Genomic DNA, 60,046 nt, shown 5'->3' on the forward strand with positions numbered 1-60,046 from the left:
TTCGTCAATAACGTTATTTCTAATATTCAGAGACTGATATTGGGTTATACCTGGTTTTTTCCTAATCCATAAAACGCTATACATAATCGACAGTAATTGTTTCACAAATACACGAAAAATATCATTCAATTGACAGCTTCATCGATAAGATCCCCTTTAGAAATAATTGGCCAATCAAAGTATTCCTTTGTAGTAATTGGCCAATCAAAACCCACATTATCCACTCTCGGCAGCCCTGATAGACCGTTAACATTTGCATATTGCAATTTCATTTGTCCTTCGCGTCGAGTGGGAGTAAACACGAATTGAACACGAGGAGCGCTCCATCAAACACTACACCGTGTGGTGTCAATTTAGTAAGAAAATATATGTGAAGTTTGTGTGAAATTTTCTAGGTGATTACACACATATGGCGTTTGTTATCGTATAGACCTGTCCACTCTAATCGTTATCAGTATATTGTCACACTGTGTACGTAGTGGCCTGGGTTGCGTACGTCCTGATCCTTAATACTCGTTCTCTCAGTTGGCACTATTGAACTCTGTGGAACCATACATTTCAACTCAAAAGGTCACCGGTAAATCATCTTCAGACTGACCTCTTGGAAGAGGACTACAGCGAACCTTACACCAAGAAGTGTCTATCAATCCTTTTTAAGACGGATAAACTGCACGATTGACTATCAACCTTTCTTGTGATTGTGGGCAAGATTTTCTCAGCTTTTATACCGAATCGCAATAATCGACATCTCACATTGGCCCGTGTCTGCTCGCCCATCCAAGATCGTGCTTAATCAAGCAATTTTAAGTTTTTCGTCGAATGGAGCTGGGCCAGTATTTGCCTGACGAGATGGAGAGCTCTTGAATGTACAGTAAGAATAACAGGAGAACGTGATATTGTAAACATTTGGAAGCGCAGTCTAATCACAGCGCTCTCAGTTCGTGATATTAACACGGAATTTCAACACAGGAAAACTTTTCCTATATCCCTCAAAACTATTGCTGGTCATTGTATCAGATTAAAGAAATTTCTTCCTATCTTGGAAAAAATAAAGGATCAGTTGAGCGAAGGATACGGCACGTTCTGAGGACGGAAGAACAACATGATTAACAACGGTAAGTCACATACCAGTAGTTAGTCCGGATTAGTGTGTGAGTACGACCAGAACACTTTTACTCCGGACTATATTCTTTTTTACTTAAGGACTTCAAATTAAACAAGTTTATTTTTTACAAAGAAATGTAACAATATGGTTATAATGTGTCTACTTGTTGTTACCAAAAATGCAATATATATACACATAAAATATGTAAATATGCAAGGCCGTTCCAATTATTCTTATAAAACGCGAAATATAAACAGTACTTGTCTTTAATGGAAGTGAATTTTATAAAATCCCTTTTCATGTCTTCAATATTTCCTTTTACCTGGGTAAACAACAAATTCCAGAATTTATGAACACTTGTAAAACTCTTGTAATTGTTTACAAAACATAAACTTACAACTGCCACCCTTTCTGTTGAATGTCGGGGTATCCTGTGTAAGTCGATAGAGCCTGGAAACTTATGTAAAACAGAGTAAGGGTTGCTTGTACATATGTCACGGAAATACTAATTACATGACAAGGTTATATGTCTCTGTAAATGGCCCGTTGCACTGCTTGTCTCGGCGTTATCCTCACAAACACGAGCCGACAATATCGAATTATTTCTTAAATTAATTACCGGCGTATTCCTGGTTGACGTGTGTTTAAGATGTAGGTGGTTAAACGACACTAAACTAATAAAGTTACCTGCTGAATATGTAGGAAATAAACAGGTGATCTATATATAATTCTTATGTCGTCAGATCAATGTGTAATATTTATGCTTACAAAAGAATGTACATGGATATATTTTTCAATGAATTATAATAACTTCAGAAAACTTCGATTTACAGGTAACATTTTTATATTTGATTCCTTTAAAATTATCATTTTAAAATTTGCTGGAATATTTATAATATTATATGATTTGTCGTTATTTTACTCAAATCAAGAAACTTTTGGTATTCCGTATATAAGTGTTTATAGTTTAAATTATTCGATACATGCTGTGTCAGTTTTCATAATATCGAATGTGCTATTTTTTCTAGTGGAGTTGTTTAACATTTAAGAAAATAAACTTTCATTTCAGAAAATACCAAAATAATTTTTGATATTCATATATAAGTATATAAATATATTTTATTAATGTGCTGATGTATATCGTTTATTACATTGACGTTTTATTATCATTACTGTATTCCACGCTGTTATTTTTGCTTGTTTAATATTGTTCAAAATATTTGATATTATAAATCTATCATATCCACGCATCTGTGTAACTGATCAATCAATATTTAACTTCTGTATTTATAAAGTTACTTTGGTTTTATATAACACAAGACGCTATCTTATCTCCTACTAAATACGATACTGTCGCTTGCCACAGCCAACTGAAGTTAAAAATCAGACTCTGTTTTATTGTCAACTGTATTATGTTTAGATAAGTTTCTTAAATCTACAAATATATTTCACTCGATTTAAAATGCTTTTATAAATATAATACGAATCCGTACAAATTATAAATGCTATAGGTGTTGTTATCCGTGACTGGTACACATGTGGTCACTGACATGCATAACTATAGTCTTGTTTCCGTAACTGGTACCTAATACCTTCTTATTAAAGAAAAAATGTTGGTTTTAGAAGGCGACAGATTGGGGGAAAACTAAAACATTATGTAACACTTTATCCAGAGGTATACATGTGCACAATATTTGGACGAATATTTTACATAAAAAGCAAAGAAAAGGAAAAATGTGACAGGAACAAACAACAAACGATTGATTAAGGACGAGCGGTCAGTGACATATATCACGGATGTTAAGTATTGACATAAGTCGCTACAAAAGGACCAGTGGAAAAAATGTGGCCACGACCTCTCTCGACCTCTGCTGACCATTTTCAGCATGAATGTTATGTTAGATACACTCGTATTCTAGAACGAAAATTGACGAACAAGATTGGAAAGTTTTGTTAACAGATATTTTAGCGCCACCTTTCACGAATTCTGTTGATTACTTTTAATTCAGAACATAAAATAATTGTTAATTTCCTGTTCAAATAAAGTAAAGGAAAGAGTGAAATATCAGAGAAAGATTTGTCTATAAATACTCTCAGATCGAGTCAGCTCTTTGATATATGCGCTTTAGAATTGGTTCTGTAATTAGTGGTGACTTTATCGGTACACCTTCTAAACTTCCCTTACAAGTTTAGCTTTCTGTGAGTTTTATCATAATTGTATGCAAATTTAATTGCATTCTAGGGTGAAGTTCCGGCTCGGAACCGTTCAGTAATTTATCTTGTACGTACACCCGTGTCTACGAAATGTCGACTCTCCGGAAAGTTCACTGACTTACCGGCGTATTGTCTAAAAGTTTCTTATATCGACGACACTTTCAGCGTTTATTAGATATATTCATAATTGCACTTGAGATCCCCCACCCCCCACTCCCTTTTTTTTACGTATATCTTTGATATCAATTTTTTTTACGAAATAGCCATTCAATAAATTTCTCAAATGAGTCACGATTACAGATTAAAATTAATATACGTTGTCAAATATAAGTGCATTTTTTTTAAAATCATACCATATTCGTTCTCAATTTATCTCCATTGAATAATTTAATCCTACATATGTCACTTTTGTCGCCCGGAATGTCCTCGGTCACAATATCTCAGTGGGATCCCCTGTATTCTAACACAAGTTTAAAACTGTTGCCAAACATTGTCATGTGTATACTGGTGGTATGTCAGCCATGCTGGATATGAAAACCTGGATTGGTGTCAATCTGATGCGGATATTAGCGATTGAATGTGAGAGATGTCTTCCCTCCATCTCCCCCGCCTGGAACACCTGCGAAATACACTACCCAACCAGCCGTATATATACATACACGTACCATACCTTATTCATCAAACTTAATTATTTTATTTTTCATGGTATTTTTCTATGGGACGTCCAGCCCAGCGGATCAGGAGAAGGGCTTTTCCTGGGTTTCTTTAGAGTACAAAAAGGACTGGTGGGACTGTGTGTATCCCTTTCACGTGTAAATAGGTGTCGCTGCGGGTAGTCACACCTGAGAAATTGCTATAGTACACAAGATACACACACCTGTAACATATCTTGGGGGGATGTTGGATCACTTTATCTTTATGTATTAATATTTACTTTAAGGTAAGAAAAATAATTAATATATCATTACATGTACTGTACATAGTGTTAAGAATTCATTCTAAGTCCAAGAATGGTGTAACCTACAGTCCAGTACCTTTAACTGGATTTAACTCCTTTCTATGTTAAAATACCACTTTATTATTTCCAGCACACGTACGTCCTGTTTTTAAATTACTCATTTCTAAATTTAAAGATATGATAAATTTTCAACCTTCAATTTGAACTAGCATTAATATTTTCTTTAAACTTAACATTTCTATGTCAAACTTTTACATATATAAATGTAAATGTGCTGCACTGTAATGAAGAAAGGGCTGTGATGAATATGCTTTGGTTTAAAACACAAATTTCTTCTTAATAAGTAACCTTAATAAACAGAGCTTAAGGCCAAAGATCAATAACATATCGATTTCACATGTAGCATAAGTCATTTTGTCCTTCGCGATCGGTCAGAGCATTTTCTGGGACGAGTTGACTTGATAATCACGAGACTAGTAGAATACATCTCTGATGACCAGATTTGTTTTAATCAGATTGGATCCAAAAAACAGTTGACGACTACGTAACCTTTTTTTTTCGTTCCTGCACATTTTATAGGACACGAAATGGAGTTATGAACCAAAATGTGCAATAAATTTCATGTATTGATTTCTTTTTCTAATATATAAAAATGACATAAATTTTGTGTGATTTTCAAATTATACATCACTAAAAACACAATTTTATAATGTACATGCATGTATGTGTACGAAAAGCTAATTAGATAGTCCAAATTCAAACAAGCGACTCAGAATCCCGACAAAAATAAGATACAGAATAATAAATTGTTATAACCCACAACGAAGTAAAGTAACCCACAACGTAGTAAAATAACCCACAACGAAGTAAAATAACCCACAACGTAGTAAAATAACCCACAACGAAGTAAAATAACCCACAACGAAGTAAAATAACCCACAACGTAGTAAAATAACCCACAACAAGTTAAACATCGTAAAGTGTCGTACCTTATCACAAGGAAAGTGTTATAACCCACAACAAAGTAAAATAACCCACAACGAAGTAAAATAACCCACAACGTAGTAAAATAACCCACAACGTAGTAAAATAACCCACAACGTAGTAAAATAACCGCCAACAAGTTAAACATCGTAAAGTGTCGTACCTTATCACAGGGAAAGTGTTATAACTCACAACGAAGTAAAATAACCCACAACGTAGTAAAATAACCCACAACGTAGTAAAATAACCCACAACAAGTTAAACATCGTAAAGTGTCGTACCTTATCACAAGGAAAGTGTTATAACCCACAACAAAGTAAAATAACCCACAACGAAGTAAAATAACCCACAACGTAGTAAAATAACCCACAACGTAGTAAAATAACCCACAACGAAGTAAAATAACCCACAACAAGTTAAACATCGTGAAGTGTCGTACCTTATCACAAGGAAAGTGTTATAACCCACAACAAGTTAAACATCGTAATGTGCCGTACCTTATCACAAGGAAAGTGTTATAACCCACAACAAGTCAAACACCGTAAAGTGTCGTACCTTATCACAGGGAAAGTGTTATAACCCACAACAAGTTAAACATCGTAAAGTGTCGTACCTTATCACAAGGAAAGTGTTATAACCCACAACAAGTTAAACATCGTAAAGTGTCGTACCTTATCACAGGGAAAGTGTTATAACCCACAACAAGTTAAACATCGTAAAGTGTCGTACCTTATCACAAGGAAAGTGTTATAACCCACAACAAGTTAAACATCGTAAAGTGTCGTACCTTATCACAGGGAATGTGTTATAACCCACAAGTTAAACATCGTAAAGTGTCGTACCTTATCACAGGGAAAGTGTTATAACCCACAACAAGTTAAACATCGTAAAGTGTCGTACCTTATCACAAGGAAAGTGTTATAACCCACAACAAGTTAAACATCGTAAAGTGTCGTACCTTATCACAGGGAAAGTGTTATAACCCACAACAAGTTAAACATCGTAAAGTGTCGTACCTTATCACAAGGAAAGTGTTATAACCCACAACAAAGTAAAATAACCCACAACGAAGTAAAATAACCCAAAACAAGTTAAACATCGTGAAGTGTCGTACCTTATCACAGGGAAAGTGTTATAACCCACAACAAGTTAAACATCGTAAAGTGTCGTACCTTATCACAAGTGTTTTGAAAGTGTTATAACCCACAACAAGTTAAACATCGTAATGTGCCGTACCTTATCACAGGGAAAGTGTTATAACCCACAACAAGTTAAACATCGTAAAGTGTCGTACCTTATCACAAGGAAAGTGTTATAACCCACAACAAGTTAAACATCGTAAAGTGTCGTACCTTATCACAGGGAAAGTGTTTTAACCCACAACAAAGTAAAATAACCGCCAACAAGTTAAACACTGTAAAGTGTCGTACCTTATCACAGAATCATGTCTTTACTGAAGGCCAACAAGTGCTCTGAATACATTTTCTCAGGTTATTAATATTTCACCATGATTTGGACATACAGATTTGAAAGGCAATGCTAATTATCACAATACACTTTCATCCTTTTTTTAAGTTGACAGTTAAGCAACAATGCAATATTGATGTGTAGGGACTAAAATGTGATCAAGTTTTTTTATACACAAATTAAAATGGAATTTGATATTTCTTTTTGTTCATATCTATTTTAAAATCAGTTCTAGATATTCTAATATATATTCATAAACGTGTAATTAAATTGAGACGTAATAAAGATAAAAGTAATTGTACTGCTTTAAATCATTAAACATGATATATTTAAGTTTTTACCTACTTCAGCTTGGATAATTCATCCCAGCCAAAAGCTAGGAAACTGGCGATCTCTGTCGCTCTGTTTATTATGGAAATGTTACCATTGATGAAATTAATTCTGGCGAACAGTAAGTAAGATGTGCTCGGAATACTATTATATCGGTAGCCTATTTACAGCTCCTTGTATATTGAATATGAATGAGTTAGGGTGATTTGAAATCAAAATGACGCGTGTCAAAATTGACAATATACGGAATATTTTGCTCCACAAACGACACCTGTAGATGTGTATAAGTCTGGTGGATACAGCTAGCGTACAGCCGGTCAGGCGGTTACGTCATGCTGTCTACCCCTAACACAATGGTCAGGTCAATCAGATGCATGGTCAGGTTTTCAGTCCGAAATTCTGACCCAGACACCGGTGGTGGGACCAAGGTTCAATGCCCATGATATTTTTGAGAAACTGACACAATACCTATGTATATATATGTTGTCCCAACCTAGATAAATAAATAAATAAATCCTACTGGCCTTCAATGACCTAAGTTTACACCATGTTTTGCTTTTCTTCGTCTTAGATAATACGATAATCGAATCACTTATGTACCAAAGTGAAAACAGATATTTAGCATTAAGCGGCTTTGATAGAAAAGATAAGTTAATTTATACTAAAGATAATCATTTTGACGCTCATATATAAAAAACACTTTTGCCATTTGGATAACTTGTGGAATAGACCGATACACACAACATTATAGTATCTGTTTATTATACCATAACGCCAATATAAAACTTTGTCTTGTAAAAATAAATATTATACATAAACTCTTATCTTAGAATTTAGTAATTTTCATTGAGGTGCACTACATCGTACTTGAAGTTTTATTATGAGACTAGAAATGCGGACATGTTTGTTGCAATGACACCCAGTCGTCCGTATCTCTCTAATCCCATGATAATGTGTGCAGCATAGGGATCGTTAGATAGGCCCTTCTATCGGGGCTAGTATCGTCCCTAACAATCTCAAGTGTGCATTGGCCCCTTGTTGTTGAAACCCTTAAACACCCTTCTCGACATCATTGAATAGCCCTTCAAGGGGATTTAAAAGCTAACCTTTCACTTATCCTCTTGATCTTGTATTAAATAAACTTACTCCGGACACCTTGAGGTCGGCAGTGGTCAAGTTTACTCAGGCCATTCCTGGCGATCTTATAAATAAGAAAATCTCCAGACAGAATCTATGTACCCTTTAACAATGGCCGTATTTACAGATAGGTACAATTCTAAATAGTGACCATTGTGGGTTAATCAAAAATGGCGGGACATCAAAGTCTTATAAGGTTTACTGTATACCTACTTGTTGGTTTACCTCGGACCGCGACACTTATCGGTTAACATCGGTAAATACCGTACACAATCGGGACACTGTCATCCCTCCGGTCGGGAGTTTGACAAGGGTGTTGTCCAGTTCTCACCTTTGTCTATATGATCTGACTAACACCTCGTACAAAGCCGTATATCTATATCGCTATTTATCACGAAAATTAGCGAGGTGGTGGTGTAATTCCCCAATTTATCGGGTTAGCAAATTTCTAGTACAATTCATCCACGTCATAATTCTTGCGATATTTTCCCGTAAAAGACCGCGATATTAATGCCGACATATGTTGACTAGAGTGTTTCCGTTTTATGGTATTTTCAATTCCCCCTACAATTGTAGGAAGGAAATAGCAAATCAAATATTCCTTTCGAGTTCCATAGCCATTTGCATTTAAATCAGTCCGTTTACACGCGTTGAGTAAAAAAGCTGAAATGATTACTATGTGGTGTTTCCAGAATTGATTTGGTGTTAAAATAGCGGAAGTGATTGTGTATTAATATTATTGTTATTTCATATCTGGGAGACTGTGTTTGTTTTCAATTAACAGATTTCAAAAAGAAACAAAAACAGATACGAATATAAAATACAAATAATTGAACGTTATGATCAATACATATCGAGCGACTTCAGACTTTAATCCACCCTGGTCGGTGGATGAATATATAATGAGATGTAAATTGGGACAGCTCGTGGAGGGCGCGCGGAGTTTCCAGTCCATTTCCGCGATTCGACACACTTGCTGAGCGTAGAATTTTCAATGAATAGCCGACGATGGTATTCTGTGAACTCCAAATTGGTTGATATGCATTCTAACGAGTCTACAACCGAGAATCCCTCCCCTCACAACATATTTGCGACATGATAGTTTTCTTTCCAATCATCTACGATTTGTCACGGCTAATAATTTCTAAACTGTTCACTTTACATTGAAATATGATCGTTTTGTTCAGTACATACACAATTTTCAATAAAGGTTGCAATTTTCGATCTAAAGACATACAATGCATTTAAGATAATAGGTAGTTTATACCATTCATTATGTTAACATAACAAGTATATAAATAATACTAGTTATCTCTCTAGGAACATCAAAAACAGAACTCTTGAAGTGTGTCTAGAAGTTCTATTGTCATTTGATTTGACCTTGATATGAGACAATGGAATGAAACAATGAAACTTATAACGACAGGAACAGCGTTGGTTTGTAATGATGTAAGACATGTAAGTGTTAGTAGTCAAAATTGATCTGTGGGTTTATTCGTTAGATTCATTGAATATCCTTAAGATTAATTCTAAAATCGTTGTATTTCGTTGCAATAAGAACATATCTGTGACCAAAGTCACATAGAAGTAGCGTTGACCTCTCATTAGTTTCGTGAGAGCGATTCAGTCTGACCATTAAAGCATTAAAGACAGACAACCGAGATTGCTAAATCGGTAATTCGTAATTACGGAACGAAATACCGTATGATACTTACTGTTTACGATACTGAATTCTCAGACGAGGATCTCGGCTTGCAGATACTGTCATCTAAAATATGGTTCATCTAGAGAAAACAAGTAAATGCGAGATGAACATCGATGAGTAGAATTTCCTGTGTGAATAAACGTTGTATAAAGCAGATATTGTATAATTTACATCCTCAAAGACAAGACCTAAACTCATTCGGAAAATGGCACAATTGAGCGATTTATTCCTTGTCTATATACAATGATTGAAAGAACGAAGCAGGAAATATTGATGTGATTAGAGAATAAATTATTTCAAGCGAAATCTATCCCTGCCCGTCACTGTTTGTTTAAATGATTTCGTCCTTTTTTGCTTCTCTAATAAAAAAGTAAATCGGTCGCAAATGGGACAGGATGACTCATGGAAAATACACTCCCTTCTGGTGGAGATTAAACATTCAAATTATTCATATAAATAGACCAGCCCTATAATTCTTGTTCACACTAAGTTGAAATGTGAAAGTACGGGAGCTCGAATATCATACTCAGCTCTTTGTTGAAGTAGGTGTTTCATATGTAAACAATTCATGATACCTGAACTGTTTTAGCGGTACAAACACCTAACAGGAGCTGCTGCCCATTTGACCTATGTGTTTATATACTCTGTTGGGATAGTTTTTGGTGGTCCCTGATCAAGGTCTACCCTCAGACTCTACTGGAATCTGACATGGACCGGGTACATTGGGACATTGTCGTTATGCTTTCGTGGTCGAGACATGTCTATAACGATCCCTTTATTTTACACACAGTTGCAGGAACATGAAGGATAAGTCTAAAACGGCCGCCCGGACCCGGAGGGAGAAGGAAAATGCGGAATTTTACGAATTGGCCAAGATGTTGCCCTTGCCCTCCGCCATCACGAGTCAGCTTGACAAAGCGTCAATCATACGACTGTCCACGAGCTACCTCAAGATGCGGACAGTTTTTCCTGACGGTAGGTGTCTTTTATATCCATGTAAGCGTCCTTGATATTAACCTATCGGAATCCACTAAACCGGAAGTAAATATATATACAGAGCATTAACCGGAGGTATTGGTATGAAAAGGCGTGGTGCTCTTTATTAGTACGTCGTGATTTTTGTGTAAAGCAATACCAGACGTATGTTTTTCGCCAAACAAGTCTTTTCTAAATCGGTTTACTTAATACATACACATCGAATACTGATCTATTTCTGGTGACGCGAGTTGTTGATCAGGTGTAAATCTGTGAAATAAACCTAGCATAAGTACAGACTGACAACTGTGAAAAGGTATTTGTTTGATAACATTTCAAAGCAGCTCCAGATAGCAATAGTTGTATAAGTGGTTTAGTCTAAACCAGCTGGTCATTCATACTGACCACACCATGCAAGCCCTTGAACCAGATAGGAACGACATTTGGCCTCGTCCCACGGCCCAAGATTGGACGTCGGTAATATTACAGATTATTACCCTGAACCAATGACACTATCTGACACAGAATGTGCAGAAGATAGTTGTAAAATAAGTAGGTGATCACAATAAAACTTATGGTGCCACTTGGAGTCGTAACTACTATACAAAATGTATTTCTAACAAAATGGCATTTTCATAACTTATAATACAAATAGCCTTTATATAATGCGGGAACATTTATCTAAGACAAGGCGTTAATATATCTATACATTTTATATATATGTAACCGAACACTAAAGAACAGAATTCATGGTGTCAGTCAAAGACCAAAAACCAAAAGAAAATTATTTTCACCTCAGAATGTTGTTATATAACAGAAAACAATGTTTAAGATATAATAGAAAACAATGTTTAAGATATAATAGACAACATTGTTTAAGATATAACAGACAACATTGTTTAAGATATAACAGAAAACAATGTTTAAGATATAACAGACAACATTGTTTAAGATATAACAGAAAACAATGTTTAAGATATAACAGACAACAATGTTTAAGATATGTTGTTGATTTAAATTGTAAAAGAGTTTAAGACATGTAGGTGTTTATATAAAAAAATATTGATAATAATAAATGGAAAATCAAGGATATGTTTTTGATTTAAAATGGTAAAGAAAGTTTAAGATATGGTGATTTATTAAAAATAGTAAGTGTATGGTATGGTGGTCATTGATAATATTAGATGGAAAATGTAAGACGTGTTGTTCATCAATAATGACAGACAGTTTACTATATGATGGTTTATCAAAAGTAGTGAAGTAAGTATTAAATGGAAAATGTAGGATAGGTTGGTGACTTATGAAAGTAAAGAAAGCATAAGATAGGTTGGTGACTTATGATACATAGTGAATAAAGTATAATATAAGATATGTTGAGGATTTATGAAACGTAGTGAATAAAGTATAATATAAGATATGTTGAGGATTTATGAAACGTAGTGAATAAAGTATAATATAAGATATGTTGAGGATTTATGAAACGTAGTGAATAAAGTATAATATAAGATATGTTGAGGATTTATGAAACGTAGTGAATAAAGTATAATATGAGATATGTTGAGGATTTATGAAACATAGTGAAGAAAGTATAGATGTTGGTGATTTATAATAATAAAGAACGTTTAAATCATGGTGATTCATTGGACATTGTGAAGAAAGTATAAGATATGTTGGTAATATATGAAACATGGTGAAGAAAGTTTAAGATATGTTGGTAATATATGAAACATGGTGAAGAAAGTATAGATATGTTGATGATTTATGACACATAGTGAAGAAAGTATAGATGTTGGTGATTTATAATAATAAAGAACGTTTAAATCATGGTGATTCATTGGACATTGTGAATAAAGCATAAGATATGTTGGTAATTTAAAATAGTAAAAAACGTTTAAATTATGGTGGTTAATTGGACATTGTGAAGAAAGTATAAATATATTAGTGATATATGATAGTAAAGAGAGGTGTAATACTGTATATCATAAGTAAAATACTGTGTATTATAAGTAAAATACTGTGTAATACATTGTAGAAATGATGAAAGAAAAAGTGGTTTAAACAATGTAATAGCAAGTACAGACACAGCAGCAATTACGAGAGATAAAGAGATAATGATGATGATTAAATGTATATAGATATGTAGATAATTATTTACAAACTTTGTTGATCAGGTTGTTGATATGCTGACACTTTCACTGGTATTTATTTTCTTTGTACTATACCATAAATAGTGACAAGACAAGATGTTCGTTTGTTATCGAACATGTCACCAAATAAACATCTGTTTAGTCCAAATAAGGGCTGTAATTCATGATCATACCGAGATTGTTTACAGTCATAAATAAACTCTGCTAAGAAATAGTTCACAGTCACACTAAAAAAAACTATGGAGTAAACTACATTTACGCTGAAAAAGGTTTAGCTGGACTGTTATTCATCAACAATTAGAATGTTAATCTAGTGCTCAGCAATTCATCGTTTTATCGAAAAAGCTAAAATTTGGAATAATATGTCATTGAACAGAAAAAAACCTGCTAATTGATTCATAGCGTTATCGGAAATGTTAAAGTTGGTAAGTTATTCATAATTATATAGGAAAAAACTTAAGTTGACGTAAAATGGTTCATAATCACTCTGAAAAAGTTTGAGCTAAAAATTTATTGTTATGAATTGCAACAATTTTTTTAATTTTAAGTAATTTATGACTACAACTAAAATGGTTCTGCTTGGAAATAATTAATAATCATCCCGAAAAAAACAAGCGGAATAGTCATATAAGAACCGACAAAAATTTAATCATATTTATATCTTGATAAATGAAGTAGTGAAATTATATAGGAAGAAATCAATGCTTGAATGTAATCAATATTCATAAAAAAAGTCTAACAAGTTTTCACAATTCTCCAGTTTAATTTATGCCTATAGCTAAAATGGTTGGAAAGGATTAATAATTATCTAGAAAACACCAAGCGAACTAGTTTCATCTCCATCACACTCCCTTGCTCTGCTGTGAGGGGGTTGATGTCTGGTAATTGCGTGGAACCTGTGATAAATTCTATTGCTTGTTTAGATTGTATAGAAAACACTTGGCATCATGTCATTTTGTTTTGTCTGTGTTTGGTTTTAGTTCACGTTGAGGTATACACGAGTCAGTTCTTAGTTTGTGTATTCATATTGTATCGTACTGGTCGAAAATATTGATACTGTGTATGAAGGAAATCATCAAACTATCACCATTCCACTGGTTCTTTTCTATGTTCTGATGATGACTAACAACACGACACTGTCAACATCATCATAATCCATATTAATTCTCAATAAAACAAGGGCAAAAAAGGAGCAAAAGAAAGATTAGCATGGATACTCCTAAAAAGGAACAAGATAAAAAGACCAGGTGTGCCAGAAGAGTAAGCGTCTTCTGCTTCATTGACGACACCCGCCATGTAAATCTTGACTAATGTCCGTACGTTATGTCACGTTAGCAAATGAGAACAAGGTATTCGACAACGGAACCAACAGCACACTAACGAGCTTCATATCGCACAAAACATATTTCTTAATGAGATCGCTATGGCGACTGTATTTACATAAAGTCTTGATAAAAGTGATCCAGGAATATTGTTAATTTTCCTCTTTTAATCAAGTTTCGCATTGTTTCCTCGTTTATTACCTTCTGTTTGGTCCTGACTGGTGGTTCTGACTGGTTTGTGCTCGATTAGATATATTACACTCTACAGCTGTTTTGTTACAATCTGAGTACCAGGAATTCTGACACTGTTCATCAGTAAACCGTGCTGATATGCATAATTTAATAAGCATCAGGGTGTACCAGAGACAATGGAATGGTTGATCATCATAATAGATCATCATGAATGAACATTTTTTAACAGTACCTGAAGGAACATACAGGTATAAAGAGAAAGCTTTTGATTCTTAAAGGTAAGCGGTACTTCAATTCATTATAGGGCAGAATTTCTCGGAAACACACAAATCAATGTGCTATTGGCGGAACTTGGGAAATACATTAGTAACAAATTACAAGCAGGTAATCTGTATGTTGTACTAACTTTAATATGAGAGGGTTAGACGCACTGGGTCTCCTGGTACGATTATCTGGGCTTTGAGGGTGGGAGTTTTTTGTTTGTTTTTTTAAAAGTGTGATATTTGAGAATTCAGGATATGTGATACTCTCGGATTGATTTTGTAGACAATGCGTTTGATTGGAAGGTTTGATGTACAAATTATGCCAAGTTGGTTCCATGAACGCGTTATAACATCCGAGGGTTGAAATGTACACACTATTCCCGGGTGGTTTTAATGACGAGGTGCCTATTACACTGGCCCGCCACGACAATGTTTACCTTCTAAGGAAATCAGATTCAAGTGTGTATCGTTATAATTGAAAGAATGTCAGCAATTGAAATTAACACCATGAAACCTACAAGCTTGTACATTTCATAAACTACCTCTTTTCTCAGTGAAGGAATTTCATGAGTACAACTCAGTGTCGGCTGTTGAATGGCAGGATTCTAGAGGCGGGCTAATGTATTCACACAACACTTTACTCAATTCGGGTTGTCACTATTTGCGTTCTCGAGTTCTAAATAAAAAGTCATTTATTGAAAAAGGGCCATCCCTCAATTTATCACTTCGCACCTGTGAGAGCAGGAGAGGCCCTAAAAGGGTGTTTGAGATTATTTTGTATTTCACCTTGTAGCCGGCGGTGTTTTTATTGACAGGGGTTCTCCAACACATGTTTCTGGCTAGACCTAGGAATGTGGTGATACTCTAATTAAATATTTATGAAAAAAAATGATTGAAAAGTCAAGCATGTTATATGAGTTCTATAAAACAGACATTTAAATCTATTCGCTACATTTATTGCACGAGTTCACACTGAATTGCGATTTAATTCAAATTATCGGAATTTCACTTATTTCGTTTTAACTTAAAGTTTCCATGAATAAACAAGCGATTTCCGTACAGTAACTTTTGTAAAAAATTTGATAATATACTTGGTACTTGATGATTTAAAAAATATTTTTAATGAGATGTATGTAAATAATATGGTGGACTTTAATTTTACAAAAAAGTCCCTTTCTTTATATATATAATAATACACAAGGGACAAGATACATACGATTGTTAATACTTAATATATCTAACATACTATTTTCTTACGAAGTAGAATGAACATCATGCAGTACTCAGGACTAGATTGTTGATATAATCAGAAAACCTTTTGCTTTATATTCAGTTTCTCGTATAAAATTATTTTTAATTGAATAAGTATATGTTGATTGTATATAGAAGATATTGAATGGTTTCCGTTTAATGTCACACACACACACACACACACACACACACACACACACACACACACACACACACACACACACACACACACATATATATATATTACGAGTATGACAGAATATTAATATTTTTTAAGCGTACAAAGCACGACAAATATAGATAAAATTCGTCGTATTCATAGAAATGAAATATATAATATATTTAAAGGAAAGCCATTTTTCCATTATATTATAAAAAACATAAAACATTAAAGTACAGCGATGCCAAAAAAAATATCAGGACTTGCTTTGACATACGACAGTTATGACATTACGCTTGATAACAAGACTTGCCTATTTTGAATCGCCGCTATACGTGGAATTCTACCATTTTATGCTGTTATCTGGTAAGAATCCAATACAGAACTGCTTAATTATTGAATTAAAGAAAACCGAAACTTAATTAAAGAAAACCGAAATTTACACGAAAAAGTCAGATGCAAATTGAACTTGTTCTATCAGGAAAATCGGCAAATTGCAAGGTAATGACTAGAAAGCACCACTCTGGTTATATATCATCACTGGAAAACCATATCATCGGCAGTGAAGATATCATTTTTTTTTTACTTATATCAATTGTCACGGCAAATTGATATATTCCATTGTTTACTGTCAAAAATGTAATAAAAGGAACTCTATCCGATATGCGGGAATATATTTTTCTTCTTAAAGAATAGATATTTATATCTATCAGTCGAAACTCCCAGTACTGAACTATTTGCCATATGTTTAAATGACACATACATGTAGTGTGTGCCTTGAAATGTTTATCCTACAATATGTACATATGTGAGAGTACCAGAGGTCTGTTCCTTCACGCCACAAAAGAAACGTGCCTTAACCCTGATTTGGCCAGATAGAGCAGAACTAGGGTAGCTTACAATTTGTTTGATTTGCAATATTCAATGATTGTTGCACCTGGAGTATATCATCTATCATCGAGGGGAGGAGAGACATCCCTCTGAATGTTTAAACAGATATAGCAGTGAAAATCCTGCGTCTTTTTCCACGACCAGACTTCTGTTTACTAATAACATGGATATTACAGATTATACCATCTATTTTGTTTAAACCCAGAGAAAGTGTTCACTAATTTAACATCACGTTATGTTCCTTTTTATGTAGACTAAATCATTTTACAAGTGTTTATACGGTTGACATTAAATCCCCCTGTTGCCCTAGTCTGCTGTTGCCTGTGATTGTGTGTAAATCTACATCCTACTAGTGCTTTGTAACACCCTCATCTAGACCTTCAGACGCTCCCGCCCATACATTTATCATGACCGCCCTCGATGTGATCCAGACCGACCGAGTCATTTGTTTTCTGGTGTATTAATTAACATCAAACACGTAATTTAAACCTAACGAGTTGACGATGGAGACGCTGTATGATATCCTCATCCAGAGGTAACGCCTTCTTTACTGAAATTCTATAGGATGGAGATTTAATTGGACATCTTTCCTCGCCTTATAACCTCTACATATGATCCGTAACGGTCCAATATTTAGTGGTAACAGACAGATTGATGAGGTTTAGCCCTAATTCCTTTTCTGGAGAAATTTGTGTACTTACCGTTTACCAAGTATATACCACGTTATTGTCAAAATAAAATTGAAAAAGTTACAGAGTGTGAAAATAATGAAAATCACAGTACATAGATTAATGAATTTGTAAACTTCCAGTTACTATTAGCTGTCTGAAAAGTCTGTTCGTGACATGCTTTCCGGCAGTCATTGACATAAATATTATCTTATCTGTAAATACATATTCGTTTTTATTTGGGAGATTTAAACAGAACCCTGTTGGTTATACTAAATTACTATAAACCTGGCTGTTCTTAATGTTTAAATATTGAAAGGTTATAAACCAGTATTTATGGAATATTAGAAGTGATGTATTTACTATGACAATTTAAAATGAAAACTTATAAATCAATATTCATGGAATATTAGAAGCGATGTATCTACCATGGTAATTTAAAATGAAAACTTATAAATCAACGCGTATCGATTAATAGAAGTTGTATATTTACAATAACAATTTCATTATGCAATAAATGTGTTTAATAATGGCACTTTAAATGGTATTTACCGGTCATTATACCGCCGGTAAATATATCTTAAATACGTTCGTTGTGTAACAAATAATAATAATGTGGAACGTGGTTTAATGATTATATGTTATACTGGGTAATAATATTTACACTATCATTATACTAGAGGTGCAATAGCACAGCATTAGTAAGATTATAATGATTTATTATTATAACATGAACATTTATACTAGGGATGCAAACAAATAACACAACATTTGTTGTATTATAATGATTTATTATGAGAATATTTAAATTAGGAGTGCAAACATCCGTGTATGGTGTGTAAAACATTGTTACAATATATTAAACATGAAAGGCTGTTTTATCATCACTATATATTTAACAAAACGTGTAGTAGAGTGATATGATTGATTCATATGATATAAAGTGTAGTGATTATTATAAAGAACAACACGTGTGTACGATAAATGGCCATAGAGGTAATTTCACGTATAGAAGTATAACATTACCCCGTATGTTCATAGTAGTTCATCATAAAAACCCTACACGTATAAATGCAATTGTTAAGTATAAACTCCTAGCAGTAATGTTTTAGGTTGTTTATATAACATGTTTTCCTTGGTTTCTTGTGGTTGGTTTTGTCATATAAATGTTTTTGCGTGCATATGATAAATATTTTTATCCGTACCCATATGCATTATATACAAAATAACTTTTTAAAAAGTTATGTATTTTTCATAGGATATATAAAACTTTCGGGATTAGTGCTTATAGCTAAGTTCATTCATATATGTGTATAACTAATTAATATGATAATCATAAAAATCTATATATTCTATATTATTTTGTATTATACTCCAAATTTTTATAGTTTTATATTATTTTCCTGATTTGTATCATTTTGTTATAAACTTTTGCATGATAGATAAAGTTTTGTAAAAATATTGGAGAATGATAATACTTTCCTTGTTAAAATTAGTATAGTTTAAAAATTAATTTTCTGCTTAAAATGACAGGATATTTTTCATACATCTTTTGAGTTAAGATTATAATGCATATTTGCATATTTACAATACTTTCTACAACTAATGAAAGTTTGGATGTAATACAAATAGTTATTAATAAGTAGTGTTATAAAGTTATTATCTATATAATATTTTTAAAGGCAAATGATAGGTAAATCAAATACTAATCTTGGTATACGTGAAATATACTGTTTTATTATCATTATATGCATTTATTGAATCAGCAGCCTGTCCCACCACAAATGGACATATTTTGACCCAGTCTTGTAATATCTTGTGATACCTAACTGTACTTTTTAGTTTATGTTACTGCTCTGGAACTCAATAATACAAATACAAATATTTTGCATTTCGGTTATATAATCATCCATTTGAATCTATCTTCTACATTCTTATTCCTAATATTATTATTATCTGTTATCTTTAATTTTGATTGATGTGTCTGTATACTTGTTTATGCACTGTAAGGAGAGGGCTTTCATAGGCTCTGCCTGTTGCCCAATTCCTATTGTCAATACCACCAAGACAATAAAATATTCTGAAATCAAAATTTATTGAATCACACTAACTGAACGATATGCCTTGGTAGAAGAGGTATTATTTTTGATACCGGTATAGGTTAAGTGTGTAGTATTGTATACACGTACAATCACATGTTATTATCGACACTGTTATAACTCAGGGTAAAATCTAGTTCTTTAATTGCTAAGAATGCGTCGTTTTTAAAACTATAAACTGTCTTTCAATGTTTCAGTATTCCCATCACTGTGTAACAAATACACGAACTTTCTCATTGAGGGATATGAACTACCTCTCAGAGGTCTAATGTTCTCTAAACACTGACAATGTATGAATGTCATTTTACTATATTACTGGATTAGACATGGATCCTTATTCAACTAAATATATTTTCTTAAACTTACTGAGCATTTTTATGTTCTTCTATTTAGAACATAATGATTATTTTACGTGCACATTACAACGTTGTGTCTGACTGAATAATTTTATTATCACAGGACACAATGATGGTCATCGTGTGGGTGTCCCTTTAATATTAGTAACACGTGGAATAGGGTAAGACGGGGTCGGAAGGGCCATCGATACAGCACAGTGATAAATTGCTCAATAGTGAGAGATCCCGATAAGGGTCTTTATTTTACTCTATGTGTTTAACAGAAGGGCCAGTGATTACGACCCTAAGTCATATTAAAGTTGTCACTCCGGGGATAGAAATTCACACCTGCGAATCGCAATCAATTGAGTCCAGGGCTTCGGACAATTTCATTTCTAAAGATTGTTTTCTTATCTTTTCTCCGGCTGTTAAGAGGGAAACATTTGTGCCTTAATTTGGTCCTACGCCAAAGTTAGACAGAGAGAGGAATTAGCATACTGCTGTGAACAGATTGGAGGTGGAAATAAAAAATAAATAGAATACCTCAACATTTACCTATCTAAGGACGGTACAGGTGTGTTAGGGTCTCCGTGTAATCTCCACTCTTACATTCAATCTAAGCTCGCTTTCTTTACTTGCCACGTGCGGTTTTGCTATTAGATCTATAGATAATGTTCTATCCATTTAATTCACTGAATAGTTTCTCCTATGTCGCTAAATTAGATGGTATTTAATTAAAAGTTATAATGTTGCTTGAATTATAACTACAAGAATAAATAATTATAAATACAAAAGTATTGATATCGATTATTTTATGTTTCATTTCTCTTGTCATGTAATCCAACATACTACATAACATGACTGTCTAATAGGGTTGGACGAGGCCTTAGTTTAAAGAAAAATGAAAACAGTTTAAATTGATATTTGATTTAAATTTAAAAACACAGAATTACAATAACAACTTTGAACCAAACAATATATAGACGATATTACTATATAGATAATATATATGGTATAGTATTGCAATATCAACAATATACAGTGTATATAAGTTATTACAATATATATGGTATTTTTATATAGAGTGTATATAACGTATTACAATACAAACAATATATATGGTATTTTTATATACAGTTTATATAAAGTAATATGATATAAGCATGTATAACTTATTTTAATTTACATAGTATAAACCGTATCATGATATGACAATATATTCATTGTCGTCGTTATGATACGGTGCTAACGAATAAGGAATACTGACTGAAAGTCACTGATGGGTCTAAACTAATATAAATGTGCCAGTGATGAAGTGTATTAACATTTGAAAGATTTACGGGTTTTCTAAAAGTTTATTTACCTTTATACGCCATCAATTGTGGTAATAGTGATACATCATGGGCTGTTTTACAGATGACTATTTATATGCCATTTTCTTCGCGAGGGATATAAATAATGATGCTAATTGACTCAGCAAAAACACTAAATAATACAAAAGTAATCCCAAATTAAAAATAGCAAAATGAACGAATTTTCGCATTATATAAATATCCTTTGATAAGACATATTCTTAATGAAATAATGATTTATAAAAGATTATATAAATATCCTTTGATAAGACATATTTTGTTTCCATTAAAACAATTTATATGAACTGTATTACATATTCACTATTGTTCATTGCTTTCAGAAAACAATTCTTAAGTATTCTTCCCCCAAAATCTTACGAAGACTTTTGTATATATAAAGTATGAGAGAAGAGGACCCGGAGGAAAAAACCGTTTATACCTTATATGTTAATTTATAAGAAACATCTTCAAAGAGAGAACAACCTATGACAGAAGCAAAGAACTTTCATTAGAATTCATAATAATATACCTGTTTATTCTGTTATGTATAGAGCAAAGTGTGAATGTTGTCCGGCATATGAAAAGAACAAACATGTAAACGTGTATCGTATATAATATAGTAAAATATAAAACATTAATATGTATTACATTATCAACCAATGTATACATATAATGATATTATCTAATTAAATGTAATACAATATAATAAAATGTCTGTGAAAAATAATATAAAATATTAATTATAGAACTAAACGATTACAAATATTTATAAAACATTGATAATATAACTTTAATGCTCCAAAGTATATATTAAGTTATGGATGCAAGAGAATTTTCCCATGCTTGGTAGTGTGAATAATTCTAAAACTTGTTTTATCAAGCTAATGTAAATAGAAAATTATGTAAGATCCTTAATATAAAACAGAATGTATATAACACAGTTGTTTAGCATATCATAGCGTTTGTACTAAACAGTGACAAGGCGTTCTGTTATAGAATATCTTCTTATTTCAAGATTTATCATGCAAGTTTACAGACAAAGGGGACTTTTTCTGGATACAATCTTTTAATCAAGATGACTAACATTGTTATCTTAAACGTCCTTTTGATCCTATGAAATCTAATGATATTTTCTCATCATGAAATGCTCGAATATTCAAAGTAATTATCAGTTTTGGTGATCTAATATTACATTGTCATAACAACGTTATGCTTCAGTCCTTGCTTATAGTACCCATAATAATAACATATTGGTTTAGATAAAATAAAATCGATAAACAAACATATCCCCGCAGAGTAAAATGTTCTAAAAAGTATGAATACAAATGTATTGTAGAATTTGTTCTTTTAATCATAACATCATCCTTGATGGCAGTCTGCATATTGGACTTACGACAGTTCCTAGCATAACTGAGGCGTTAGTGTTATAACCTCTTTGTAGGTTTCTAATTAAGTATGATGTGGCGGTGAATGGGCCGTTCGATCAATACGGTGGGTGTCTGTGTCCTCCGCGGGTGGAATGGATACCCGTATTGAGAGTCGGCTTTATTTGACCACCTCACGTGTGTGTTTGCCTTTCTATGCGCTTTACCGATTGTCACACACAGTGATACTACGGAAACTTAACAGGATCGAAAAACGATCATTGAGACTAAAACGATGGTATCTTTAAACCAATACGAAAACATACCAAGGTACAATTTGCGAGACAAAAGCTTCTAATCTTTTGGTGGTGAACTTAAGTCTCTGATGTTTTGGTTGTGAACTTAAGTCTCTGATGTTTTGATGGTGAACTTAAGTCTCTGGTGTTTTGTTGGTGAACTTAAGTCTCTGGTGTTTTGTTGGTGAACTTAAGTCTCAGATGTTTTGATGGTGAACTTAAGTCTCTGATGTTTTGATGGTGAACTTAAGTCTCTGATGTTTTGGTTGTGAACTAAAGTCTCTGATGTTTTGGTTGTGAACTTAAGTCTCAGATGTTTTGTTGGTGAACTTAAGTCTCTGATGTTTTGATGGTGAACTTAAGTCTCTGATGTTTTGGTGGTGAACTTAAGTCTCTGATGTTTTGTTGGTGAACTTAAGTCTCTGATGTTTTGTTGGTGAACTTAAGTCTCTGGTGTTTTGGTGGTGAACTTAAGTCTCTGATGTTTTGTTGGTGAACTTAAGTCTCTGATGTTTTGGTGGTGAACTTAAGTCTCTGATGTTTTGTTGGTGAACTTAAGTCTCTGATGTTTTGGTGGTGAACTTAAGTCTCTGATGTTTTGGTGGTGAACTTAAGTCTCTGATGTTTTGTTGGTGAACTTAAGTCTCTGATGTTTTGTTGGTGAACTTAAGTCTCTGATGTTTTGGTGGTGAACTTAAGTCTCTGATGTTTTGGTGGTGAACTTAAGTCTCTGATGTTTTGGTGGTGAACTTAAGTCTCTGATGTTTTGGTGGTGAACTTAAGTCTCTGATGTTTTGGTGGTGAACTTAAGTCTCTGATGTTTTGGTGGTGAACTTAAGTCTCTGATGTTTTGGTGGTGAACTTAAGTCTCTGCTGTTTTGGTGGTGAACTTAAGTCTCTGCTGTTTTGGTGGTGAACTTAAGTCTCTGATGTTTTGTTGGTGAACTTAAGTCTCTGATGTTTTGTTGGTGAACTTAAGTCTCTGATGTTTTGTCGGTGAACTTAAGTCTCTGATGTTTTGGTGGTGAACTTAAGTCTCTGATGTTTTTGGTGGTGAACTTAAGTCTCTGATGTTTTGTTGGTGAACTTAAGTCTCTGATGTTTTGGTGGTGAACTTAAGTCTCTGATGTTTTGGTGGTGAACTTAAGTCTCTGATGTTTTGGTGGTGAACTTAAGTCTCTGATGTATTGGTGTTAGACTTGATTTTCCAATGGTTTGCAGTAGAGTTAAAGTTCCGAGACCTCGCGTAACCTACAGGTCAAGAATTTTAACAGGTACTTGACGTTCTTTTGAAATTATCCAATTTTAGAATTTTACGAAAACTATTGATTTGTCCGTCTGTTTTTAAACATTTGTTTTGACTGATTTTCATTTTCTTCAGACCCCTACAATCACTGACTATCCTTAGAAGGACGAATCAGCTATGTGATGGGGTTAAATTTGCTATTTGGTTTTACTTTTAATTTTAATTCCTGCATTTGGTATTGAATGGTGCTATACACTTGTGTGGCTTTTACATAAGTAATTAATATTTTTTATTTTGAAAATACTTCGGTGTTTATCTTAATGCAAAGATGATAACTTCTAGAAGTATCGTACGACGACTTGTTCCAAGCGGATGTGGAATCCGTCACAAGCAACATATCCTTGTGATTGTTGTCTTGAGAGGAGCGACTCCCATTTAGAATAACATTGGTTATTCTGTTCTGATTCCCGAAGAAACACTAGACACATCACTCCATGAAATCTGACTGAGAACAACACCACGTCTTAGTTCAATATCAATGCTCTGTTTATTCCAAACAAACGTAATAAGTAAATATATAGTAGTTATTAAGACGTGTTTACATTTTTTTCTATGAAAAAATCAAGATAAATTTGTGACCGTATTACTTAACACGATTGTTGTTTATGATATCATGAGAAACTATATAAATTTGTTTGTTTCTGAATTTTAACTTGCTGACATCAGTATTTTTTCAAGCGGGAAATTTGAACGGAATTTTTCTTCACATTACGAAAACTATATATCATTGCCAATTTGAGCACCGAACTGTTACCAAATGGTAGTATACAGCCGATGCAATTTGGGCGACAGTTTAATGGAATGATTTAACTTTCTCCCATATTATATTCCTATCCACTGTCACTCTCTGGTAGTTCATTACTTAAATGTCTTATACGAGTCCGTTATTATGGTAGCCATACTGTTAAATAAATCTAATTCATGGCGCTCACTTATGACATTTACTTTGCACGGATTCATACACTACTTTTTTAAAAAGCATTCTAACCGGCATGTCATTAAAACAATTTACGAGATTATTTGAACGATATTAAACCATTTTCATTGAAATGAACACTGAAGAATCTCTACTTACTTCCGCCATGGAAATGTCAAATTGTGCTTCTCAATAGACTTTGTCACACCGGGAGGGTACTTGGGTAAATTATGCAAACATACCCCGATCTGTCACGAGTATGCTAATTATTGTTGATTGCTTGGAGGCGGACCGGAATTCCGCCTCGGACCGATATAATACCCAGGTAAAGAATGGAGATGGTCGGGGTTTTCATGGTAATGAGGAAAGAGAATATTAATGAAGAGAACGAAATCTATCGGAGGTAAATAACAGAACAGTGGCCATTTTTAATTTAAAACGATTCCAAATATTTGAAGATAGCAATTTACAATGCAATTAAAATTTTAGCATAAACCTCACAAGAAGATGGAAAATTAATATCCACTCTCAGATACTGCCCCCTGTTATACAAGTTAGTACGCGTGGGAACAAGACTTATTTAAGGTGTTCTGTTCGATAATTTGATTTCATAAATCTGCCTTTCTCATGCCAACTACATTAAACATGAAAAAGATATGAAAGGCTGCATTTATAATGAGACTTTTCAGATATTAATGGGCGTCTTAAATCGATTTACAATGGATCCATGGAGATAGTTTGAGATATTTGGTTTTAATTTTTGCTTATAACGTCCTGTTAACATCCATAGTCATCAAAGGAGGACATGGTCGATCCATGAGTGCATTATCAAACCAACAGTTCCAGTACAAATATTTATAAGTCTATTTACCTATGCTAATATAGAAAGATAGCTGGTGTATAATTCCGATCGTTTATGTTAATGTATCGTGTGTTGATATATACTCCTGTATAAATCTATTTGTGGCTATCACTTATTACAACTACAGACAAAACGCTAAATGACAATCAAAGTGTGAAGTATTTCTGCCTAAATCAAATACTTTATAGAGGCTACAAAGATATGCTCGTAATCACAACTAGACAAGTCCACATGACACGACAAGTAAACATTAAGGTAGATTGTCAGTTCTGATTGACACGTATGCTTGTATCATATCCTTCCGATCTCTGATTATCTATACTAGAAATAATTGGACGGTACATGGCCCAACAAAAGTGATCTTCTTCGTCGAGTTGTAAAAGATATACCTACACCGACCATCTTGACGAGTGATGGAAAGAAAACAAAGGAGAAAGACCCTGATAACACTGTTATCACCTTACAAGAACTGTGTGTTTACTTTGCAAATTAATAAAATACGTCAAAGAGCGAAGCAACATCTGTCTCCTACTCGCTACCTGAATCTCCGACAAAAGCTATAATCACCAGTGCCATGTTTACCTCGGAACACGTGTGAGTTGACCTCTTGACACCAACTGTTAACCTTTAACCTTTCATGACGTCTCCTGAACAACCGACATAGGACAAGTCAGTTCACTGAATAAGATGAAGCGTAAAATATCAAACAATCAATTTGTAGCATTATCTATATTATATGCACGGCACTTCTAAGTATTATTTAGGAATTATTTACAGAAATGATATATGACTTGTGCTCATATCAGTCTATCGTACTTGTAAAATCCAACATAACAAACATTTTGCTGATAAAGACAAACAAAAATGAAAAAAACCCACAATCATACTGATAACGTTTAATTGAAATACAAGTTTTACAAATGTACAAACAACTTGATACAGTAATTAAATAGAATAGACCTACTCACATTTTGATTAGAAATAAAGTATTGTAAATCTTCTGACAACTTGATACAATGATCAAGTGTCATAAATATACTGACAACTTGATAATCAGGTATCATAAATATACTGACAACTTGATACAATAATCAAGTGTCTTAAATATACTGACAACTTGATACAATGATTAAGTATCATAAATATAATGACAACTTGATACAATCAAGTATCATAAATATACTGACAACTTGATACAATGATTAAGTATCATAAATATACTGACAACTTGATACAATAATCAAGTGTCTTAAATATACTGACAACTTGATACAATAATCAAGTGTCATAAATATACTGACAACTTGATACAATAATCAACATAAATATAATGACAACTAGATAATCAGGTATCATAAATATAATGACAACTTGATACAATAATCAAGTGCCATAAATATAATGACAACTTGACAAGTGTCATAAATACTTGACAATAGAATCAGGTATCATAAATATACTGACAACTTGATACAATAATCAGGTATCATAAATATACTGACAACTTGATACAATCAAGTGTCATAAATATACTGACAACTTGATACAATAATCAAGTGTCTTAAATATACTGACAACTTGATACAATGTATCATAAATATACTGACAACTTGATACAATCAATGTCATAAATATACTGACAACTTGATACAATGATCAAGTGTTAAATATATACAACTTGATACAATGATCAAGTGTCATAAATATACTGACAACTTGATACAATAATCAAGTGTCTTAAATATACTGACAACTTGATACAATAATCAAGTGTCTTAAATATACTGACAACTTGATACAATAATCAAGTGTCTTAAATATACTGACAACTTGATACAATAATCAAGTGTCATAAATATACTGACAACTTGATACAATCAAGTGTCATAAATATACTGACAACTTGATACAATGATCAAGTGTCATAAATATACTGACAACTTGATACAATAATCAAGTATCATAAATATACTGACAACTTGATACAATGATCAAGTGTCATAAATATAATGACAACTTGATACAATGATCAAGTGTCATAAATATAATGACAACTTGATAATCAGGTATCATAAATATACTGACAACTTGATACAATGATCAAGTGTCATAAATATACTGACAACTTGATACAATGATCAAGTGTCATAAATATACTGACAACTTGATACAATAATCAAGTGTCATAAATATAATGACAACTTGATACAATGATCAAGTATCATAAATATACTGACAACTTGATAATCAGGTATCATAAATATACTGACAACTTGATACAATGATCAAGTGTCATAAATATACTGACAACTTGATACAATGATCAAGTGTCATAAATATACTGACAACTTGATACAATCAAGTGTCTTAAATATATGACAACTTGATACAATCAAGTGTATAAATATACTGACAACTTGATACAATGATCAAGTATCATAAATATACTGACAACTTGATACAATCAAGTGTCATAAATATACCAACTTGATACAATGATCAAGTATCATAAATATAATGACAACTTGATACAATGATTAAGTATCATAAATATACTGACAACTTGATAATCAGGTATCATAAATATACTGACACCTTGATACAATGATCAAGTATCATAAATATAATGACAACTTGATACAATGATTAAGTATCATAAATATACTGACAACTTGATACAATGATCAAGTATCATAAATATAATGACAACTTGATACAATGATTAAGTATCATAAATATAATGACAACTTGATACAATCAAGTGTCTTAAATATACTGACAACTTGATACAATGATCAAGTATCATAAATATAATGACAACTTGATACAATGATTAAGTATCATAAATATACTGACAACTTGATAATCAGGTATCATAAATATACTGACAACTTGATAATCAGGTATCATAAATATACTGACAACTTGATAATCAGGTATCATAAATATACTGACAACTAGATACAATGATCAGGTATCATAAATATATAGACAACTTGATAATCAAGTATCATAAATATACTGACAACTTGATAATCAGGTATCATAAATATATAGACAGGGGTGTCAACAGGCCAATACTTATATTTTTAATGCCAATTAGCGTTTTTTTTTATTCAAACATAATTTCCTGTAGCGTAGAAATTTAGTTTGTCGTTGTGATTGTATCCCCAGGACTATTCTTTCTGTGAGACTGTTTCTGACAACCTCCCAAGTGGAGCCTCCAAAATTGAAACATATTGTCATCATCGAAACCACTTTAGTTGCGCCGGCTAACACCCCAGGCGAGGCCCCTTGTAACGGATCATTCGGATTGATGGACAAATAGGGTGTTTATGAGCAACCCTCTTGTCGCAACATTGAAACCAAACGCTATTCACAAACTAGCTCCCTCCCGTCGACTAACGGCTTTCCAGTGCCTTTTTGCTGAAGGCCAAAAAACGTCAATATTAATTACTGGCACGGAACTGGTAAAAATCCGGATTCCATTATACGGCCAGAATTGAAACCAGTATCGAACATTTTCTCCTAATTGATTAAAATCTCATTAAGCGGATTTCCCGTTGTGCTTTGTTCCTATAATATGCTATTTAGAGCTCTAAAGAAAACTCTATAATTAAGGGGTCTTTGTAAGTTGGTCGTTTCGCCTATCCGCCTTTTCACGCGAATAACACCGTGGTTGTAAGAAAATACCAGGCAGGGCGGAGTCTACTCAGCACGACTCCCGCGTACCCGCTTGTTTGGTCTGTGCTGCATAAATGGTATCTCAAATGAATGAAACAATTCGTTTGGAAATGTCAAATCGAGCACTATGTGTCATTATTAAACCTTTTGTCGTGTATGGGTTACGATAACACCCAACTGACGTCGATACCACTGCCCTGTTCACGAGATTTTTCCAGTTCCCTGTAGCCTTCTCTATCACAGTACTTCCAATAACATAGACATTTGGTCAACTATTTTAAATAAAAAAAATCCTCTCTTCGTTTTGTTTTGTAAAAAATGTAAATGATTTATCGAAATGAAAATAAAAATAAAAGTATTAAAAACAAATTTTATGGACATGAAACAGTGTCGTAGACTCACACTAACTGTAAATAGTATCTGCCTTGCGAAGAACAAAGTTAAATCGGATGATTCTATTTTGATGTTTTGAAGTACTAGTTCCACTTGTAAACTAAATTTTTTGACACACTATTAACGATATGCTTTCTTTCTCGGACAGGTCTTGGTGATGGCTGGGGACAAAGACAAATGGGACACAGAACAAGGCTCGACAAGGAATTGGGCTCACACCTGTTACAGGTACCAACTTTTTCTAAGTTATCAATACATCCTACAACCCAAACGATCTCCCTCACTACATAAAATCCTCCACAAAAATGATTTATCTGCTCATGAAATAATGACTATCAGACACTCTCTAGCACACCTTTTTTTTGAGAGTCTTTTCCCTTATGTTGACCACTTTCTAAAATCTCAGGTCAGTTAGTCATTTTTCCTCAGCAACAATCTTCTTAAAAACTTTTGTTTTCTGGGAAAACTGTAGCAACAGAAACAGCACCGTTCTCCTGTGTAATTTCACGAGCTTGATGTTTTCTTTTTTTAGCGACACGAATACGTACTTTAGCTAAATTATTGTTATAATATATTGTGAAACTAGTTTGTAACTGTGTGAACATTATTGGCTTTTTTCCACTTAAATGGTAATGTTACCTTGGTAATTGTTATTACTTACTTTGTTTGTGAATGGGTGTATTTGGTTTCCTTTACGAGGGTGAAGAGTTTTTCTCGACAAATCGAGAGTTTGTAAATGCATTTTGATAATTTTGAATATGGACTAAGTGAAACCTCTTCCATATATCGCGGATAAGCGTTCCCGCTCGCCGAAAAAATGGTTGTCCCAGTCATGACGTAGGAGGGTTTTAATTCTCAAATGCCTCGTTCATTGTTCAACATGAAACACGTTCGATAAGAGTGACTGTTCTCTTGTTTTGTTTTATATAGAAATAAAATAACAATGATCATAAAACGATTGTTTCAACGATATTGTTATTGTGGATGATGGTAAACACGGGATCATCGCCTATAATATGTACTATTTCAACTCATAATCAGGTAGTTCATGACCATGAACAGACATTTTGTACTGGGACTTCGAACCAACGGCAATTTTTTCACTGTTTTTTTTTTTTTTATTGTTTTCAATTCAATATTAGATAAAAAATTCTTAACATTAATTGTTTTATCATTTGGTTATAATTGTTTTCTTCTTGACGTGCTCTGATCAAACATTTGAAGGGAGAACAAGCAGGGCAAAAGTCATACTTCAATATTTTATTAAGAGCTACAATTTCGTCAAATTATTGCATCAAATTGACTTTAAAATAAAAACTGCCTTTACAAAATATTTGCATAATACGAACCTCAACTGTCCCATTTTGTCACCACTGAGATATTACATATCTTTATTTTCCGTAGTATAATGAAATAGATAAGACATAACCACAAATAGGCCGAATCTGTATTCCCAAAGATTGCAGAAGTACACATTTAATATCTACATGTGTCCCGCAAAATTGAATATAACTGTACATTTTGTATGTGCTTTAATTTTGCCACATAGTTCACAGTTGAAATATAAAACAATTGTTCCAATCTGCGCCTTTACAAAAAGATGTTCGGGTATTACGACTTTAATCGCTCAAAGTAAATTTGAACTTGTTTGTCATTGAAAATGTTTTTTTTTTCAAGTTATAATTTGAATCAACAATTGTTGCATTCTTGTAGTAACAGTGCATATATCATCTTTTGATTTTTTTATTATCTGAATCCAACGATATACGGCTTCGTGAATCAGATATATGTATATAAATGCTTTTTTTATCCTTCATGAACATTACTTTGTTTTTTTTTATTTTTTTGGGAGGGGGGGAGGGGGGAGGGGGGGGGGGGTGAAAAAGAATAAAATTCACAAGAAAGAAGATACTATGACATGTCAGAGCTCCTCGCCATTGTTGCGCAGGTTGTTGCCAAAGTGGGCATATTCTTCATAGCAAGATGAAATGGAGCAGTATTCTGTTGTGTGTGTGGATCAAGGGAGATTTTAGTTTGTCGTCTACCATGTCACAGGATATGTATTCCATGCCTGATTGATGTGAAATCCGCACAGAACTCTCCAGTGACGGAGGTCCGATCAGTGGTTTATCTTAACCCCGCAGAGGCTCTGTGTACGTGCCTGTGCATTCATGACATAACTCCTGGCAGGAGATAGAACTAGTGAAGAGCATGTCAGTTTCAGCTACTGTATAATTTGTTGTTGGCTGCTGAAATGGGTGATAATTAATAGTGATATTAAAGATGATTGACCCAGAAGTTCCTCTCAACCTAATGGGTGGCTCTATGGTTACTCTTTAATGACAGGGTTCCATAGCCTACTATCTAGGAAACACTGTTAATTGTTTTGGCATGTAGTTGATAAAAATAATTAATTTCTGCTCAGACTTTAAACCCGTTCATCATTATGATATTGAAGGAATTTGGTGAAAAGATGAGCAGATAATCCTAGATGAACTGCGATAAACACTAGCGTCAAAACAATTTTATCTATACATAAATTTTAATAATACCGCAGAATGGAATTTTTCCATGCAAATAACGGAATCATTATTTATGAATGTTCGAAGAGATTTTGCTTCTGTTAAAAAGAAAGAACAATTATTTTTTTCATTATTTTTGAAAATTTAAGCCTCGAATCTAATGCATTGTCGCGCGTCACCATTAAGGTTCTACTGTCTTTATAGCGCGTAAATGTGTTACTGGATTGATGCACCATTTCCGGCGAATTATAGAGGAATATGCGAAATATAGATATACAATGTAAGCCCAAATTAACAAATAACTCTAATCATTCTAACACTTACAAGTGTAAGATCTATTTTATAGAAGAAAAAGAAATAAAAATTAAAAAAAAAAAAAAAAAAAAAGATTTTTCAAAATAAGAGAAGAAAATCATAGCAGAATTTATATTGACCATCTGTTCATTTTACAATGAAATATTCACCGAGAAACAAAATAAATGTGTCTTATCAAAAAACAATATACCTTGAAATTTACAAAAGACAGAATGAGAAAAACATTTCATTAAACAAAATCCTTCTTTTTAGGAAAGTAAAACAATCGTTTATTAAACAACATGTTATACATAGACATGAATTACAGAACGACCCATAAAACAAAGGTTTATATTAATAATTTAAACATATTTTGTTGCTAAAAATTAAAACTAAATAACAACATAGAACCAAATAACAACGGCTTATTGAACGAAATAAAGATAATTGTAGCAAAAAGCATTGGTTTATCGATAAAAATAACAATGATTTATTTAGCAAAACGATTACAATAAACTACAGGTTTGATTTTGATTTAAACATATTTATTGCCCCAAAATTGAGCAGAGAATTAGGCACAAGTTATTTTAACATATGACCGCCTTTTCCTCTAATACAATACATGATAATATTTACATGGTAACTTTAACAAGGCATATATAATATATTTAACAGTTAGTACATTTTACTTAAAATCTGTTGCTGTTACAGGTATCATAACGACAAATAATGGTTTATATGAGAAAAATAACAACGGTTTATAGAAACAAAATAACGATGTCTGTAACAAAAAGCCATGGTATATCGCTTAATAACAATGATTTATAAAACAAAAAGAAAGATAACCATTAACAATGGGTATCATAACAATGAGAATGGTTTACATATGTAACACAATCAACAACAATTATAGGAGAAAATCAGAAACGTTTACAGAACAAAATGAATTATAAAATATCAATGGATTATACAGCAAATTAGTAATAATGCATAGAACAAAATATTAATGGGTTATACAGCAAATTAGTAATAATGTATAGAACAAAATATTAATGGATTATACAGCAAATTAGTAACAATGTATAGAACAAAATATTAATGGGTTATACAGCAAATTAGTAACAATGTATAGAACAAAATATTAATGGGTTATACAGCAAATTAGTAATAATGTATAGAACAAAATATCAATGGATTATAAATAAGATAAAAATGGTCATACATTAATACAACAATGGTTAATTGGAGAAAATTAGAAAGTTTCATAGAAAATTAAAAAAATCCTCAAGGGATTATAAAAAAAATAGCAAAGGCACATAGATCAAATTAGCGATGATTTACAGAAGAAAAACAAGGTTTTTATGATAAAATAGAAAAGCATTGGAGAATGTAATAGCAATGATTTATAGATGATATAAACAGTGATTCCTTCAGCAAACTACCATTATAATTTCCAAAGTAATCACCAAGGACATGAGAGCAAATATTGAGACACAATTAATGATTGAAAATGCACCGAGATAAGTGTAGATATTACATCAGAAAGTCTGTGATGATACTTAATATTTGTCATATTAAATCTAACCTTAATGATAAGAAATACTGCGAGTGAAAGGACATTAGGGTGATTATAGATCAGATTTGTATTTCTAAAATAACTAAGTGATCAGGTGGAGAGATATCAACTCAATGTTTGGCATTCAAGTTCTTGTCTTATTGATGTAAATGCAGTCTGGTCTTATAAAGACAACTATATCAATTTGATTCGATGCCGAGCCACAAAAAAGGCTAAAAGACTTTAGTTACCTACATCCTCATAAAGCACATGTTTGCGGAAATTATCATTGGAGTATATGACAATCTTTCCTGTAAAATAATGACCAGATATGGAAACAGTGAAAGATGAAATCCTAGAAATCTGTTTCCACAGCGAGCAATGTTAACACCAAGACTGAACTATCTCACTGTATGTGAAAACATCACACATATGAAACACTCTACCAGAATTTGCGATATCCGACATTTACAAAACTTTCAAAATTAGACTGAAATTAATCCAAATCTCTAGATTTAACGATACTTAACAATCCATATTACTCATATTGCACTTTTTATTTTTGATATATTGTTATGTTATTATGTAATATGTATGTTGAGTCTGGTGAAGAGGATTGTCAAAATCCTACACCGGAATAAACTTAACCTCATATTGTTATAAATGCATGTATTAAACAAAGGGATAATTAGAAATAATCATGAATGATGCAGTACAGGTGAAACGATCCCAATGACAAGACAATGATAAACAATTGTTTAATATATCTAACTACAAGTACTCCATTATGCCAATACAGGCAAACTTCGGAGCGTTACTAATATAACTATGTTAGTAACATCGTAGGGAGTATATAATCTCATTATATGGAGTGCATAATCTGCATAGAGGAAGTACATATTCTCATTATATGATGTACAAAATCTAATTAGAGGAAGTACATATTTTCATTATATGGTGAACATAATCTAAAAGAGGAAGTATATAGGCTCATTTGAAGAATTACATAATCTCGTAGGCATTATGATTGTTGATTATGATAAGGAAACGAACCTTAAGTCATATCTATAATAAAAATAAAAGTGTAAGTAAAATATGTGAGTATTCTATAAAGAAGATATGTACATTATGATACATATAGTACAGAGAATTGTGGCATAACATAAAATTGAATTAATCATTAATATCCTTAGTAAATATGAGCTACTGGAGATTGGAGCTTCGTGTAAAGAATTTACGTCCTTCGTATCCTACACATTTTTACATGTGAAGGTATGATAAAGCACTGATCTGTAGCATTATTCATCAATTTCTCTCTCTATATATACATATATAACCTATACAAACACATTACTTTATAATATACATCTTGTAAATCATAATGAATATAAGCAACTCTCACACACAGAATATATTTTAATATAACATGTAATTCATGATGAATTAATATCATTCACACAAACAGAATCTTTTTAATGCACATGTCATACATAAATCATAAATTCTTTTACAAATTATAATATGTAAATCATATATTACCAAAAAGAGGTCATTCACAGGATATATGATGCGATGAGTAATTCAAGTAAAGTATGAGACATTAACAGACAGAATAAGATACAAAGATAATGATGAAACTCCATGTTATCAATATCTCCAGACCAAACCCTCATTCTTACACGGAATATATTTTGCTATTTATATCAGAGTGAAATATAAAAATTACAAAAAAATCATAAACAATAGTTTAGCTTATGAGAATGTTATGTATTTTTATATATGGAACACTATATAATTCATTTACAGAGCAAGATATACCATAAACAGACATCAATGCAGTACAAATTCTATTTATTACATTAGTATTTTTCATGAACAAAGAATGATATATAACCCCTATTTAACGAGTGTGACATTTAATCAATGCACAAAACACGATATATGTAACCCATAAACATATTATAGTATAGCATTGATAAATAAATAAATAAAAAGATAGGAATCATATGTAGAGCTCCATTCTCATACAAAAATGTTAAAATACATAAAAGGCACATACAACGTCTACATAAGGGATATATCTTCGCGCGTTTGAAAATGTTACAGTATTATTTACATAACGAGTTTAGGAACCAGTTGCTTACATTACTGTGTTATCGTAATGAAAGGCCATAGACGAATTATAACCAGCCACCATGAAATTAACATATACAGAAGTAATAACACTGCTTATCAACGTATCTTGTGTGAAGGAAATCATCGGTGATATGAGGTCAAGATATTTAACAGCATTTCTTGGTCCTAGGAACTTGTTCTTTGACGTGGAGAAAGATTCAGCCCTCCCCTTGATGTACCAACGCTTCATCTTGATTGCATCAGGCGACAATACGCCTCTCTTATCTGCCACTTAACGTGTTTCTGATAACATGAACATCGCATCAAATGATTAGTGCGATATATCGCCAGAGATTGTCTGAAAAATCATCCGGAATAGTTGCTCCTTTTTTCATTTCCTTCACGTAGCTGTTTCTCCAAAGTTAATTGTAATCGGGTTTGGCAGGAAGAATTTGTCTTCTATTAGACTTTTAAGCGTAAAAGCTACATCCAATTACATGCTTATCCGAGCGTTTTTCTCAGCGCGCTGATACCCAGCACAAAGTAGCTTTCCTTGTCCCATCATTACACTTCCTTATTAACATTCAGCACTGCGTTGCTCTCCGGTGCCATTTGTAAAAACGATTTTGATCGTTTTAATTGATTTGCTTGAGAATTGGTTGACTTGCTAGCGAGGAGGACTCTCATCTCATGTCCTATAATTAATGGCGTGGGCTTGCCTCGGCCGATTTTGTCCTTTCGCTTGAAAAGATTAGTAGAATCCTTGATGACGATAAAATAACTGAAAAATAAGTAGATTTCAAATAAGTCGGGCTGTATAATAATCTCTTTTATCCAATTAACGGTGTCTGTAAACTCTTTCTTACCAAAGGAAATATAGTCTTTATTTCGACACAGACAATACATTCCTTAATACTCGTACATAACTTGATTTTTGAGCAGAGTGAATGGGCTTTCTTTATTCATTGTTTCAAAGAATTTTCGATTTTTTTTTGTTTATATACTCTGCTATATTTATCTTTGTGAGTTCGTGTTTATCATTTGATCTTACAATAATATTAAAATACTTGTGTGTTTATCATCCTTACCTAATTTTTGTAACATCTTTTAATTAATGTGTTCACACTGTCGAAATCATTCAGTGTACCCACTATTGTACCAACGGCGTATAAAGAATAATATATTTCATTATCTCCAACGATTGTTTTGTCTTATATACTTCTAACATTTTCTTTTCTGTTTCAGACGTTGGATGGATTTATTTTCGTTGTCGCACCAGACGGTAAAATTTTGTACATATCAGAGACAGCGTCAGTACATCTGGGACTATCACAGGTGAGTTTAACAATAGCAGATGATTGAAAACTTACAGGTAAGAATATATATATTGTATATCACAGGTTAGGGTAACTAAAACAGGTGAGGGTTTCTATCAGGGGTAAATGTTACTGTACCAGGTGAGAGTTTATATCACACGTGAGTTTAACTATAAAAGGTTAGGTATATATCACAGGTGAGCGTAACTATTTAAAGTGAGGATATATATCAGAGGTGAATGTAAATATCACAGTTGAGGGTATATATCACAAGTGATTGTTACTCTGCCATGTGGTGTTATTTGTCACATATAACTGCAACTATGATAGGTGAAGGTATACTTCACAGGAGAGTATAACTATACCACGCGAGAGGTTATATATAGGTCACAGACACAGATGACGTTACCTTATTAGTTATGTGAATGTTACTAGCGAGTGACAGCCAACCAGTAGCTATCACTAGTAATGTAATGAGCACACCTAGAAATATCATGAGTGAAAGTTACAATAAAAGGTGATGGCAAATCATTACACGGTGAACTATTACAAGAGAGGTAACTGTAGGCGACATGATATAAACTTGTATTTATTTGATGTTTTATTAACGACCTATAATGCAAATAAAATATATGACATAAAACTGCGGCATTGACGTAACAACATGTGTCATAAATTATTTGTGAAATATGTATTTTACATTCTTATTAACACGAGGAGTCAGGAAAATATATTTTTGTATCTTACATTTTTTTGACACTGGGAGTTAGGAAAAGATGTATCTTTATGTATCTTACATTTTTATTGACAATGGGAGTGAAGGAGAGATATTTATTAATGTATTTTGCATTCCCACTGACATTGGGAGTAAGATATATATTTCATGTATTTTATATTCTTGTTGACACTGGGAGTTAGGGAAAGGTATATGTTAATGTATCTTACATTCCCACTGACAATCGGAATAAGATATATATTTTATGTATTTTACAAACTCACTGACAATGGAATTAGGAAAAGATATATTTTTATACATTTTACATTCTCATTGACGTTGGGAGTAAGATAAACATTTATGTATTATAACCCATTAACACTTAGAAGTAGGGAAAAATATATCTTTATATTGTTTACATGTTATTGACAATGGGAGTTAGGAAAAGTTATATATTAATTAGATAAAGTGGTTTTGTCGTTTTGATATATTGTATTTGTTGTCGAAGATTTTAATTGTACGTAAGAGAGTGAATTCGGAAAATACGACAAATACGTAGACAGTAATTTATTGATGATTGTTTGCCAGGTGGAGCTGACAGGAAGTAGTGTATTCGAGTACATCCATCCGTCCGACCACGACGAAATGACCGCCGTCCTGTCCCTTCATAATCCCTACCACTCACACTTGTTACAAGGTATTCAACAGACCCATCTCATATCTGTAACAGAATACACTTATCACATGCAACAAAGTACACTTCATCTCACATCTCACATCAACAAAACACATAACGCTGCTATGTCTTCTATATGATAATGATAAATCTTGTCCATAGGAATCCGGGTAACCATGACACCACATTGTCATTGTGGAAGTGAGTTTTCGTAAATCTAACATTTGTTGTTCAAACAGGTATGGAAAAAGACCATAATAAAATGAAGGCCTTTTTAAATATTTGATATGCAAAGTGGAAATAAACTTCCAACACATAATGATAAAACTGATGAAATTTTCTATTTACTGGGAACAAAGTTATAAATGAGTTTCATTTTTTTCAGATATTGAAATAGAGAGAGTTTTCTTTATACGCATGAAATGTGTTCTAGCTAAACGGAATTCTGGACTAACAAATGGTGGCTACAAGGTACGTAAGATAGACTGAACTTTATTACGATGATGCATCATCCTCAAAGTAAAACGAACTATCAAGTGTTTTGATATCGGATTTTACTACTGCAAATAATACCATCAGTCCATCAATATCACTATCAATGTCAAACATTTATGTATTAGTCAAACATCTTGGCTTGGTTGATAACGAAGGAAACACCACCTATAGATTATGCAATCTTTCCAAAGAAGAAATATCGGCTAATCATGCTTCAGTATTACAATCATTTAGATTATCAATGAAAAAGATACAGACCTTTCTCGTTTATATTGGATTCCTAAACTTCACAAGAATCCATATAAACAACGTTTTATTGCTGGTTCGTCTAGCTGTTCAACCAAACCTTTGTCAAAGCAACTAACCACTATTCTTAGCACCATCAGATCTGGGTTATAGTCTTATTGTGATACAGTTTACTCAAGAAGTGGAATTAATGAATAGTATATGGATCTTAAAGAACTTTAAAGAGCTTTTGACCAAAACCGAAGTTATAGAAATGATCAAATTTCTGGTTGACAATACCTGCGTTGAGTTTGGTGGTATAATCTTCCAACAGACCATTGGCATATGGCCCCTCTGTTGGCCGAGTGTTTTTGTTTTCATGCGAGGCTGAATTGGTCGAAGAACCTATCAAAATAAATTACAAAGAAATACATTGCAAAAGTTGATGAAAATTTTGGGGAAGTATTTACGGTCATTGTAGTGATATCACTTCTATTTCTTTGTGCGATAGTTAGTTATATACTTTAATATCTGTCAAATGTAATTGTAAGTAATTATTATCATGTATCTGTGTTACTGATTATTACGTAATTTGTATTACAATGTCGATTGTATACAGTGTAAAACATAAAATCTACCTGATTAACTGATTGTTTACATACCTGTATGTATATACTGTAATATCGCTTGTAGATTATATACATTAACTTATATACGATATCACATACGTTATTGTACATTGTAATGTTTTAGGTAATACACTGTAGTGGCTATATGAAGATTAAACAATACACTATGGACATGGCACCGTATGAAGGCTGTTTTCAAAACATGGGTTTGGTTGCCGTTGGACACTCGCTTCCACCCAGCGCCATAACAGAAATCAAAATGTTCAGTAACATGTTCATGTTCAGAGCAAGCCTCGATCTCAAACTTATTTTCCTCGATGCTAGGTACGTACAAGAAATTTCGATTATGACATTTCGTTCGATGAGATTTTGAAAACGAGAAATACGCATTTTATGTAGTTATACGAAATATCAACTGTCATATCACATCCTAAAACCCTAAAACTTTGTGATTGCAGAGTTGGACAATTAACAGGGTACGAACCACAGGACTTGATAGAACGCACCCTGTATCATTACATCCATGCCTGTGATATTATGCCTATGAGATTTGCTCACACCACCCGTAAGTAACAAGAAAATTTACTACGTATTTAAAAAAAAAAAAATTTAAAATATCGACATAGGTGAAATAATAGGCACTTATTAATGTCAGATATTGTTTCTCTTAATTAATGGACACTAATCAATGTCAGACATTGTTTCTCTTAATTAATGGCCTCTAATCATTGTCAGACATTGTTTCACTTCATTGATGGACACTTATTAATGTCCTATATAGTTTCTCTTAATTAATGGACACTAATCAATGTCATATATAGTTTCTCTTAATTAATGGACACTAATCAATGTCATACATTGTTTCTCTTAATTAATGGACACTAATTAATGTCAGATATTGTTTCTCTTAATTAATGGACACTAATTATTCTCAGATATTGTTTCTCTTAATTAATGGACACTAATTATTCTCAGATATTGTTTCTCTTAATTAATGGACACCAATTAATGCCAGATTATGTTTCTCTCTTATGTTTATGCGCTGTTGTTATTAGTTACAGCCAGTATAAATTCAAGGAGCTATCAATCAAATGCTGTCCCAGAATTTGGCAATGTCATGATCTGCGATGATTCGATGACTAATAGATATAATACGTATTTTCTGTTCGATATCTTTATTTCATTTATATCATAACGTGTACAGTCAAGGAATTTAGTTTTCATTCTCATTATTAATCCAACGAACATGGCAGCTTTGCTGTTAACCATAAACTTCAATGTATCTAACGTCCGTCTCTGACCTATCAGTTGTCACATCAAAAGATGGAGTCAATCTTCCAGTTGAAATATGCTACAATTCGTGATTGTTGGAGTATTTCCTGCTAAATTTGGTCGTGTGCCCTGTCTGTGAATCGGATTCCTATCAACGTGGTGATAATCCGCCTTAGTTCTTACCTAATGATTCACGGAGTGCCGTCCTCACTGACCCCAGGTGATCCACATATCCCTGTCTAGGTTGCGCCCCGTATGTACAAGGTGCACATCCTTGCCCATCTAATGCAGGACGGGTATAAATATCCCTACAATCAAAGAGATCGGTTATTTCACATAGTCGTCTAAATTTCCTTTAACTATCCGAACTAATCGTCCGCAGACCACTCTAGGACAATTTATCATTCACCTTGATCCCACAAACGTGTCGGGATCTTGGTACAGCTTGGAGAACTTTATCATCGCGCTATAAAGATTGGATTAGGTTCTGTTCAGATACAAGCGCTGCACAATGGCACCTGAGCGGGTTCTTTGCTCTAACTCTCGTGGGGGACCATTTGCAGATTGTCTTGACTAGGGCTGTTTATATCATCAACTGATTCTACTCAGATTAAACCTAAGCGTCCTCGTTGAGGTTTGAAACACTTAAGCTACTTCCGGTATTATATTTGTCATTTGTATTGTAAAGGTAGTCTTCTATTCCAAGTCTTCTATCCCGACGTGGGTTTCATCTGTAGTCACATCGCAGGATTTCTTTGTCTGCCTATGATGTTGCTAGAGAAGATGTGATATCATTTATTTACATGTACGTTACCCAAGTTTTGAGTTTGATTGGTTAATAAGGTATACTCTTTGGTTAAGTTATATTGATTTGTCATTAGACACATCCACTTTAGCTGTATAGAATTACAAGTTACTCTCTGCCAATAAATGTTCAGCTGTCACTTCAGTAAATGGTGGTGGTGATTTGTTTCTTCTGTGTGAATGTTTCTCAGTTGCTGGTTAGATAATCCGGATTACGTTGAGTTTGCTTGACAAACCACAGGGTGAAGATCACATCTGTGCCACGAATACAGTGACAGGACTGTGAAAAAGCACTCGCATGTTATATAAGAAAGTCGAGGTGTGTGGTAGTACCGGGGATTAAGAGGACAGGAGGTATCACTCGGGGAATACAAACACAGACAACACATGATGTCTTCATCAATACCAACACAGCACGAAAACACAAAGCTCTGTTTTGACCGAGTCGAGTCCAGTTTAAGAAAACAGAATTATGAAACCAGTTTAGCTATGATCTATTTAAGTTTATACGATATAACATCTCCAATTGAAAGATGAGAATTTGAGAAGTGACATCTTTGTATTATCAAAGCCTTAAACTGCTTGATGGACAAATCACTCCCCAAAAGCCTGTCTTAACCCACACATGTAGAAATCATGATGATAGACATCTGAAAATACAACATCAGTTACATAATTTAAACCATGAAAATCAATAATCTTACTTTTGAAAATTAATCATTAAAATACGCTTTGAATTTAAATATTGAAATTTGAACTGTGAACAACAAGAACATCTACGTTGGTGTGTCCTTTACGTCATTTCCTAAACCCACTGTGACGAAACTTCTATTAACATGGGCCTTGATCCAAACCTCAATGTTAGAATGCGTCAACCTGCGGCTATTTATTTTCTGCGTTTTTTATGTGATTACCAGGGCTATTTCTAGTACACAAAACTTTATTGTTGTTTTATTGATAAATTTTATATTGTTCGACCTCATCACCTTGTTTTGTTGCTTCGCAAAGGTCTTTGCGAAAAAGGATCTTCTCCTAAAATCGTCTTCTGCATGGTTACGTTCACACTTGATGTCGTTATTTCTTCGTTACTTCGTATTTCTTGCACATGGTCTTGAATAATTACCATTTCATTGTTCCTGTTTCAGTGCTGTTAAAGGGTCAGGTGACCACAAAGTATTACAGGTTTCTGACTAAAGATGGTGGCTGGATTTGGATACAAAGTCACGCAACAATAGTCCACAACAGTCGGTCCTCCCGTCCGCACTGTATCGTCAGTGTCAATTACGTCCTCAGGTATGTGCGAATGTTCCCCGTTACAGGCTGTATCTTCATCCCGACGTAACTATAACCATTTACAAATAATAATGATATATTCGGTTACATAAAACAAAAATATTCTTGAACTCGTCTGCTTAAAAAATTCTTCCTTTCTAATCATTTTGAAATCATCGGTTTTGAAATATTCATTGCCTTTATTTTACCCAGCAGAAAATTTGGAATTGTTGAATTTTATTTTCAGTGATTTTGAAGCGCGAGGACTTCAGATACAGCTGGAGCAAACCATCACGAAAGAACCATCGCCTTTCTCCAATATATCAAACAGATCAACGAGCAAGCTTCGCTCATCCAAGTCGAAATCTAGACGATCTCCATACCCACATATTGCTGAAAATCCAGAGTACAATCACGCCGACATGGGTGTGGAGAGATCACCATTGGATTTTATGTCTGATCCCGCCACCCAGGAACTGTTGTGTGCTAACAGCGCTCCCCAGTCAGTATTAGAATGTGGAGACAAATTAGCCAACATGTACTCTCCTCAGTACCCGCAGGGAATGATTCCTGATATCTACCAGTTGCAAGCCCAACAGAGATACCTGGACGAGAGACTCCAATACCGCGAAAACGAAGAGGAGAAATTTTATCCGATGAGGAACCTTGAGGCATATCCCGGATATATCGCTCCTCACAATGGGCATTGTAGCCCTCGTCTTACCCATATCGATCACCACGAACGGCAAACAATGTCACCACAGTTTGATTACAGGACATCCGGTCCGTGTTCGCGAAGTAGTTCCCGTGACACTACCTTCGGAACTCCTCAGGGATATACCTGTCCTTTTAGCAATAGGTCTGAATCATCCGCGTCTGATGTTGACGTAGTTAGTGACGAATACGAGAAACAGCATCAGCCTCGAACTGATAACCTCCAAGTGAAATTTGATAATATTTTGGAAACAAATAGTTTGAATATAAAAGAGGAATCATACAAGTCGCCATCCCGGTTGGGTGAACAGACGAAAATTGTGTCTCCTCTACGTGATAATCTTCAACAATCAGTGATCATGCTACGACCGTCCAGATCTTTGTACCCGTCAGACACGCTATCGGTGAGGAGCGGGGAGGACTGCTGTCAGTCAGTCACGGAACGTCCTCAAAGCGCAGATAAACTGTCTGGTCAAGCAGACTTCTCCAAGTGTGCTACCGAGTCTACACACTCGGAAGACATTTATGTACAGGACGGTATCGTAGATAACGACAAAATCATGGACGTTCGAATGATGCACGACAAAAATTTTTATACGCAATGTCTTCGTGCTGCATGTGCTTATGACAATTACAATCAAACTAATGTGAACCATACGGCGACAGCCTCCAGTCCTAGGCCATACACGGTGGGGCCCCAGGCAGGGTACACTAGCGTTATAGTGGACACTCAGCAATACCACCTGGCTAATGGTTACGTACACTGACTTGAGGGTAATATATAGTACAGAGACTATATCACAACTATTTAACTAGTCAGAGTAGATCCATGGTATCAATTATCATTGAAAGGTTTCAACAGTATAACAATTTCTTAAACACGTTTTGACGATGAATTTTTAACATTTGTTATGGGTTGTTTTTATGATTGAGTACAAGTTTATCAGAATTGTACTTCCGTGTTGAATGACGAACGACTTTCTTTATGCCGGAATATTGATACTTTTCATCAGAACTGTAATTCACCTCTCGAAAAATGACTGACGACTTTTTTTTTATACTAAAACCTTCACTGCTTGATAAAAGACGGATCTCATACCAGTATGGGTTATGTTTCTATCACAGACTGGTGCTTGGTATCTATTGAAGCTCTAAGGTTCCTATCACAAAATGCTCACTGCATATCGTCTTGAAATCTTTTAATCAGACACACATCTAAGTTCAGATTCACTTTGAACAAAAGTGATTTTGAAGTAAATTCCACAATTTGGGTATCAAGTTTATAAGATAGTGCATGGAATATTTTAATACAAATTGAATCAAACTGCATTATACAGCTGTTTCGTCCTTCTAAATATCTTCAGGGATGTATAGGATCTAAATCGCTGAAAAAATGCAACCCCCCCCCCCCCAAAAAAAAAAATTAAATCCGTGTACATGTTTTATATTTTGTTCAAAATTCCTGATGTATAAACAATTATTAGTTTCATTTTTTCATTTTTTATCAAATTCTCAATTTGTATAAATCTTCATATCATTTTAGATTTTGTTTCTAATCGTGTGTTTTTTATGAACGTGAAACAAACATCCAGGTACCGGTATGAAGATAGGTTACCTTCCATAATTCATAAGAATTCGCGGAATGCAGTTGCGCTCTAATGATTTAAGGGTTTTTATAAAGCATGCTGGTTTTTTGTACTACTCCTATAGCCTAACACTTGATATTAAACAGATATCTCTACAATGTATTTGAATGAATCAAAAATATTTACCTTTTTTCATAACTGCTTTTATTCAGAATGTAGCCATGTTCTACGATAACGTTACAAACGTTGTTACTATGTGTGTTTTGCTCTTTACATCACTTATAAAGACATTGTCATGTTCCTCTAAGATATATCTCTGATTTCACTGTTGATTCCATAAACATAATTTCCTTTTCAAACGGTGCTTAAACAACCCTGTTCAATGCTGCCATATTCCCATAGTATCTTAACCAAGCTTAGTTGAGTTGGGGTCTTGTATGTGTTGGTGATATTTTGTGGACAGATGTACGCTGAGGAACCTACCCGATTCGCATGTGGTTGTTAAATGTTATGTTCAATAGACTTAACTGTATGTTGTTAGTGAACGAAATATTAATGTTGTAGGAATAAAACGAGAGATTGTTTTGGGAGTTATTTTCTGATCTTCAGTTTATTCTTCACATTATCGTACTGTGAGTATACGTATCTAAAAACTACTGTTTAAAACATTAAGAGTCCTTTGATGAAACAGTCATGAGATGATTTAAATGGCTAAGGATGACGGGTTAATTTAATTTTTATTCAGAAATATTTATTATGAAAATTAGAACAATTGATATAAGTTATTACAAATCATCTACGCCTTCTAACAATACACATTAGTAACCTATATAAAACAAGTCAAAGAAAATTGGTAATGCAAACATACGTGTGCAAATACATCGCTTTAATTTGGAAAAAAAAATATTGTACTTGAACATAAAATAGATATTGCTGTAATTATAACTACTGATATAAATGATATCTCATTAGGCACAAGTCGCCCTGGAATCAGATTCCTATCATGTAGCAGTCCTTTTCTGATGTATATTAAACTTAACACTTAGTTTTAACAGAAAATGTTGTATTTAATTGGTGCTTTATGTGTTCCTGCTACCTTTTTATTTCGTGATAATGCTGACCACGCCCACTCTATTATCTAAATACAATGATGTATTCGTTTTACCTCACAGTTTTCATGTTGATTTGTCCCTTTATTGACATCATTAGTCAATTTAAACAGTTTTAAGGAGTTGTGAATATTTATTTCCTATCATGTGACAGATATGTGCCACTTAATGTTATTTTGTTGTCACTCATCACCTCTGATTACTATGTGACTGACGTGTGATAGTGTTGTCTGATTGGTGTGTAATAGAGTTGTCTGACTGACGTGTGATAGCATTATTTGATTGGTGTGTAATATCGTTGTCTGACTGACGTGTGATAGTGTTGGATGACTGACGTGTGATAGCATTGTATGACTGACGTGTGATAGCATTGTATGACTGACGTGTGATAGCATTGTATGACTGACGTGTTATAGTGTTGTTTGACTGACGTGTGATAGCATTATTTGATTGGTGTGTAATATCGTTGTCTGACTGACGTGTGATAGTGTTGGATGACTGACGTGTGATAGCATTGTATGACTGACGTGTGATAGCATTGTATGACTGACGTGTAATAGCGTTGTATGACTGACGTGTGATAGTGTTGGATGACTGACGTGTGATAGCATTGTCTGACTGACGTGTGATAGTGTTGGATGACTGACGTGTGATAGCATTGTATGACTGACGTGTGATAGCATTGTATGACTGACGTGTAATAGCGTTGTATGACTGACGTGTGATAGTGTTGGATGACTGACGTGTGATAGCATTGTATGACTGACGTGTGATAGCATTGTATGACTGACGTGTGATAGCATTGTATGACTGACGTGTTATAGTGTTGTTTGACTGACGTGTAATATCGTTGTCTGACTGACTGGTAATAGTGTTGTCTGGCTGACGTGTAATATCGTTGGCTGACTGACTGGTAATAGTGTTGTCTGGCTGACGTGTAATATCGTTGTATGACTGACTTGTAATAGCGTTGTATGACTGACGTGTAATAGTGTTGTATGACTGACGTGTAATATCGTTGTCTGACTGACTGGTAATAGTGTTGTCTGGCTGACGTGTAATATCGTTGTATGACTGACTTGTAATAGCGTTGTATGACTGACGTGTAATAGTGTTGTATGACTGACGTGTAATATCGTTGTTTGACTGACGTGTAATATCGTTGTATGACTGACGTGTAATATCGTTGTATGACTGACGTGTAACAGCGCTGTATGACTGACGTGTAATAGTGTTGTATGACTGACGTGTAATATCGTTGTTTGACTGACGTGTAATATCGTTGTATGACTGACGTGTAATATCGTTGTATGACTGACGTGTAATAGGGTTGTCTGACTGGCGTGTAATAGTGTTGTATGACTGACGTGTAATAGGGTTGTATGACTGATGTGTAATAGGGTTGTCTGACTGACGTGTAATAGGGTTGTCTCTATGACGTGTAATAGTGTTGTATGACTGACGTGTAATAGTGTTGTATGACTGACGTGTAATATGGTTGTCTGACTGACGTGTAATAGTGTTGTATGACTGACGTGTAATATCGTTGTTGTGACGTGTAACAGCGCTGTATGACTGACGTGTAATAGTGTTGTATTGTAATATCGTTGTATGACTGATGTGTAATAGGGTTGTCTGACTGACGTGTAATAGGGTTGTCTCTATGACGTGTAATAGTGTTGTATGACTGACGTGTAATAGTGTTGTATGACTGACGTGTAATAGTGTTGTATGACTGATGTGTAATATGGTTGTCTGACTGACGTGTAATAGTGTTGTATGACTGACGTGTAATAGCGTTGTATGACTGACGTGTAATAGTGTTGTATGACTGACGTGTAATATCGTTGTATGACTGACGTATAATAGGGTTGTATGACTGGCGTGAAATAGAGTTGTTTGACTGATGTGTAATAGCGTTGTAAGATCGACGTGTAATAGCGTTGTTTGAATTCTGTAATGCTATTTGATTATTAGCAAAACTGCACATATCTGCATTTGACATACTAGTGTGATTTGAAGTTTGATACATTAATGTCAATTCATAATTTCTTAAGCTGCAGCTTTTTAACGAGTAAGCGATGATTTTGGCTACTATATTTACACATCAAGCCAATGGTAACTATCGTAATTTGATTGACTTTATTACTTCTACCTATTTTGGTACATAATGTGACTTCGGCTATGTTTACCATTGTATCACCTCACTATGGTATAGTCTTACCAAAGTCAGATGTGTATTACCAGCTCATGAACTGCCACAGGCGTAGTAAAAATGTAAGGAAACAAAGTGAGTTTACCTCTCAACACGAGGTTGAGAAATGAATAAACTTACATCTAATTGGTATTCCTGACATAAATACCTGGTGGAACATAAGTGCTTCCTGGGATTTGTCGTTATCCATTTATAATGCCCATGAAGGCTTACCGAAATCAGACTAAAGCTAAATAGAGCTTAGCTGATGTGTTGCATATGTGACGTCATCTATAAACGTTGTGCTGTATATATGACGTCAGTTTTAACGGTTGAGTTACATATATAACACTAGCTACAACTGTTGTGGTACATATATGGCGTCAGTTTTAGATGTTGAGATAAGATTGTGACGTCAAATTCAAGCTACCAGAAGTAGCTCTATCTGATACTTTAAAACGTACATTTTCAATATATAAAAAATCCAGAAAAATATCATTTTGAACAGGTTCATAAAACTGATCAGACGTTATGATGCTGGGTTTGAAGGGATATTTGTAGATATTTTTGTGATGTATATGTATGTGTGAGAGTGATGATATTTGTGTGGATTTTGTCAGTTGCACACGGGGTGTGGTTGACTGGGTTGTGCTCTGTTCAGTATGAGAGATGTGGCTTATGTATTGAAGGACGTCTTATCACCCCCAATCAGAATATACAATCAAAGAAGCTCATAGTGTATCATAAAATGAATAAATAAAAAAGTGTTGAGAATCAATTCGTATATTTGTTTTTATTATATAAGACCTGTGAATCAGTTTACATTCCTACACCGCCATCATAGATCAATATATACATAAACCGCTCTGACCGGAAGTACACGACCTTTAAATATAAATCAACGCTGGGACGTTGAACGATATGTGGGATTGTGATAAAGTCACCTGAGCTGATGTCATGGACTGATGATCATTATATGATACATATTTTCCATAGTATGACGTTGCTATGGTGTTAACATTGATAAAGTCTGGAGTGTATTACCAGCTCATAAATTGGTTCGGATATTGACAGTAGACAAACTGAGGCAGTCTCCCTTGATAAAAATGGAAACGATAGATATACTCATTGAACTGCTTTTAGTAGACATTTCCTGCACATTATAAATATTATCCGAATTAAAGCAACTTTGACATGGAGCGGGAACGATCATAGGTACCTATGAATGCCAGCTGAAATCAGTTTAATGCCTAAATGATTTCTGACGTTATGACCAGGAAAACAATTACATTTACATCATAAACCAGTGATTACACATACTGGTATTGTGATTTCCACGATATTCCAGAAAAAAAAGTACAAAGAAAACAAGACTATGTCTTCCGGAAGGGTAAAAAGGGCAAGCGTCTTCAGCTTCATCGACGACACACGCGATGTAAACCTTGGTCAGCTGATAAGTAATATCACGTTTCCAAATGAACAAGATAATCAACAACAAAAACACCAGGTATACTAACGGTATCAGACACCATAAGCTTTATATCACACATATCTCTATACGATCATTGTGACGGCCGGAAAACTTCACCATAATCTTCATCAAGATATAGATTCTTGTTATATAAAGTCCATCACAAAAAAGTAACGACTGTGAACTTCATCGTGACAAACACGAACTAAAAATGAACTTTTATGAGTAAACATTGAAAAGAAAATGTTCAAACTAACAACGAAAGAAATCAGGAACACCGGAAACAAAGAATTTTATATCGCAGTAAGGAAATTAAATACTTCCCAATGTGAAACAAAACACCTTCCTGTTCTACATTAACTTACATATCATGAAACCCCTTACTTATCCCCGTCAGCTATCGACATCTGTCACAGAAATAGCGATATTGGCAAAAAGAACCTGGAGTATCGGACCAGCTGTGACAAGTAACACCATAGATCGGGGGAACGTTGCTATTTCATCTAAAACGGAAATTTACAGTAGAGGAACCGAAATGCCTCTGTCGATCAGATAACTTACTGGTAAGCAGAACCCGCAAATGCTTTCGAGTTTTAAGTGAAATCGAATGTACAAGGCAAATAGATATTTCTTGTTCTATAAAGACAACAAAACGTTAATATATCTTATGTGAAATTGAACGAATTTATGATATTGTCTTTGGGAAAAAATTAGGCTACCGAACTCAAAGACGATAGTTTCAACAACATATGCTATCATTCCCACGATTCCTTCCTCATCATTGACCATATATACACGTGCGTCGCCCATCGTCCTTTTTTGGAACAGAAACTCAAGATTTTCATTAATTTTGGATGGAGTTTTTTAATTTATTGTGTGGAAATATTATTTTCAGGATTGACCTAAATGGTTGACCTTTTATTAGTGTCCATCGATTTTGAAACTGATCCCGAAGACATTTCATTTCCCAAGAATTGCTTAACATAATAGAACATTTTAAGTGATCTGAAAGACAACTAATTTTCTGTTTACTAACAATCGAGGTTTTGAGATTTGCATGTCAAATATTCTTTTTCCTTGTGTTATGTGAAGGTTTTCATGCTGGTGTACCCAGTGGTTTTATAACTTCCTTGTATATGTATCTGGTGGGTTTGCTGTCACGCCCTTGTTGGTGTATCTGGTGGGTTTGCTGTCACGCCCTTGTGGGTGTTACTAGTGGTTTTGTTGTCACACCCTTGTTGGTGTATCTAGTGGGTTTGTCACCACCTTGTTGGTGTATCTAGTGGTTTTGTTGGCATACCCTTGTTGGTGTATCTAGTGGTTTTGTTGTCACTCCCCTGTTGGTGTATCTAGTGGGTTTGTTGTCACTCCCCTGTTGGTGTATCTAGTGGTTTTGTTGTCACGCCCTTGTTGGTGTATCTAGTGGGTTTGTTGTCACTCCCCTGTTGGTGTATCTAGTGGGTTTGTTGTCATACCCTTGTTGGTGTATCTAGTGGTTTTGTTGTCACGCCCTTGTTGGTGTATCTAGTGGTTTTGTTGTCACTCCCTTGTTGGTGTATCTAGTGGGTTTGTTGTCACTCCCGTGTTGGTGTAACTAGTGAGTTTGTTGTCACGCCCTTGTTGGTGTATCTAGTGGTTTTGTTGTCACTCCCTTGTTGGTGTATCTAGTGGTTTTGTTGTCATACCTTTGTTGGTGTATCTAGTGGTTTTGTTGTCACTCCCTTGTTGGTGTATCTAGTGGTTTTGTTGTCACACCCTTGTTGGTGTAACTAGTGGTTTTGTTGTCACACCCTTGTTGGTGTATCTAGTGGGTTTGTTGTCACACCCTTGTTGGTGTATCTAGTGGGTTTGTTGTCACACCCTTGTTGGTGTTACTAGTGGGTTTGCTGTCATACCCTTGTTGGTGTATCTAGTGGTTTTGTTGTCACGCCCTTGTTGGTGTATCTAGTGGGTTTGTTGTCACTCCCTTGTTGGTGTATCTAGTGGTTTTGTTGTCACGCCCTTGTTGGTGTATCTAGTGGTTTTGTTGTCACACCCTTGTTGGTGTAACTAGTGGTTTTGTTGTCACTCCCCTGTTGGTGTATCTAGTGGGTTTGTTGTCACACCCTTGTTGGTGTATCTAGTGGGTTTGTTGTCACACCCTTGTTGGTGTTACTAGTGGTTTTGTTGTCACACCCTTGTTGGCGTAACTAGTGGTTTTGTTGTCACACCCTTGTTGGTGTATCTAGTGGGTTTGTTGTCACACCCTTGTTGGTGTTACTAGTGGTTTTGTTGTCACACCCTTGTTGGTGTAACTAGTGGTTTTGTTGTCATACCCTTGTTGGTGTATCTAGTGGGTTTGTTGTCACCACCTTGTTGGTGTTACTAGTGGTTTTGTTGTCACACCCTTGTTGGTGTATCTAGTGGGTTTGTTGTCACACCCTTGTTGGTGTATCTAGTGGGTTTGTTGTCACACCCTTGTTGGTGTTACTAGTGGTTTTGTTGTCACACCCTTGTTGGTGTAACTAGTGGTTTTGTTGTCATACCCTTGTTGGTGTATCTAGTGGGTTTGTTGTCACCAACTTGTTGGTGTATCTAGTGGTTTTGTTGTCACTCCCTGTTGGTGTATCTAGTGGTTTTGTTGTCACTCCCTTGTTGGTGTATCTAGTGGGTTTGTTGTCACCACCTTGTTGGTGTATCTAGTGGTTTTGTTGTCACACCCTTGTTGGTGTAACTAGTGGTTTTGTTGTCACTCCCCTGTTGGTGTATCTAGTGGGTTTGTTGTCATACCCTTTTTGGTGTATCTAGTGGTTTTGTTGTCACACCCTTGTGGGTGTTACTATTGGGTTTGTTGTCACTCCCTGTTGGTGTATCTAGTAGTTTTGTTGTCACCACCTTGTTGGTGTATCTAGTGGGTTTGTCACCACCTTGTTGGTGTATCTAGTGGTTTTGTTGTCACACCCTTGTTGGTGTATCTAGTGGTTTTGTTGTCACCACCTTGTTGGTGTATCTAGTGGTTTTGTTGTCACACCCTTGTTGGTGTATCTAGTGGGTTTGCTGTCACGCCCTTGTTGGTGTATCTAGTGGTTTTGTTGTCACTCCCCTGTTGGTGTATCTAGTGGTTTTGTTGTCACCACCTTGTTGGTGTATCTAGTGGGTTTGTTGTCACACCCTTGTTGGTGTATCTAGTGGGTTTGTTGTCACACCCTTGTTGGTGTTACTAGTGGTTTTGTTGTCACACCCTTGTTGGCGTAACTAGTGGTTTTGTTGTCACACCCTTGTTGGTGTATCTAGTGGGTTTGTTGTCACACCCTTGTTGGTGTTACTAGTGGTTTTGTTGTCACACCCTTGTTGGTGTAACTAGTGGTTTTGTTGTCATACCCTTGTTGGTGTGTCTAGTGGGTTTGTTGTCACCACCTTGTTGGTGTTACTAGTGGTTTTATTGTCACACCCTTGTTGGTGTATCTAGTGGGTTTGTTGTCACACCCTTGTTGGTGTATCTAGTGGTTTTGTTGTCACACCCTTGTTGGTGTTACTAGTGGTTTTGTTGTCACACCCTTGTTGGTGTAACTAGTGGTTTTGTTGTCATACCCTTGTTGGTGTATCTAGTGGGTTTGTTGTCACCAACTTGTTGGTGTATCTAGTGGTTTTGTTGTCACTCCCTGTTGGTGTATCTAGTGGTTTTGTTGTCACTCCCTTGTTGGTGTATCTAGTGGGTTTGTTGTCACCACCTTGTTGGTGTATCTAGTGGTTTTGTTGTCACACCCTTGTTGGTGTAACTAGTGGTTTTGTTGTCACTCCCCTGTTGGTGTATCTAGTGGGTTTGTTGTCATACCCTTTTTGGTGTATCTAGTGGTTTTGTTGTCACACCCTTGTGGGTGTTACTATTGGGTTTGTTGTCACTCCCTGTTGGTGTATCTAGTGGTTTTGTTGTCACCACCTTGTTGGTGTATCTAGTGGGTTTGTCACCACCTTGTTGGTGTATCTAGTGGTTTTGTTGTCACACCCTTGTGTGTATCTAGTGGTTTTGTTGTCACCACCTTGTTGGTGTATCTAGTGGTTTTGTTGTCACGCCCTCGTTGGTGTATCTAGTGGGTTTGCTGTCACGCCCTTGTTGGTGTATCTGGTGGGTTTGCTGTCACGCCCTTGTGGGTGTTACTAGTGGTTTTGTTGTCACCACCTTGTTGGTGTATCTAGTGGGTTTGTTGTCACACCCTTGTTGGTGTATCTAGTGGGTTTGCTGTCACGCCCTTGTTGGTGTATCTAGTGGGTTTGTCACCACCTTGTTGGTGTATCTAGTGGTTTTGTTGTCACACCCTTGTTGGTGTAACTAGTGGGTTTGCTGTCACGCCCTTGTTGGTGTATCTAGTGGTTTTGTTGTCACTCCTCACTGAGAGAGTTGGTAGTATCACTGAGAGAGGTTTTACTGCTCACTTGTCAGTTACCTCACTGAGAGAGATAGTTGGCTTAGTTACTGCTCACTGAGAGTTTACGGTTAGTTACTGCTCACTGAGAGAGATAGTACGGCTTAGTTACTGCTCACTGAGAGAGATAGTACGGCTTAGTTACTGCTCACTGAGAGAGATATAGTACGGCTTAGTTACTGCTCACTGAGAGAATGGTACGGCTTAGTTACTGCTCACTGAGAGAGATAGTACCTTAGTTACTGCTCACTTGGTGTACGGCTAGTGGGTTACTGCTCACTGAGAGAGATAGTAGAGTTACTGTCACTGAGAAAGATAGTGCTTAGTTGTTGCTCACTGAGAGAGTAGTACGGCTTAGTTACTGCTCACTAGAGAGGCTTTGTATGCTCACTTAGTTAGTTTGCTCACTGAGAGAGATAGTACGGCTTAGTTACTGCTCACATTGATAGCACGGCTTAGTTTTCCTTATAGATAGTATGGCTTAGTTACTGCTCACTGAGAGAGACATGTCGGATAGTTACTGCTCATGAGAGAGATAGTACGGCTTAGTTACTTTCACTGAGAGAGATAGTACGGCTTAGTTACTGCTCACTGAGAGAGATAGTACGGCTTAGTTACTGCTCACTGAGAGAGATCACTGTTACTGCTCACTGAGAGAGATAGTACGGCTTAGTTACTGCTCACTTGAGAGATATAGTTACTGCTCATTGAGAGATATAGTACGGCTTAGTTACTGCTCACTGAGAGATAGTACGGCTTAGTTACTGCTCACTGAGAGAGATAGCACGGCTTAGTTACTGCTCACTGAGAGAGATAGTACGGCTTAGTTACTGCTCACTGAGGGAGATAGTACGGCTTAGTTACTGCTCACTTAGAGAGATAGTATGGCTTAGTTACTGCTCACTGTGAGAGATAGTACGGCTTAGTTACTGCTCATTGAGAAATATAGTACGGCTTAGTTACTGCTCACTGAGAGAGATAGTACGGCTTAGTTACTGCTCACTGAGAGAGATAGTACGGCTTAGTTACTGCTCACTGAGAGAGATAGTACGGCTTAGTTACTGCTCACTGAGAGAGATAGTACGGCTTAGTTACTGCTCACTGAGAGAGATAGTACGGCTTAGTTACTGCTTACTGAGAGAGATAGTACGGCTTAGTTACTGCTCACTGAGAGAGATAGTACGGCTTAGTTACTGCTCACTGAGAGAGATAGTACGGCTTAGTTACTGCTCACTGAGAAATATAGTACGGCTTAGTTACTGCTCACTGAGAGAGATAGTACGGCTTAGTTACTGCTCACTGAGAGAGATAGTACGGCTTAGTTACTGCTCACTGAGAAATGTAGTACGGCTTAGTTACTGCTCACTGAGAAATATAGTACGGCTTAGTTACTGCTCACTGAGAGAGATAGTACGGCTTAGTTACTGCTCACTGAGAGAGATAGTACGGCTTAGTTACTGCTCACTAAGAAAAGTAGTACGGCTTAGTTACTGCTCACTAAGAAAAGTAGTACGGCTTAGTTACTGCTCACTGTGAGAGATAGAACGGCTTAGTTACTGCTCATTGAGAAATGTAGTACGGCTTAGTTACTGCTCACTGAGAGAGATAGTACGGCTTAGTTACTGCTCACTGAGAGAGATAGTACGGCTTAGTTACTGCTCACTGAGAGAGATAGTATGGCTTAGTTACTGCTCACTGAGAGAGATAGTACGGCTTAGTTACTGCTCACTGTGAGAGATAGTACGGCTTAGTTACTGCTCACTGAGAGAGATAGTACGGCTTAGTTACTGCTCACTGAGAGAGATAGTACGGCTTAGTTACTGCTCACTGTGAGAGATAGTACGGCTTAGTTACTGCTCACTTAGAGAGATAGTACGGCTTAGTTACTGCTCACTGAGAGAGATAGTACGGCTTAGTTACTGCTCACTGAGAGAGATAGTACGGCCTAGTTACTGCTCACTGAGAGAGATAGTACAGCTTAGTTACTGCTCACTGAGAGAGATAGTACGGCTTAGTTACTGCTCACTGAGAGAGATAGTACGGCTTAGTTACTGCTCACTGAGAGAGAGAGAGATAGTACGGCTTAGTTACTGCTCACTGAGAGAGATAGTACGGCTTAGTTACTGCTCACTGAGAGAGATAGTACGGCTTAGTTACTGCTCACTGAGAGAGATAGTACGGCTTAGTTACTGCTCACTGAGAGAGATAGTACGGCTTAGTTACTGCTCACTGTGAGAGATAGTACGGCTTAGTTACTGCTCACTGTGAGAGATAGTACGGCTTAGTTACTGCTCACTGAGAGATATAGTACGGCTTAGTTACTGCTCACTGAGAAATATAGTACGGCTTAGTTACTGCTCACTGAGAAATATAGTACGAATTACTGTTACTGAGAAATGTAGTACGAATTACTGTTACTGAGAAATGTAGTACGGATTACTGTTACTGAAAAATGTAGTACGAATTACTGTTACTGAGAAATGTAGTACGAATTACTGTGACTGAGAAATATAGTACGGATTACTGTTACTGAGAAATATAGTACGGATTACTGTTACTGAGAAATATAGTACGAATTACTGTTACTGAGAAATATAGTACGAATTACTGTTACTGAGAAATGTAGTACGAATTACTGTTACTGAGAAATGTAGTACGAATTACTGTTACTGAGAAATATAGTACGAATTACTGTTACTGAGAAATATAGTACGGCTTAGTTACTGCTCACTGAGAGAGATAGTACGGCTTAGTTACTGCTCACTGAGAGAGATAGTACGGCTTAGTTACTGCTCACTTAGAGAGATAGTACGGCTTAGTTACTGCTCACTGAGAAATGTAGTAAGGATAAGTTACTGAGAAATATAGTACAAATTACTGTGACTGAGAAATATAGTACGGATTACTGTTACTGAGAAATATAGTACGGATTACTGTTACTGAGAAATATAGTACGAATTACTGTTACTGAGAAATATAGTACGAATTACTGTTACTGAGAAATATAGTACGGCTTAGTTACTGCTCACTGAGAGAGATAGTACGGCTTAGTTACTGCTCACTGAGAGAGATAGTACGGCTTAGTTACTGCTCACTGAGAGAGATAGTACGGCTTAGTTACTGCTCACTGAGAGAGATAGTACGGCTTAGTTACTGCTCACTGAGAGAGATAGTACGGCTTAGTTACTGCTCACTGTGAGAGATAGTACGGCTTAGTTACTGCTCACTGAGAGAGATAGTACGGCTTAGTTACTGCTCACTGAGAGAGATAGTACGGCTTAGTTACTGCTCACTGAGAAATATAGTACGGCTTAGTTACTGCTCACTGAGAAATATAGTAGAATTACTGTTACTGAGAAATGTAGTACGAATTACTGTTACTGAGAAATGTAGTACGGATTACTGTTACTGAAAAATGTAGTACGAATTACTGTTACTGAGAAATGTAGTACGAATTACTGTTACTGAGAAATGTGGTACGGATTACTGTTACTGAGAAATGTACGAATTACTGTTACTGAGAAATGTAGTACGGATTACTGTTACTGAGAAATGTAGTACGACTTAGTTACTGCTCACTGAGAGATATAGTACGGCTTAGTTACTGCTCACTGAGAGATATAGTACGGCTTAGTTACTGAGAAATATAGTACGGATTACTGTTACTGAGAAATATAGTACGGATTACTGTTCAGCGAGCAGGGCAGTATTACTCTATCACGACGGATCAGACATAATCCCTGTTCCAGGCAGGCGATCCTCTTGATCAGTCTATTGGGCTCGACTCTGATCCTCCCAACAAAGTGATCTATGATATACAACTCCGAGATCGGCTATATGGGACCCCAATAGGCCCTTGAGGAAAGTCCCTTTATTGAAAAGTACCCATACTCGACCATAAAGGGGCTTAGTTTTCATTGACTAGTTAGAACCATCGAGACGATAAGTTTGTACAAATAACCAGCCACGTTACAGGTGAGTGTTGTATTTCAAACAAAAACGTCCCGGAAACCTTCACAAGCGGAATGTTATGTCAAAAGAAACGATTGATTTAATCTCCAGATTTGATGTATATGCAAATTAACCAAAGTGGATACGAAAGCGTTCCCAGGAACGCAGATCCGAACTGGGTAGAAAGGTAGTTTATACACCTTGAAAACAGAACACGATTATACACACATATCCCACTTATATAATAGCCTTCACTTTAAATGGGTGATTATGTACGTACAAGTACTTGTATGTGATTGACTTGGTAACTGGGCCGTTTTTTAATGCGGGGAATAAAATATATAATCAATTT

At 34.9% G+C, this 60,046-nt stretch overlaps 1 protein-coding gene across 1 annotated transcript; it reads left to right on the plus strand.

Annotated features, from left to right (window-relative positions):
* The first annotated feature begins 10,700 nt into the window (after nucleotides 1-10,700).
* On the plus strand, nucleotides 10,701-45,747 carry LOC132557341 (single-minded homolog 2-like). Its single transcript, XM_060221828.1, has 9 exons — nucleotides 10,701-10,875; nucleotides 30,525-30,604; nucleotides 38,108-38,197; nucleotides 39,482-39,590; nucleotides 39,955-40,040; nucleotides 41,043-41,242; nucleotides 41,377-41,483; nucleotides 44,140-44,287; nucleotides 44,514-45,747. The coding sequence occupies exons 1-9, from the start codon at nucleotides 10,701-10,703 to the stop codon at nucleotides 45,745-45,747; spliced, it is 2,229 nt and encodes a 742-aa protein (XP_060077811.1).
* Nucleotides 45,748-60,046: the final 14,299 nt, after the last annotated feature.

This window comes from Ylistrum balloti, unplaced genomic scaffold, assembly GCF_031769215.1.
Source record: "Ylistrum balloti isolate Yb309-2 unplaced genomic scaffold, AGI_CSIRO_Ybal_v1 Utg370660, whole genome shotgun sequence".
Lineage (NCBI taxonomy): Eukaryota > Metazoa > Mollusca > Bivalvia > Pectinida > Pectinidae > Ylistrum > Ylistrum balloti.

What these genes read in the sequence shown, in the direction of transcription:
- LOC132557341 (XM_060221828.1), top strand. Translation starts at nt 10,701, where the DNA reads ATGAAGGATAAGTCTAAAACGGCCGCCCGGACCCGGAGGGAGAAGGAA. An exon ending in GCGGACAGTTTTTCCTGACG is followed by an intron (nt 10,876 to 30,524) that starts GTAGGTGTCTTT and finishes TTTCTCGGACAG; the next exon opens with GTCTTGGTGATGGCTGGGGA. An exon ending in GAGATTTGCTCACACCACCC is followed by an intron (nt 41,484 to 44,139) that starts GTAAGTAACAAG and finishes TTCCTGTTTCAG; the next exon opens with TGCTGTTAAAGGGTCAGGTG.